This window comes from Podarcis erhardii, assembly GCF_964252035.2.
Source record: "Podarcis erhardii genome assembly, chromosome: 13".
Taxonomy (NCBI): Eukaryota; Metazoa; Chordata; class Lepidosauria; order Squamata; family Lacertidae; genus Podarcis; species Podarcis erhardii.
Genome location: NC_138502.1, coordinates 19160491 through 19222181, shown reverse-complemented (window position 1 = coordinate 19222181; position 61691 = coordinate 19160491). Strand labels below are relative to the sequence as shown.

Genomic DNA, 61691 nt, shown 5'->3' with positions numbered 1-61691 from the left:
CAACCGAGATCATGAAACAGGAGGCCGTTCAACACAGTAGAGGGCAGGCAGGAGGCAGAAGCTGAACCCTTCCGTCAGCTGTGCGCTTCTCCCTGAAGCCTCTCCTCTCCTTTTAGTTTTTCTCTCAGAGGGGATTGCAGTGCCTTGTCACACACCTGCCAGGGGCTCAGCTAAGTTGAGTGCCCCCCCCCACCGCCACAAGACAGCATCGCTTAGGTTGCCTTCCTGGAAGTGGACTGCCTGGCTCAACCACTTTTGGCAGGAAGACATGGTTATTTGTAAAGGCTCAGTGGGTGGTGTGGGTAGCCTCGTTAAGGCTACTAGATGCAGTCGTATTTTTAATGCCATGTTGCTGTTTCTTTTTTATATATGTTGCGTTCTCTTCTTATGCACTTTAATATCAGTTCTAAACCATTATTTACGTCATTTTAAATTCCTGTTCATATAGGGTTGCTACATGTCCAGAATTTCCTGTCTGGAACTATGGATGAAATATATCTGTACATGTAAATGTACATATATGTGTACATATGTACGAATCAACATTAGCCCAAAAGGGGCTGAGAATCCAATTTGCTCAGCTCTTCTTTCTGCTAAGTATTATTTGCCTGACTCAAAGGATGCAAACTCTTAGGAAGAGAAAATGGAACTTAAAACAACCCGTGATCTGCAAAAGCAATAAGTTTGGTAACTCCTTGCCCTTGTTCCAGACAGACTGAAACCTGTCACTTCCAGTTAGAACACGTGCGTTTTCTGTAAAGCACAACGGTTGAGGAAGTAATTCCCCCTGTTTGTTTCCAGGATGAAGAGTCATTGCTTTTGCCAAGGATCTGACAGGACGCTTTGCTTACTTATGGTGAAGTATTAGATACGATGCTTGCTTAGCAATGTTTGTACAAACGAAAATGCTTGATCAGTGACTTCCCACGTCTTTACCACTGAATCAGAGGGCAAACTATAGAAAACCCGAATTGCATTTGTTCCAATTCAGCATTAAAGAGTGGGTTTTTGCAGGGAAAACGCTGGGGGGGGGGGGAGTGCTCAGACACAGTGTTTTCAAGCACAGGCCTGTGCCTAGAAAACATGGGACAAAATGTAAGTGTGGATGAGGCCAGAGAGCTGCAACCAAGCTCCAAGGAACTAAGCGACTTTCTGTAAAAAACAGCTTCAGTGCCTCTCTCCCCCCCCCACACACCATTTGACCAAAGCAATGAAAGAAAAGCCAGAAGCATTCGAAACAGTTAAGAGTTTATTCTTTAATATCAATAAATAAGCAGCTAGAAGAATCTCTTCATTTCCTCCAAGTTGAGGAGTCTCACTTGTTTTGTTTGTTTTCCCTAACAAAATGTTTCCTTCTGTTTTATGTGTGCATTAAAAAATCCAACCCCTGGCTTGAGGTGGGTTCTAGTCGTGTGAAGAGGGGGGAACGAACGTAGTTCGTGTGGGCACTAATGCAGAAAGCAGGGGGGTAGAGAGTGTGTGTGTGTGTATGAGAGAGAGAGAGAGAGCAGGGCAAGGGGTGGGCAGGTGGCTCAAAATGTACAGAAGCCAAGTAGCTAGTGGTGTTTTTGGGGGGGGTGGGGAAGCTGGCAGGGAACACGGCATGGCAGGTGCCAGTTCTGTGGCCCACACTGGTAAGTCCCCAATGAAAAGGAGGTACGGAGGGTTTGTGGGGAAGAAATTGGCTATTAAATAAGGGGAGGGCAGAGAAGAAGCAGGAGTGGGAGCAGCAGATATGGCTGAGGAGTGAGGGGAGTGGGTATATCTTCACGATTTTGTTGAAGAGGTTATTTCCGCGGTGACTCAGCGGTTCACTTCTTCATCCTTTCGTCTAAATTCTCTGTAAAGGGGGTGGGGGGTGGGGAGGAGAGAAGAGAGAGTGAGGGGCAGAGAAGAAGAGACGAGTTCCAGATTCCCCACAGCAGTGAGATGGACAACCTCGAACATCAGGCCCTTGCCAAAATCAGGCTACGCAGCTGGAGCTTCACAACGTGGGGAATAATACCCAGCCACAGGGGCTTGCCTCGCTTATCATTCTAGTCAGACGCTCTAAGATAAGCGGCGGAAAGGTCTTGAGCAAGCAAGCAGATGAACATGGAGTAGACCTAATGCCTCTATCCCTCCTCTGCCTTGAACAGATAATAATAGGCAGAAATTCAACGGCTGCAGATTTCTGCATCATTCTTTGGGAAAGGCCCACCTGTTGAATTTCTGCCTAGCACACAGACTCAAGGGTCTTGTCAGATATAAAGTTGGATGGCAGGTGTCCTCCTCCTTACCAGAAGCCATTGCTCCACCCGATTTGAGAGGACTCAAAAACATTTTACGTGGACATGATAACACAGAGTGTTTGAGCCCCATGTTAATTTCTCTGAACTAAACAAATTAGATGCCACCTCCCAACAAAGGTGTGATCCTCCCAGCCCATAAATGCAGGGGCAAGGGGACACTAACAGGGTAGGACAGGGAGAAGGGTGCCATGTTTATCTTCTACTGAGCCACTCCCAACCCCGCAAGGCCAGTTTCCTCTCCAAACTAGGCCCACATACCCCTAGAGCCCAGCTGAGGGGTGAGAGAGGGAATTAAAACTTCTTGGGAGTGTGTGGCATTTGCAAGAGAAAATAAATAGGTCAGGAAGGCTTAACCACCCCACCCCTACAAATTCTCCTACTCAACCCCTCAAATTGTCCTGCAAATGTGTTAATGGCCAGCACCCTAAGCCCTGGCATTAGCAGTATGAGTGCAATAGGATGGGGAGCTTTGGTCATGTCTAGTTTGGCCTGAATACAGTCTGGTCCTAAACGTGTCCACTCAGGAGAAGTAAACCCTACAGATTCAGTGGGACTTGGTTTCTGGAAAGTACTCATAGGGCTTTAGCGCCTTAGAGAGAATGGCAGGGGGTTAACAGGACTGAGCAAGACATTGTGGGATTTTCACTCACCTGGATCCACGCATGCCAGCCACACTGTGAGGAACCCCCAGCAGAGGAAAGCTCACCCCACCAAAAGCACCTCCGCTTTACGTTCCTTGCCTAGCCAACCTAATCCCACCTTGGTGTAGAAACCAGCAACAGCAAGAGCAGCAGGTCCAGTGAAGGGGGCAGCCCTGAGCTCAGGCCACCCCACCCCTTCCAGGAAAGATGGGGACAAGCGATTGCCCATGAGAGACTGGCCAGGCACGACATGGGGCAACTAGCAGTGGGCAGTGAAGGCAGCTGAGGCACAGCCATGGAGAGCTGACAATGAGCAGATGGGGCTGAAAGACCTTCCCCGTTCTGTATGCACCCAAGTTAAAGCCCTGACTATCTCTCAAGTGTTGAGGCCAAATGGGCTTATTTGGGTGCGTGCAGAAGGTGGAAAAAGGCAGCTCCTGGGAACAGATGGGGCCCCAAGAGGATCCGGTGCTAACAATCATGCCTGCAATTGTATTGTTCAGTGTTCAAGTTTTCAGCAAATGCATTCCAATTTAGAATTTGGAATTTAGAATGCAGGGCTCAAAAAACCCAAAGGGATTAAACAGCTTTAACATGTTACTATTGGCATGAAAGGTTGCCACTTTTTAAAAAACAGCCCTACAAAATAGTTTAGTGGTTTTCAAACCATGTTCCAGGAAGGCTTCTCAGGGCACCTCTAGACTATTGCCATTTTCAGGGAGATTCGTGGATGATATGCGTAGAAAACTGGTGTAGTATCCACAACAAATTACAATTGATATATTGTGGAACCACTGGTGCAACTTATCTTATGTCAGGCTCTGACCTATGAGTCAAAAACTTATCATAGAATTATAGAACAGTAGAGTTGGAAGGGACCATGAGGATCATCTAGTCCAACTCCTTGCCATGCAGAGATATTTCACCCAACGTTGGCCTCAAAACCACAACCCTGAGATTAAGAGTCTCATGCTCCGTAGACGGAGCTATGGAGAAACACAGTCAGTTCTAGAACATGTTCTGCAATCCTCTGCAATGCACAGGGTTCCTTGGCAGATGAGTCAATGCAGATTTCCTCAAGGTATTTAGCTTGAAAACCACTTGGATAGTTTGTTAAAATAATAGAGCCCGAGTATTTAAAACACATACATCTCAGCCAAATTGCCAGCTATAAACTAGCTAAGTAGCAACCTTGACTTGCATTAGGGTTTAGGCCCACGCTGACCAAATTCATGTCCACAAATTACTGTTAATTATATTTCATAATTTTAAATACTGACTGAATGCTAATTATTGCCTCCTCTTAACTGAATAGTTAATATAATTAAAAATCATTTATTTCAGTGAAAAGGGAATGTTTCCTGGAGCAGTCAAAAGTTAACAAGCGGTCCTCTTTTTGGGGCAGGATTTTCTCCTGACCCACCAGCCAAGCAGCTGGGTCCCAGTTCCCTGGACAATTCCAGATGCAGCAAAGAGACTGTTCAAGCAAAGAAGAGACACTTTCCCGCCAGCTCCCCACAGATATTGCAAATCTTCCCACATGGATGAACAGACAGATAGGATGGAGCAGCCGAGAGGACAAGCAAGGCATGCTGTCAAGGGTGGTAAGATACCTGGGAGGCAGGATACAGGAGAATAGAGGGGGAAGGAGTCTATGCTACAAGAGGGAAAGGATAAAAGAAATCAGAGTTAATAGACGTTAGGGAGAAGGTGGGGAAGGAGAAGATAAGATGATTAGTCTGGATGGGTGAAATGGAATGGAATGGAATGGAATGATGGCAACCCATAAAGGACTACTTAAGGCAGCCTTCTCCAATCTTGTGCCCTTCAGATGCTGCTGGACTACAACTCCCATCATCCCTGACCACTGGCAGTGTTGTCTGAGGCTGGTGGGAATTATGGTCCAAAACATCTGAAGGGCACTAGGTCATGGAAAGCTGATTTAGGGGCACTGGATATGGAAGAGGAGTCCTAGTTCTCCTCTGTCATTCACATTAACTTACAAATTCTTGGGGGAAGACCCAGTAATCCTGGGCATTTCCCATCTCACCTTCCTCCACCGATTCCAACCCAGTGGAGTGCGCTCCATTCTCAGAAGTCACAAGACAACCTCAATATCCAGGCACTTCTAGGCACCTGTATCCCCTATAGAGCATGCATCTGCTGTTGCCTCTACCAGAAACGTCACATTTTCAAGCGCCTGGTTACAAACAGCACTGAGAGGCTATTTCAGTTCTTAGAAGGCAGCATTGAAAGTGATCATCTGGGAGGAGAACCCTGAATGAACAAGCACCTAAAATTTCCCCAGCCTTGGATCTAACATCTAACGTGAGTTGCCCTGGATGGGTGCACATGGAGATGGTGGAGGGTGAGAGGAAGAAGACAGGAAGGAATTGGGACAGAAAAGGTCAGCAGGGAAGGACATTCAGTTTCTTCTCTTCTCACCACAGTGATTCCCCCCCCCCCCGGAGCTTTTCATCTGGTGCTCCTGACTCCCTTAAATGGGCTGGAGGAAGAGAAGGCTTCGAAAGGGGTGGGGTGGGGGCAAGGATTGAGACCAACCCAGGAGAAGGGAGGGGAGGATGGCTTACGCTCCAGGTAGTTCCGGGCAATGAATTTGAGCAGCTCATCCAGTAAGATGACAGGCAAGGATATCTTCAGCACCACCATCCAATGGTGCATATCCAAGTGGGTGAGTTTGAAGATCATCTGGGAAGAGCAAGAGCAAAGGGAGAGCTCAGTGTTTGCTAGGGTTGCGGGGAGAAATGCAATTCGGTTCACACTTAAAGGCAAATCTACCTAACCTGCACTTCCTGAAACAACAGGTGAACTGAAACACAACCATTGTTTCTCTGAATTTTGCAATGCGCTTCTCCAGGCAAGTACGGTAACTTTTACTAAAACACATAGAATAATGTGGAGTGTCCATAGAAATGCATGTGTTAGTGAAAACAACACGCCGAAATGCATTCTATTAAGGAAAATGTAAATGTTAGGAAAATATGCTTTGTACAAACATGTATAAGGCAAAATTGAACACAAAAAATGTGTATATTCGGAGAAATTCACCTTAAAATGATGAATTTTCATGAGGATTTAAAAAAATCATAAATGGGTGTGAAAACCCCTAAAAATTAGTTATGCAATCCTAACCTTGTCTATTCAGAAGGAAGCCCTACTGAATACAGTGGGGCTTACTCTCAGGTAAGAAGAGTTAGAACTGCAGCGTTTGCCACCATCGAAATCCATGGGACAAGTTAGTCATGATGCCTTAACTCAAGTGCTGTTTTCTATGGAAACTAAGTGCAACTAATAAACAGTGGAATCCTATACCAGTCTGCTCAAAAGTAAGTGTCATAGATTTAAGCGGGGGTTGCTCTCCCAATTAAGGGCACAAAATTCCTATTTTAAGCATGAAGGGCAAACAGTTCTATATCACCAAACACAGCACAATGCCAGTGCTTTTCAACGTAACCTTTCACACAATTATCTGCCAGCGATCAAAGAATGAGCAATCGGGTGGTGATGAGAAGGCATAGAGGAAGTGAACTGATCCTGAAGTTGGCAAGGAAGTCAAGCTGTGCTTGAACAACACTTACTGGCAGAGGGTCAACGTAGAGGATGACAAAGTGCAGAGACATGGAGAGGCAGATGGATCCCAGAAGCCAGATATTCACCCAGGGGGGCATCCGAACCAAGGACTGGTTCTCTGACAGGCTGTGTAGGACAGAGAAGCAGGGTGAAGTTACCATGGGGCGGGAGACAGGGAAAACCCAACACTTAAGTCATCAGTCAAAACAAATCAATAGACACTGGTTCTTTAAAGATCAGCCAATTGCTGGCTCTTCTTTATGCAAGATGTCATTTTTTTCGAGATGAATGGAATCACAGTCCTGGAACCACAGCCCTGGCCAGGAAGCAGGGTATCTGGGGGATGAGACTGGGGAGGGTGCCTCTGAAGAATCTCCAAGGCAGCGCTATGTGAGTAATGCTGAAGATTGACTCTCACGGGCACCCTTACCTGTTGAGTGCATTGCACATCTCAATGGTGACCAGGACGGACAAAGCCATGGTCATTGGGACAGAAGACTCAAAGATCTCACATTCCAAACCTTCAAAGTCAGGGTTGTGTTCTGTGCACTGCATGAAATGAGACTGGGGGGCAGAAGGAGAAAGTGGGGAAGAGGATTAAAACAGGGCATGTTGTAGAATACCACCAATCTTGCCATCCCACAGTTCACTTCCAGTGGAGCAGCCAGAAGTTCAAGCTCACCAACTGGTAGTAGGACACGGCAGGTCCGTCTTCAGCGTACAGGAACCACCAAGCGGCGGCACCAACAGTGGCAGCTCCGACATACCCTGCAGGCAGGTGTCAAAAGGAAACGTTAGCATAAATGAAGAAGAGGGCAAACCTTCCCCCCCCCCAAAAAAAAACAACTGCCCTCCAAGAGCAGCCTGCAGGGGGAACTGAAATGGAGAGGGTTGTGGCTGAATGCGGATTGCAAAAGAAGCTGTGCTCCTTTGGATTAATAGGTGCCCTCAATATGGATTACAGGTTCAGGTTTCAGAAACTGACTCAGCCGCATGTAAAGGGGCAGCCTGGTTTGCACTGTTCCTGCTTGACCAAGCAGCAGAGCATTGGGAGATTTGTCAGGGCTCCCACCTCGGGCACCGAGAACGGTACAGATTTCTGAGTTAAGGTTATAGTTATTCCATGTAGGCAGGGCCGGATTTATGTCGGATGAGGCCCTAAGTTCTGAAGGTAATGGGGCCCTTTATAAGTAAGTAAAATATTTAATTTAATTGTAATATTTATATATAGTATTATAATAGTAAGTGGGGGTAATAGGGAACTGTACTAGTAAATAATATAGGCCTACTAAATAATAAAGATGACTGTTTTTCTAAAATAATTTTATAATGGGATCAAAATAAATAAATTATGTATTGCATGAAATCAGTCAGTAGGCATAAGACCTATTCCCTTAGTCCATGCTGCCTGATCACCAGTCTACAAGCACTCTTTAATATTATATAACGGGTACAACAGCTTGACCTACATTCAACTGTGCTGCACTGCAGTCTGCATGCTACATGTTGCCATGCAACCAGTCCATGCAGAATGTAGGCACCCTATATATAGAAATGAGCAAACCAGTGATATTGGAACCAGCGAGCAGGCGGGGCCCATTACTTACATCATAGGGGCCTACACAACACAAAACACTGTTGCTGTATGTAGGTTTTATTTTATTTGGTTTTTATCTTATATTTGGAAATGTACATCCAGGATTTTTTCCCTGTAATTTTTTGGGGGGCCCCCAAGAGAGTGGGGCCCTAAGCTATAGCTTGTTTAGCTTATACGTAAATCCGGCACTGCACGTAGGTAGGACTCGGGTGAGAGAGTACAGGATTTGTATACAGGAGTGAAAACTAGGGGTGCAGGATTAAGAGGGCAGGGCCCCAGGGAGAAAAAAATTTGTTACCTCCAATGGCCAAGTAGCGGAAGAAGAGCCAGCCACTGATCAGGGGCTCCTTGGGGCTGCGAGGGGGCCTGTTCATGATGTCCAGATCAGGGGGGTTAAAGCCCAAGGCGGTGGCTGGGAGCCCGTCAGTCACCAAGTTCACCCACAGCAGCTGCACGGGGATCAAGGCTTCAGGGAGACCCAGAGCAGCGGTGAGGAAGATACTGCAAGGGGAAGAGGAGAGAAACAAAAAGTGAGGAGAGAGGAAGCCCTTGTGAAGCAGTGGTGACATGTGCAGCTGCCAGGGGGCAGGCAGGCCGGCCTGGTCACAATTATCGTGCTATCGGACCCTCTCAGCCCTTCTGCTGAGCCTAGTCAGCATGGCGGCAGGGCTTGCCTAATGAAAGCTTCATGAAGGGGATTTCAAGGGCATGAGGGAGGGGGATCCCTTACCAGACGACCTCACCCACGTTGGAGGAGATGAGGTAGCGGATAAATTGTTTCATGTTGTTGTAGATGGCCCGGCCCTCCTCAACGGCGGACACAATGGTGGAGAAGTTGTCATCTGCCAGCACCATTTCTGAGGCGGTCTTGGCTACAGCGGTGCCAGAGCCCATGGCAATACCAATCTCAGCCTTCTTCAGAGCTGGGGCATCATTTACACCGTCACCGGTCTACCGGGAGGAAGCGGAAGGAGACAGGGAGTCAACCGAGGCAGAGGGAATCAAATGCAGCAGCCTAGCTGGGGAGATTTCATTTCCAAGGCCAGAAGAACCTTGCACTTTTGCACAAAGGATATCACGAAGGATATCATAGAGCTGGGGGAAGGGGCAAGCAAAAATGAACAGGAATCTTTTCTAATAGGAAAGCACAAAGCATTTGGGTATCTCTGGCTGGGGAGGAGGGCTTCATACTAGTTTATAAAATTGTGAATGGTTTAGAGACAATGAAGAGAGAGATTTTCTCTCTCCACTAGAACCCGGGGTCAAGCAATAAAAGGGGCAAGAGTTTCAGGACATGGAATGCATTTCTTGCAAGATGCAGTGATGGCCACTAGCTTGCGTGAAGAAAGGCCGTAGCTCAGCCTTGTTTACAAAATGTTCCGGGTTATATCCCTGGCATATCCAGGTAAGGCTGTGAAGGACTCCTGTCTGAAACCCTGGTGAGCATCTGCCTTTCAGTGCCTACAGCACTGGGCTAGATGGAGCAATGGACTGGCTTGGGATATGGCAGCTTTGGATAATGGTTTTCAAACCAGTCATGTGCATGGAAAACAGGTCAATAAGGGGCTGGATGGTGGATAATAAATGGAACCTCCTCATCACTGAGGAAGCTGGGAAGCAACAGTCAGGGGAAGATGGTGCATCCAGGCTCTGCTGGTGCAGCATCTGGCTGGCCACTGTATATGGGATGGGATCTTTGGTCTAATGCAGAAAGGCCGTGTGGAGTGAAACTGAGGGTCACAGAGGACTTTTATCCACATGTGTGTACACTGCAGTAGAGAAGGAAATAGACACCCATGTACACCATCATATGTAATGGTTGCCTACATGTCTGTTTCTTGGCAGCGAATTCCCATCATATGCATTCTGTATAACAGACACTTCCGTGGGCAATATTCACGCATGATGATATGCACAGGTATACATTATTTCCCTCTGTATCCTCAAGATAGGTGTTGCTGGCTACAAGCCCTCTGTTGCCCTTCCAACCATCCTCCCACCCTGCCATTGCCGTCCATCTATTCACCATGGCTGTGATTTCATCAAAACCCTGCAAGAACTCCACAATCTTGGACTTGTGCGTCGGCTCAACACGAGCGAAACAGCAGGCTCTCTTGCAGGCTTCCCGCTGCTCGCTTAAGGGCAAGTCGTCAAACTCACGGCCGGTGTAGGCCCTGCCAGACACATTCTCATCCTCTTTGAAGATACCAATGCGGCGGCAGATAGCAATGGCTGTGCCTTTGTTGTCGCCTGTGATCATGATGACGCGGATGCCGGCTTCACGGCACAGCTGGATGGAGCCCATCACCTCCTTGCGGGGTGGGTCCAACATGCCTACGCAGCCCACAAAGGTCAGGTCCATCTGTGGAAGGGAGATGTCTCAGAATAGGCTCCGAAAGCAGTGGACAAAAGCTCACAGCCCGTCTGATCGCTATAAGGACTAATCTGCGGCACTTCAAGAGCCGGTAAATGAAAAAGAAAAGTTTCAACTCTCCCAGTGTTGAGATCAACTGTTGCTGAATGGTTGCCGGGTTGGACTTTGGGGAGAAGCCACAACTACAAAGCTTACTGGGTGACCATGGGCCGGTCGCACTCCCTCAGCCTGACCCACTTCACAAGGGGTGAAGTCATGTGTGGGGTCATGTGCACCACCATGAGCAAATTGAAGAAAGGGTGGGGCAATTTTTAAAAAATACAAAAATTATCTGCCTGAGTGCCTAGAGGTGCTCTTTATTCACCTTAAGAAAATGGTTGTTCTCTTAAAACTTGTGTTAGAAGTGGTACTGAGGTCTAAGTCCTGCCAAGGCATTTTAAGGCACTGTAAATATTAACGTACCAAATTCAGTACTGCACACATTTCCCCTAAAATCCAACAGAATCCATAATTGGGAATGTTGTGCAAACAACCACAACAATGCAGCCTGAAACAGGAGGATATATGTTCACATTTTTTTTTGGAAAGAAGAAGAATTGGCTTGAGGGAATCCAGTCCCTAAATTCCTTTCAGCTCTTCACCTTAACTCTGCACTCCATCCTCCCTGTCACTCGCCACGTGATTTGCCCTCAGCGTTACCTCATAGTCAGCGAATTTGGTGGAGTCCTCAAGGACCATGTCTTCCCTCTTTGGGGGGGTGTCACGGGTGGCCAGGGCCAAGCAGCGGAGGGTGTCCCTTCCTGTGCCCCACTCCTTGATGACTCCCATGATGTGCTCCTTGACGATGGGGGTGAGGGGAACGCGGGTGGTGCCCACACGGACATAGTTGCAACGGTCTATCACACCCTCAGGGGCACCCTGTACGTGAGAAAGAAGTAAAAACAGATATTGTGACTTGAGGGGAAAGCGAGCCGGGTGGCAAACAGTATTTCTGAATCGCCATTGGGACCAGGTACTAGAGCTTTTATATGAAAGTTCTGGAAAAGAAGTTCCCAAACTGTGGTCCTTGGACCATCATCTACTCTGTGCATAGAAAACTAGAAGTTAGGGAGTTGAAACACTAGTTTTCTATATAGAGGATTTTATTTATGCATTATTTTTGTGTTTGGAGGAACCTGAAGTCCAATGTAGTTCAGCCCAGTGACTAAATTTTTAGATTCAGAATAGGGAGAGATTCAGGTACAAATCCCAACGCAGCCATGAAGCTTGTTGAACGGTCATGGGCCAATTGTTACAACTCTGGCAAAGCAACTTCACAGAGTTGCTGTGAGGAATAAATGGGAGGTGAGGTTGGGGTGAACCTTGCCACCCTGAGCTCCTCAAAGAAAAGGCAGGATTAAATGTACTAGACAAACATCTGAGCCGGGGCCAAAGGTGGGAATGCCTTAGTTCCTTGGTTGCTATGGAGATGGGACACAGTCAAACGGGGTGCTGCTGACCTTGACAAACATCTTGTTTCCGACAGCCGCTCGGGAAGCTTTTGCTGGGGAGCAGTAAACAGACATGGACTTTCTGTCGCGGGAAAACTCCAGGGTGAATTCTTTCTTCATGAGTTGTTTGATCACCTGGGGAAATGGAGGAGAAAGGGAAGCAGGAGGGAATGGGTTAAAACCTGCTCGACATTGCCAGGACACACAGCACAAAGTGAAGTTATGGAATTTGCTCTCACAAAAGTAGCTCCAAAAGAAGAATAGACAAATTCGTGGAAGAGAAGGCAATCGACAACTACAAACTACAGGAGCTGGGAGTAAATTCACTTCTTACTAAGGTATTAGAAAGAATCTTGTAAAGGAAGGAAGGAAGGAAGGAAAAGATAAAGAGATAAAGAGAGAGAGAGAGAGAGAGAGAGAGAGAGAGAGAGAGAGATTTACATTAAAAGGATAACCTACCTAATTTGCACTTTCAAAAACAATACACAATCTGAAACACAGCCATCCTTTAAAATTTACACTTCTTCAATGCTGTTCTTCAACCAAGTAATGTGTATGAATCATACTAGTGTAAAGTGTGCATTGAAACAAACATATATGTGAAACAAAAATGAAAATTGCATCATAAAAATGTGCATATTGGGCAAAAATGCCTCCAAAGATGTGTATATTAGGAGAAATTCAAACTAAAATGCTGAGGAATTTTCATGAGGACTTTAAGAAAAACCACAAACTGTGGAGGCATGGAATTTAAGACTGGAAGAATGAGAGAGAAACCAAAAGAGAAGCAACGCCGGGCCCTGAGGAGAGGCCACCCTCAGCAGACAATACTTACAGCGTTGCAAGCGTTGGCACGCTCCACTTTGGAGAGGCTGCGCACATCTGTGTTGAAGACGTTCATCTTCTCAACCAAGCAGGTAAGGGCAGTTTCGGTGGCTTCACCCACCTTCTCATATACACCTTTGGACTGGGGTGGGAGGGAGAAAATGGACAGAAGAAGATGAGAGTTAGACACTTGGGCACAGCCAAGAGCTGCAGAGATTCTGACAAAATATGAACCTGAATGAATATATCCCAGGACGGTTTACAATATTAAAACACATTGCAGAACATCAATGATAAAAACATAATAAAAACGTAGTTGTATACCACCATGATTTTTTCCCTTCAGGTGGTGGTATATAAATACATGGATTAATTTTTAAAAAATCAGTATGTGGGTTGCGAGGTGTGGGTGGGGAAGGGAGAGGGCAGTAAAATTTGTGCCCACCAGCCTAAAAAGTAGCCCACATTTCCCCAAGTACAAAAAAGTAGCAGCCTCATCACTCTGGGCACTCTTACACTTAAACTGGTTTAAGAGTCCTTTGCTCCTGTCAGAGGAATGCTTGGTGTTGAATTTGGCATCTTTTCGATGTCAAATGAAAATCACTTTATTTACCCACTTTAATTAATCATCTTTTAAATCTATGCAGTCTGTCTGCTGTAATCAACCTGAATTTAGTTGGTAATTTTGTTTTTACGCTTACTCTGTTGCTGCTGGTTTTATTATTGTAATGTTGATTAATAGTAGTTCTTTATTTTTTAAAAAAATAATCATTATTTTATTACTGTTTTACATTGTGTAAGTTCTTCTCGAAGCTTTCAGGTCGAAGAGTGCCTATTTAATTTTATTAATCAATATCTATCAGAAACTTCTCATTGCCCTCACCGAACTACAATTACCATAATTCTTTGGGGGAAGCCATCACTGTTAATAAACAATGAAGCATCCAAAACTGAAGGGAATTGTTGGAAGGCTGGATTCGGGAACCAAGAGAGAAGCATTCACCTCATTGAAATCCAGAGAGGAGTCATTGCAAAGAGCACAGATAGTAGCCAGTTCAACGAGCCCATCATACTGCCCAGCCTTGACTGGCTTATCATTCTTCATACTGCATGTGCGAGAGAGAAAGGATTTGAAGGACAGAAAAAAGTAAGCGACAGCACAAAAACAAACAGCAGAGAGGTGAACTGAGGGTTACTGGTGTCACAGCTTCCCCAGTCCTGGGCTATAGGGTGATCGTAATGCTAGGAGGCCAATGAGCAAAAATTGAGGTACTGTATTTCTTTCGGTGTGAGGTTAAGAGTTAGAAATAAGATTCAGACAGTTTTAAGATTAGATCGTATGTGTCTGCTTGGTTTGTAATTTGCCATTCCTTCAAACAACTCATAGCACTATCTGCTTCCAAGGTGGTTTCGTGGGCTGCCCCACAGATCTGCCTTAGCTTCAGAAATGAAGCAGAAATGGGATGGAGGCATCTTTAGACTGTGCCACATATAGGAGAAGCAAGAGAAAGGATCGGGAGTCAAGCTCTCGGGAGAGTTACCCAATTATCCAAAGTGACACACTAGGGCATGGATAGGCAAACTAAGGACCGAGGGCCAGATCCGGCCCAATCGCCTTCTAAATCCGCCCTGCGAACGGTCCGGGAATCAGCGTGTTTTTTACATGAGTAGAATGTGTCCTTTTATTTAAAATGCATCTCTGGGTTATTTGTGGGGCATAGGAATTTGTTCATTTTTCTTCTTCAAAATATAGTCTGCCCCCCTGCTGAAAAAGTTTGCTGACCTCTGCACTAGGGTTTTAAATGTGTCTCACCCCCTCACCCCATTTCAGGGTGTTGGATTAAGAAAACTGTTTAGGGTTGGGGTTTCTTTAGGAGTCACTCACACTTCTCCTTCGGGGGCATAGGTGGAACCAGTAATAGAGAATTCGTTCAGAGAGCACATATCTCCATCAACTTTGTCAATGACAAACATCTGCAAAGAGAAGGAGAAAGAAGAGGCAAGGTCAAGGCGACTGACGTGGGCAGGAGGTGCTTCGTGACAAAAGTGCCTCAAGCTGCCCCCTCACCTTGCAAACGGACATTTGGTTGGTGGTGAGGGTGCCAGTCTTATCAGAGCAGATGACTGATGTGCAGCCCAAGGTCTCCACGGAGGGCAGGCTTCTGACAATGGCATTCTTCTTGGCCATACGGCGAGTGCCCAGGGCTAAGCAGGTGGTGATGACGGCAGGAAGGCCTGAGGAGGAGGAGGAGGAGGAAGAGGAGGAGGCGAAAGGGAAAGGTTAGCCGTAGGAATGGGCGAAGCATTCAAGCAGCTGCCATCCATTTGCTGGCTTTGGTTTCAGATACTCTCGGCTGCCTCCACTCCCTTCAGCTCCGACTGCCCACCACACTACCTCTTGTGCAGATTTATTCATTTAATAATATTTTGGGTAAACCACCTTTCTTTTTAAAAAAAAGCAGCGTACAACAGTACAAATCAGCATTAAAGCATGGGCAGAGCAATCCAAACCCCCTATACATCAGATGGTGTGGGAAGAGAATTTGTGGTGGAAGCCCTTTACCCAGCTCTGCCGGTTCAGCTGGTCTCCTGTCAGCTGCTGAAGCATATGTATGCCCTGAAATGGGTCATTCTCAAGGTGGAGCAGGAGTGGGACTGAGCTGACTCTGGACCCACTAAATCTGGGTGAGTCTCAAATCTGTCAGGCGGTAACACTGAATCTGGATAGGGCCCGATCATCCTGCCCCTCCACTTCCACTGTGGCTGCTGATATATAATGCATTTTCCTGTTATTTTTAATAATGCATGCATGGTAATGCACACTTCACCCTAGTATATTCATTTTGTGATATACTGCTTGACTGGAGAACTGCACTGCAAATTGCAGAGAAGTGGGAATTTGGAAGAATGTCTGTGTTTGTGTTTGCTTTGGGAAGTGCGAACTAGGTAGGTTCACCATTAAACACAAACTGAATTGAATTTTTCTCCAGCTCCTAGCCACGGACTAGCAATTCATAAACTAGCAGCACAAGGCAGCTCCTATATCCTTTTGCAAATGAGGACATGCATGTTAAATGTCTGACTGCAAATTATATCAAGATATAATGCAGAAGTTCATTCAACTTCTGTTTTGTTGAAGAAATGCCACACAATCCTTTGGCGCAGGTAAGCTGAAAACTGTTTAGCCCACGCAAGGAAGGAATGATGGGTGGCTGTAGCCATTTTTTGTTGTCCATCCTGCTAGTACATCAGCAGTGTCTTCAAATAACTTTAGAATGGCTTTTTCACACCATATTGTTCAGCGTGCAGGTGGTTAATTAAAAAACGATGCTTGTAATATTACACCTTTGCTTTTATCTCTAACTTTGGCTCTTTTTTGTAAAACTTCTGGATAACAAGTCCACAGTTCAGCATACAAGACAGTTAGCAAAGCAAAATGCACCCAACCAACAGCAACTGCAGATAGAAAAATAAAAACCCCAAAATATGATGACGGCAAGAGCTATTTTTAAAGGAAGGAACCGACTGGCTCTCTTTAGCCCCACAACAGGTGGATGTGGGAAACTGGAATGGCCTCAGCTGACCTTCTGGGATGGCAGCCACAGCGAGGGCCACAGCGATCTTGAAGTAGTAGATGGCGCCGCGGATCCAGGAGCCGCCATGGACGGGGTCGTTGAAGTGCCCAATGTTGATGAGCCAGACAGCCACGCAGATGAGGGAGATGACCTTGGACAGCTGCTCGCCAAACTCGTCCAGCTTCTGCTGCAGGGGAGTCTTCTCTTGTTCGGTGGCCGCCATCTCATCACGGATCTTGCCAATCTCGGTGCTCACACCTGTGGCGATGACGATGCCAACAGCCTTGCCTGCACCGATGTTGGTACCCTGCAGGGAGGTGGAGGATGAAGCGGGAGTGGGGGGTGGGGAGGGAGCAAAGATCAGTGGGAAAGAAGGAGAGGGACACTCTACAAACATGCTGGAAGAAAAGATATAGTGGAGGGAAATGGTGCTAAAGGAGGCTGTGGGACCTGTGCAGTTTTGCAATTCTGCCTGTGCAGAATCCACGTCCTGAGAGCCTAGGCCAGGGGTCAGCAAACTTTTTCAGCAGGGGGCCAGTCCACTGTCCCTCAGACCTTGTGGAGGGCCAGACTAAATTTTTTGGGGGGGAATGAACAAATTCCTATGCCCCACAAATAACCCAGAGATGCATTTTAAATAAAAGCACACATTCTACTCATGTAAAAACACGCTGATTCCTGGACCATTTGTGGGCCAGATTTAGAAGGCGATTGGGCCTGATCCGGCCCCCGGGCCTTAGTTTGCCTACCCATGGCCTAGGCTAAATAAGATGTCTAGTCCTTTAAGACTGTGAAGTGCATGTCTATTCTGGAAACCTACTCCATTTCAATCCCACATTTGGTGTCATGGCTTTTTCCCAAGAACTGCACTTTGGTGAAATGCAGGGATATCTGTTAGACATCTTGAGAGCCACCTCTCTGCCTGTCACGTAACAGTAACTCCCAAGACAGAAGTATCTCCCGTGCACTGTGTAACTCCTTTTTTCTGCTCCCAGTGAGTAACAGAAGCAAAATAAATTTATTTAAAATAGGCAAGTATATGCAAAGGTACTTAATATGCATAATTACTCAGCTTGCAAGATTGCAGGTCACTTTGGTTGTGCCTTGTCTCCTCTGTAATGTGGAACTGGAGGTGGGGTGAGCATGGCATGCAATCATATTAACATTTCCACTTTTTCTTACTGGCTGCTGCTTGAGGCAGTGGGGGATATGATATTATGACCCTGCCATTACTAGGGAGACACATGAAAGCCACAGGCATCTACTCTTGCCTTCTCTCTGATTTTCTCCAGTGACCTATAGATGAAAAGGGTGTGATGTAATCTCACTGCATTAGCCTTACCAGCTCTGTTTCATTTGGCTGCTGCTTGAGAGGGTGGGAAATGCAAATACAGTGATGTCACATCACACCCACACCCCACTCCCCACGACACATTATTGGGGAGATGCATTTCAGTGGTGCCCATGAGTCCCCCCAAAACATTGACATGGGACCTGTGTGTGGGCACGGTTAGGTCATCAGCCCTGTTAGTCACACTCACGGAGAACAGCATGTTCTTCTTGTCCTGGTTCACAGCACGGGGATCTGGGACGGGGTCAGTGTGTTTGATCACGGAAACAGACTCGCCTGGTTGGGGTCAAGAAACAGTTAAATTGTCAAGGAGGGACCATGGTGGACTAAGTGGGTACAGGCAAGACGTATTGCATAAACACATGTCCCATGGGGAAGACACACACATGCACTTTTCAGTGGGTAAACGCCAGACAGGAAGGAGAGCTTAACCCTTCCTCAACTCCTTTTCCACTGAATTTTATCTTACCCACTGCTTTCTTTCCATGGAGCTCACTACCCCCTGCAAATATTTCTCTGTAGTCCAACCGACCCACTCACTGAGAGGAGCTTCAAGACATGTCTATTTTCCCAGGTTTTCTCTTGCTTGTTGAGATTTTAAACTACATTCTCGCTACTTCTTAAGTGCCTAACAAGGCATTTTACAATATGTCATTATATTATATTTATATTATATTAAAAACAAAACAAATTCCTTCCAGTAGCACCTTAAAGACCAACTAAGTCAGTTCTTGGTATGAGCTTTCGTGTGCATGCACACATCTTCAGAAGTGTGCATGCACACGAAAGCTCATACCAAGAACTGACTTAGTTGGTCTTTAAGGTGCTACTGGAAGGAATTTGTTTTGTTTTGACTATGGCAGACCAACACGGCTACCTATCTGTAACTTATATTATATTAGTTGCTTTTCACACAAGTGAGACGTAAAATTAGCCATGAGAAAATTCTGCCCAGAAGGTAAACAATTAAAATAAACAGGGCCATGAGGAAAAGGAAAGCAGGGAGGGAGAAAGCTAAAGAAATGGTAATATCAGTAATAATAATACGATTATGAACATTGACAGCAGCATCTACCATACCTGTCAGAATGGACTGGTCCACACGCAGAGTGGTGGATTTGATGGAAATGATGCGAATATCAGCCGGGACTTTGTCACCGACTGGAGAGGGAAAGAGAGAGAGAGAGAGAGAGAGAGAGAGAGAGAGAGAGAGAGGGAGAAAGAAAGAAAGAAAGAAAGAAAGAAAGAAAGAAAGAAAGAAAGAAAGAAAGAAAGAAAAGATTTATGAGTTCTAGTCACCGATAGATAATTGTTCATTTATTTCTTTTTAGCTGTTAGCTGCTCTGAACATCTTCACTGAAGGGAAAAAAGCAAGGGTAAAAAATTAACATAAAGAAATAAATAAATAAATCCTAGACTGTGAGGGTAGAACACACTACTATATTGTGCCATAAGGAAACTGCTAGAGTGTCTCAAGAAATAAAGTGAACAATGGGAGGCCAAATGATGCATCCCACAGAGGAGGCTGCTCATTCTGTCTCTGCATGAATCTCTGGCCAAATATGCCTGCAGGAAGAAGGGCCAGAGAAGGGTAAGAAGAGGTGGGCCTCAAGAGCCCTGTGAAGAGAGTGCAGAGAGGAAAATGAGGGTACGTCAGAAAACCAGGGGGGTGGCTAGCCACTGGAGGGCAGTAGAGGATAGTAGACACTGAAGGCACGGCCAGTCAGGGTCACCAAAATGGGCAAAAAGAAAACAGACTTGGATTAGACAGAGACGGTCCCCCCCGCCCACAAAAAAAGAAAATGGTTTCAATGAAGGATCACTGCTCAGGAGGTACTGTACTCCTGCGACAAGCTCTAAATGAATCTAACGGCCAATGTCTTAATATGTTTTAAATTAGCAGTTTTAACTTAAATATTTTAGCTGTTTTATATCTGAATTATTTATCGTGTATCAGCTTAATTTTAGTCTATTTATATCTGTATGCTCTCTGTTGTTGTATATGTTTGCACTCTGGTCAAGGACCGAAATAAATTGATTCCTGTTCACTGTACTCCTCCCAGTTTTAACTCCAGTAAATGGGTTTTCTATTGTTTCAAAAACCTGTAACAGCTGTTTTCAATAGATTTAACACAGATAGGCAAATATCTGTGTATTATCATTATTTATTTATTTATTTATTTATTTATTTATTTGTATAACACCATTTATATGTAGATCTCAGGGCAGTTCACAGCATAAAATCACAATATAAAAAAACAGAAAACATATAATATAAACAAAAACAATCCAATATTTCCCCTTGTGTAAACCCTTGGAAAGTGAATCCTCTGCTAGTTCCGGCTCTCTTAAAAACCATAGTCCGTCTGCAGTTAAAGTCAGGCCTAGTTCACACAAAAACCAGAGGAGATGGCAGGACATAAGGAACTTTCGAAGTGCTACAAACCCTTCCAAGCTACAATTTTTTAATCTACAAAATATTTTTGGAAATGTTTGCGCAAATTCGAGTGTAAACTTCCACTTTTCAAAGTCCACAGTTTACATAAACAAAATCTGGTGCAGTTTGCATTTATTTAGGTTAAGGCAACAGGGTTCATTTTTGCATGACATTTTATTTTACACACACACACCCTGGCATGTCTTCATATTGATTTTGGATTGTTCCACGCATTACCTGTAACTCAGAGGGTAGCCAACATGGTGGCCTCCAGTTATTGTTGGACTACAATTCCCATCATCCCTGACCATTGGTTATGCTGGCTGGGGAACCACCCACGCTTTCCCTGCATTAACTAATTTAGTATTACATGCAGTTTATCATTACATATTTACCCTGCCATTCCCCCAAGAAGCGCAGAGAAGCATAATTGGTTCTCCCCTCAATCATTTTACCCCCATAGCAACCCTGTGAAGTTGCTTGGACAGAGAGATGTTGACCAGTGCAAGGACACCCAGGGAGCTCCATGGCTGAGTCCTTGCCTAGCACTCTAACTCAGCCTTCGCCAAACTGATGTCTTCTAGACATTTTGGGCTATAACTCCCATCAGTGCCAGGCATCACGGCTGGCTGGGGTTGAAAGGAGTTTGGGTTCAAGACATCTGGAAGGCACTAGGTCAGAGAAGGCTGCTCTGGCCAACCCTGACTTTTGAAGTTCTCTAGGAAACCTGTCTTTGAACAACAACGCAAGTGGCAAAAGCAAATGCAGTCGATTCCAGTGAACTGGTTAGAATCAGAGCCCATTTACGGTATCCATGAAGAAGAAGAAGAAGAAGAAGAAGAAGAGGAAGAGGAAGAGGAAAAAATAATATGTCTACTCAAAACCAGTACACTGAAATACATTATTTGGCTGTGCTGTATTCTGATCCTGTAATCTAGATGAGCCACAATGAAGAGTTCTTCCTATGTTCATCACACCCACTGAGCATTTGCCTCTTCTCTGTGCCTCAGATTAAAACAAATCACTTGCCACCTCTACCACATGGACAAGGCTGCGTCCCTATCCCAAACATCTCTCTCCCTCCCCTTCTCCCTGGCCCCCTCCAAGTTCTCCCATGACCAAGTTATTTATGAGGTAACATATAACCATATGCCATTCTAAAGTGGTTTATATGATCTCCTGTCAAGTTACCTGGCACTCGGTTATACTGCATAAGGGCTGCATACATACTGCACATTCAAAGCACACTTAAAGCACACCCTCCTTGCAAAGAATCTTGGGGACTATAGTTTACCCCTAGCAGAGCACCCTTAACAAACTACATTTCCCAGGATTATTTTTGGAGTGGGGGGGGGGCGAATGCACTTTAAATGCATGATGCATACACAGCCAAGGAGCCTAACAGAGCATTCCAAACCATGTTTGCTTGGCAGTATGGCCTAGTAAAATGGGTTTATCGCAGCCTAAACAGGGGAATATTGTAGGAAGGGGGTACCCTCATAAATGCCTGGTTTGGGGAGACTTGAGGGTGGCCACTGCCTCCCAAAAATAGGGCAAAAGAGCAGAAGAGAACACGGATTGAGTTAAAATGTGTGTGTGCTACTTTATATGTATAGATGCATTAATATCATTTAAATAGAAATGCATACAAAGTGGGGAAGACTGTCTCCCAATGACCAGGGTGCCTGCATGCTCAGCTTCCTTGCTGTCTAGATTGCCCAGGCCTCTCCTGTTCTGATGGTTCTTTATACTGAAATCAGACTTGACAGGCTTTCAAATGGAGGACTGACCTCTGAAAAACAAGACCCAAAGCCACCCTAGGGGAATTGTTCGATGGTGGCGATGAGGATATATTGTAGGTGCCCTCAAGACCAAAGAGTGCAGGCCGGAGCAGATGGGGACGAGCTTTTTGCCCTAGCAATACCCAGAGGCAGCACCCGCAGAGGCTTTCCCCTCCGCCTGCCCCCTTCCTCCACCTGACAAGGCACGGTAACCCTAGATGTCCCCATGCACCCCAGCTCGCTTTTCCACAAGCGCATTAAGTGTCTCTCTCGCACCCTCCTTGCCTGCCTCATCACATTCCCCAGGCATCACCAGCTGCCTGCCACTGTCCATACAAGGTGAAGCCGGTTGCTGGGCACCATCCACTGCCCCATTGCCTTCTCTCCTTCAAGGAGATGGAGAGGTCACGGGTGCCCTGACAGGGAGGAGGAGGAGGACTTCAGGCCAGGCCAGGCTGGGAGAGAGAGGTGGTGGCAGGAGACCACGGATTTCTGCATCCCCAAAGGTGATGCTAAAACTGCTCAGCCAGCAGTGTTTAAAATATACATATAAATAAATCAGGCGAGCTTGCGAAGGTTGGCACAAAGCAGTGCAGAGATCCCTTCTCGGAATTATCTCTTCCTTAAATCCCTCTGGAGCACAAGGCAGCCCCTGGCTTCTCTTTTGCAAAGTATAATATTAACTCTGTGGAATTCCTTCCTGCTGAAATATTGTGACGTGGCCAGGTGCAAAGGAAGGCAGGGCTTGAATGGGACTTAGGCCAGGTGGGAACGTATCGTGAAAGGAATGAGAGACGTTGCACTGGCTGGAATTCCCACTTCTATGGAACTCTTAAGAAGACGCAAGAGCCTCGTCCTCTTGCTTTGCATCTTGCCATGGCCCAAATCACATGGCTTTTAAAAGGGGGGGGGTAAAACCATGGAGGATAAAATAGTCATAGCTAAGAAGAGAGCCTCCATGTTCAGAAGCAGTTTACCTGAGAAATCCTATACTATAGATAAACGACAGGGAAGGTGGTCATATTAATGCTGTATTTCTCAATTTAGCATTGATGATAAATTGTAAGAAGGAAAGCATTTAATAAATAAATTTAATAAAATAAGTAATAAATTGAGGACAGGCGGCGACAAATTAAGAAGTATTAGAGACAGACTTCTGCCCCTATTTCCCAAACAGAAGGAAGCATTTGTCAGAACTTTTCAGAATTTATTTTGAATGACTTCTGGTTTCAATGGAAAATGCTTTGTTAGGTGTGTGTTTATATAAATAATATTTGTTGTTTTATTTTATATCTATGTAACCCTTATAATTTCATCTATATCTAAGAGGGGCTTTATCCTCCTTCGCATTGCCTCAAAGAGGACCCAAATTTACAAAGCCGTCCCTTTAAAAAGACACAAAAATGCCCAGTAAGGAAGAATGAGGCCTCATATTTAGGGTGGCCATTTGCATACTGCCAAAAAAAGCATCACACACAAACACACAAGAAAGGACAAAAGTGGCCACTGCTGCACAATATTTGCATATGCTAATTTGTGTCTAGACGAAACACTTCACACTGCTAGACGAAACACTTCACACTGCTATAATTTAAACAGATATACAACACAACTCTCCATAGCAGGGGAGTCTATGACCAAATGACCTGTGTTCCGGCTCAGCCTGCTATCCAGGTGTACTAACTGTGGATGGGCAACTTCCAAGGTTCTCTAAACAGAAGACTTCTTCAAACAGAAGATCATCCTCTGTAAAGAAAGACTAATGGCCACCCTCCCCTACTGTGGGTAGATAGAGAAAGAGGCAGCACAAACCTGGGGGGACAGGGCTTCAAGAAGCATATCACACATACAACGCAAGGCAAGGCGGGGGGCAAATTCTGGGGGAGCCTGTCCCAACCACCCAGTGAAGGATTACAGCAAGTGTACAGCAAGTGTGTTTGTGTGTGGGTGCCCTTTATATTTTGGAGACAGTTGTGCAACTGGCCCTGTGTGAGTAAATGATCTTTGAATTAAATTAATGCGGACCAAAGGGAGGGGACAGCTTGGCGGCTGGCCCAGCTTTGGGGACAGCTGTTGCCCAGTAAGTGCAGCTGAAGGGGATTCCTCAGGTCTCTGTTTTCACTGCTCCACCTCCAGGCTGCACCCACTGTGGGGACTGTCTGTTCCCAAAACATCCCCTCTGCCTCCACTCCAGGGTCAAGACAGGCCAAGCCCAAGGAGTAAACAAGCTACATGATGGAGGGATAGGCATGATGGGGCGAGTGGCAGGTGGGGTGAGGGGTGAGGGTGAGCCACAAAGACTTTGCTGAAGCAGCATCTCCAGTGCTCCCTGAGGGCTCGGGGTTGGAGGAGGGCATTATCCGACCCCACAGGGAACGGGCAACACTCCCCTTTGGATTCTGGGTAATGGCCACTCCAAACCAGCACCACACAACTGGGGTGAGGAGACACTGGGTTGGGGATTTTCTTCCTGGTACAAGAGATCACTGAAGTGGGAGATTGATAGAAGTAGCCCCCACCCAAAATATGGAAATAGGAAGGGAACAGAAGGAGAAACCAGTGCTTGCAAGTGGTCATTATGAAAGACCGCCTGATGTTTGCTGCAACAGACTATGACAGGAAGAACTCAAAATGGCACAGGAGAATTTTCCAACTATAAGAATCCAAATATGGACACTGAAAAAAGAAACTTCACATCTTGAAACTCAGAACTTGTGTCTATGATTTGCCCTAATCCAGGCCTTGTTGACATTTACCCAATTGATTTTATAAACCCAAAACTAGGGAGAGGGTGTCTGACCCTTGATACCTTCCCTAGGCACATGCCCAATCCTGACATCTCGCTTTAATTTTCTCTCCTGGGGCTGAAGCCTCTTCACCTTCACTTATTTCAGCTGCAGGAAGTCATTTCTTGCCACGCTACCTAAAGTGATCCTGCACCTATTAGAAGAAAGTTACCCTCTGCCCAAGGCTAAACATCACACCCAAAAGTTTAATCTAATTGTCACTTTCTAAATCCATCACTATTCTGGCTGATACAGAGAGTCCAAACTGTATGACGTGTACATACAACATTCACACCAACCGTCGCTTCAGTTTAATAAACCATTTGTAACTTTTAAGTCTAGCAGTGGAGATGTGGGGGCACTGAGACTTCTCTTTACAAAGGATTGCCTTCCCTAATCCAGAACTGTTTGATCATGTGGGTGCTTACAGAGAAGAGCTCATGCCATCTCCTTCCCCAGGTGCCTTTGGCCACCATAGAGAAGACTACATCCACTCTAGGAAGCTGGGATGTCCCCCTCTGACTTCATTACCCATGAGCCTACTTGTGGGGAAAATACTCCAGTCCATAAAGAGGGTATGAAGCATAGAGAAGCAAGGTGTGCTCTCCTAGATGTCCTTTACAGGAACAGCTAAGGCTGTTTTGACCTCTTTTTGTGAATGCGGCCATTTTTAATCCCACCCCAACGAAGTTTGTCTTTTAAGTTGGAGAGCTTGTGCTGTACGGACCACTGTGACTGAGAGATTTAAGTGACACTCGCAGCATACATTTAAAGCATATGTCTTCCCGACAAAGAATCCTGGGAACTACAGTTTGTTAAGAGCACTGGGGATTATAGCTCTGTGGTGGCGGTTAATTACATTTCCCAGAATTCTTTGGAAATGTGCTTCAAATATATGGTATGGGTGTGACCTTAAAGGCTGTGAAAGATACCCATGCTGTCCCAAAATCTCTTTACTCTATGTCTAGTCTGCTTCACCCTGAAGCAATCACTTTCATTCCTTGCCTCGGTCCGGGACTTACCTGCCACCTCTGCGATGTCACCAGGAACCATCTCCCTGGCCTTTATTCTCTGTACAGACTTCCTGTCAGACCGATACACCTTGCCCATCTCAGGCTCATACTCTTTTAGAGCCTCAATGGCATTCTCAGCATTCCTCTCCTGAAAGTAGAAGAGACACAACAGCCATAGTTAATATCCTCTCTGGAGGCAATGCTTTGACACTCACAACCACACACCAAATGACTGGGCTACCCAAAAAGCAATAAAAGAAGCAGAAACACAGCAGTTTGGGCTGCTTTGGTGGGTAATAATAATTTTAAAAAATTGTGTTGCTTTATCCTGCTTCCTAAGTCCTTGTGGGTCCTTTGCCCCACTTCCGGCTTGTAGCTTTCCCATTCTCTCCTTAGGCTTTGCAGTACAGCAGGGGAAGCTGTGGCTCTCCATAGATGTTGTTGGGTCTCCCATCAGCCCTAGTCGGCACGGTGAAAGGCCAGGGAAGCTGGGAGCTGTGGCCTCAGCCCACTCTTTCAGTACAGTACAGTGAAAACAATACTGACCGAGCCACTGGTAATTATGTGTGTGAAGCCCTTTGAGGCACTATGCAAATGCTGATTTTGCATGGTTGTTGGTTTGTTTACCTGCCATACTCCAACAATGGCGTTGGCGATCAGGATCAGCAAGATGACAAATGGTTCCACGAAAGCTGTGACAGTCTCCTCGCCTTCCTCAAACCAGGCCAGCACCTGCCAAAAAAAGAGAGGCACATGCTTAGAACTGGGGGAGCGGGACCTTCAGCCTCCATCTTGCGCAGGCATAGCTCTCACTCATCCACGGTTAGGAATCCTGGCTCATCCTTCGCCCTCCCCTCCCTTATCCTTCTGGGATCGCATTTGCCTTTTGATTCCTCTTGACATTTGGAATCTTGAGACAGCTGAACCCTGCCTGCACTTTGCATGTGTACAAGATGAAGCGTGTAAGTTGATCCCATGAAACCCGAGAACTCCGGTGCAAAGGGCTCCTGCTTGTCTGTGTGTGTGTGTGTGTGTGTGTGTGTGTGCAAGCCTATGGATGTTGTGTAATTGTGTGGGCAGCTGCAAGTGTGCAACTGTATGCACAGCTTCAAGATGTGAAGAAAACACGTTTCCCAAGTGCAAATGAAATGTTCCAGTCTGACCCAGGTCTATGCCGCCCCCTGCTGGAAGGAGCTGCTCTCTTTCTCTCTCCGTGTGTGTTTGTTACGTAAACACAACATGGGTATTAGGGTTTGCACACTTGCAAGGGTAGTGTGGGATGCAACCCATCTGCTCCTCTTGTGTCCTGGATACACCATGGAGACAACAGTTGCCAGAGGGGCAATATTCAATCAGCATGCTATTGTAAATTGAGTTAAAATCTCCCAGCCAGTTTTGGAATCTCCATATTTAAGATTACCAAAGAATAAATGAAATCGCAGAAATGTAGTGCTGGAAGGGATTCCCAGGGTCATCTAATCCAACCCCTTGGTTTAGCCAGAATCTCGTTTCTTGTCATCTGAATGCATTGGTTCGGGTCCTGCCCTCTGGAGTAGCAGAAAACAAACTTGCTCCGTAAACAACAGGTTACTTTTTTCTGTTTGTTTCCAGTTCCAAATATTTGCAATACAAAAGGAGCCCACCTTTTACTATGTTTATTCTTGAAATAACCACAGTATTGGAAACCACGTTGTCTGAAATGCAAATTGCCAAGAATCCAAATGTTCCTAGGTTGGCTTGCGTGCTTAATGCTTAATTAAGTTTCCAGAGGGTAAAAACTTAAAGTCAAGCTGCAGAAAAGGAAATAAAGACTAGACCTGGGATCCTTCATCTGAAAGAGGGGTGAGTATGTAAGGGCTCATACACACTTCTGCTTGTCCCGTGTCTAGAAAGCACAGGTCCAGGCAGTTTTCTGCTTGACCCAGGCGGTCCAAGTGTTTTCGTCCCTTGTTCCGCTCCTTTCCCAGGAAAAACCTGCTATCTAGTGCTAAATCAGAGAATCAAATGTCAAGTTCATTTTGCCGTTTGCTATGATTTCCCCGGGGGTGGGGGGAAGCAGAGGGATGAGGAAGTGTGGATAAGCCTAAGAGATAGGAAAATATCACAACTTGTTCTCTCTCCAGCTTGCCATGTACAAGCATAGCAAAGATTCTTTGGCCATGTTGGCTGGCCAGGTCTGATGGCAGCTGGAGTCCAGCAACACTTGGGAGACTGTAGCTTCTATAGGTTCACCAGAGTCTATACAAGATACTGTTGTCTCTCTCCAGAATCCCTGTAATACAGCACACTAATTGGTGATTTGCATGAGAGAGGGAATGAGAGAATTATCAGTTGCTGGATCATAGCAAGCCTGGTCACAAATGCCTTCTTCTCCTTGGTCAAGAAGATGCCAGGTATCCTAGCTTTTCTGAGGAGCAGTGAGGTGAAGGGGCTCAGGCTACCTGAGAACTAGGCCGTTAACGGTGACCTTTACAGCGACCTCTTGGTGCTGAGCCAGGCCATGTGCTCTTCCAGAAATTAGTATCACGGCCCAAGGTGGCTGCATCTCAAGTGTCAAGGAACCGGGCAGCGAGGCAAGTTGTGGAGAGGCAAGATGAGGGGAGGGAAGCGTCCATTTCTTTCGCTTCCATTTTGTAGTTATGGTGGGAGTGGAAGCAGGGCAGTTGGCAAAGAGGTTTTGGAGCTGGTTGGCGAGCTCCCCCATTAATGTGAGGGAACTCATTTTCTACATACAGGAGCCTAAAAGCCAAGTTATCCCCATGCCCTATTGCCAGGTTCAGTTTATTTACTAATTTGGGTGGATACAGAAGTACGGTATATAATTTGATATAATTTACCCTGCTGTAAAAGCACAATCACTACATTTTCGCCTAGACAACCTTCTCTACAATCTACTCTCTTGGGATGAGTTCAGGGAAAATTGGTTCTACGGATTCATAGCAGAAGCTACCCATGCACAGCCCTGATTGAATGGAAACTAGTATATCTCTAACCCCTAAGCATGAAGGGAAGACAGTCTTTTGAACCAGTGCACAATGCAACCTGTCTAAAGCATTGTGCAGTCAGAGAGGGCAGTTTGGCTTAAGCTGGGGGGGGGGGAACGGGACCCTACAATGCCCTGACTTGGATGTGTACATCTGGAAACACTTTACATTTAAATAGTGGTGAGGAAAGCTAAACTCTCCAGATGTTCAGATGTTTCTTTAACATTACTTCATGCATACCGTGTGCCATACCATAGAATATGTTCCAAAACTGAGCCTTGAGTCATATTAGGTCCCAGTGAATGCTTCCAGTGATTGATGATGCAGCGTATCAATATGGCAGCAAAGCTTCTCAGCACACCAACTACAGGCATTGGTACACATCAGCCATTGACTCTAAAGGAAACTGGTTCATCTCTTGCTAGGATGTGTCTCCTTTCGACTGTTTCCCTCCATGTGCCCCCAAACCACTCGCCTCTCCTTCCCAATGCTGGCTGTATTTCAAAGGCCCTTCTATGAGTAAGCCAAATTTCTTCACCCACAAGGCCACAGTCACTTACAAAGGAGATGCAAGCTGCGAGTAGTAGGATTCTGACAAGCAAGTCTTCAAATTGTTCCACCACCAGCTCCCAAATGGTTTTGCCTGGCAAGCAAGAAAGGGAGGTGTTAAAGGATCAGAGGGCACAAAAATTCCAGTTTCTGAGGGCAGTTAGCTAGAAAGGGATTGGGGAGGGCACCTGAAATGACGTACATTTGCCATGAAAGATGGATTCTCTATGATAGGTTTCGAGCAAAACCTAGTAAGGGAGGTCTAGGTGAGTTATAAGCCCCCCCCCCCCAGGTGCTCTTTTCCTGAGAGCTCATCCACATTTCCACTTGTGCCATGCCTAGAAAGCACAGGTCCAATCAGTTTTCCCCTTGCCCCACTCCATTCCAAGGGAAAAGCCACTCTTTAGCGCTAAATCAGAGTAAATATCAATCCAGAAAATACTGAATTGCCATTTGTTCTAATTGAGCAGATAAGAGGAAATATGGATACTCCCTGAGGGTCTAACTATGCATTAACAAAAGCCTGACAGAGAACAAGCCACTTCAGGAAGGGAACTTGGGGCTAAGAAGTGATGGTTGGTGCTTAACATCTCTGCTGTTTCTCTCCAGATTGCCTCCTCCAAGTTGATTTTTCTCCCTCCAGAGCAATGTTCACCCCCTTTCCCATAAGTGAAAGGAAGAAATCATCTCTTTTCTTGTACGTAGCCCCACAACACCCATTGCTGGCTCAGCAACACCTCAAAGGCTGGTGTATACCCAACCCTCTTTTCTTAAGGCAAGTGTATGGTCTGTCTGGTAGGATAGCCAGGTGCCATAGGCTTGGGCAAGAAGAAGCCTGTGAATGGAGCCTGGGAGATTGTCAGTGGAGCCTGGTGGGCTACGGGTGAGGCCTAGTAGCTGTTTAGGGGATGAACTTTTTTGTGCTTGGTGCCTCAGGCTGAAATTTGATGGGAAGGGTAAGCTGAAGAGAATGGGAAAACCTTTCAGGGCAAGCAAAAAAAAAAAAAAAAGCCCCATTGATTATAGTTCCCCATCTTGACATTTTAGTCCTTGCTTTGGAAAACCGGAAAGATAGCTAAAGGTTTAAAACTTAAAGCCAAAAATAGAGACCTGGCAGCCGTAATTGCTGCTTTACAAAGTCAGCAGAGAGAATTTGAGCCAGGTAAGATCAGGGTACAGTGGGGCTTCCTATGTCCTAACACTTCCCAACACCTTTCCACACCAGTATTAGGGACTCACCTTCTTCAGCTGGGAGTTCTGTGGTGTAGAGAGAGAGAGAAAGAAAGAAAGAGAGAGAGAGAGAGAGAGAGAGAGAGAGAGAGAGAGAGAGAAGCAGGTTAGGGTTGTGTTTTATTATGACTTTGTGGACTGGATTGTCAGGCAAAGGTGGAGACAGAGAAGAAAGGCTCTGTGGTTAAGTTAATGAGGCTGGCTTCTCACATGGAGTTGAAGGTTAATATCGCAGATCAGAACTGAACAGTTAGAAACAAGCCATGGGGTCATGCTTAGGATTATAGAACTGATTGTGAGGCAGACACAGGTTAATTGTGAGGTGGACATGGGTCTCAGCTACAGACAGCAAAGGGGCCTTCTACCAAAATTAAGGTTATGGGCTATAGTTTTGAAAGAAGCCATTGGGCCAGAGCTGCTGCCGCAGAATTAAGTTGGGTGTGAGGTGCCCCTTGTTAGAGGACTCCACAAGGAGTTGCAGCCAGTTGCATACTCATGTGCATAACACAACATAGTGGAATAGGTACACACTCACAGCAACCCCACCTTATCATATCTGTGCCATGTACTTGTGTCCTGTAAACCCCCCCCCTCAATTCCCTTCCCTAAAAGTTAAGACTTGGATGCTAGTGGATATCATGCATGGGGAAACAGGGAGGAATATATTGTCCTTGTTGCTTAACTGTCTGCATCTTCAGCAGGATACTACTACCCTCTGCAAAAACAAACAAAAAAGCCTCCCCTCTTCATATTGACACCCTTCCCAATAAACCACTACCATTTCACTTAACTGCTAAACTCATGTTCCCCAAGGACATCACCCCCTCCCCAGTTACCCTGCATCCAGCCAGCCTGTCCCTTAGCGGCTGTGGAATATCAACCCCCCGCCCCCCAAGGCAACCTCCCGGCTGCTCCTACAAGTTGCCCATCAGCAATTTTAATATCTGTTTCATACCAAAGGGAATTACTGGGTTATTCTTAGCAAAGCAGCAGCTGCCCTGTCCCCAGCCTGGCTACCTCCCCCCATCCTAATAATCTTCACTGCTCTTCTCCTTTGCTTTTACCTCCATCCCTGTTCACCTTCCATTGCCTACTTAATCGGGCTCTTCCTTCCCTTCCTATGCCTATGTAACAATTCTTCTTTGGCATGTACTGAAACTCCACCATTCCACCTCCTCTGTGTGTGTGCATCCGCCCTTTTTGTCTAGAAGCCATGGCTCTGCATCCATCCACCTCTCCATCTCTTGCCTGATCATCCTTGGCTTTCCTTTGGTTCTCATATCCGTATTTAGGTGGCCATCCTTTCAGCTGCATCCTTCCATCCTTCCTTCCTTCCATGCATTTCCCTCCCTCCCTCCCTCTGCCCTTCTCTGCATCCTGGCACCTTGACGTGTGGGTACCAACATGGTCCTATAACTCAGGCAGCCACTCACCATTGTATCCGTATTTCTCCAGGTGCTTCTTCACCTGCTCGGGAGAGAGGCCTGAATGCTCATTCACTCCAAAGTAAGCCAAGCACTCCTCCCCTGTTTTGGCGTGGGCGTTTTCCATCGTTGCCCAACCACAGCTGCCCCGTTGCTGTGTGAAAAGGTGCTCCTCTCTTCCTGTCGGCTCGGCCTGCTTCTTCGACCCCCCTGACTTATGCGGTCACTCGTGCCCCCTTGTGAGTTCCTTCTCCTTCTCAACAGACCATGGTCCTTGGCACACGGTATCCAACGATGGAGGGAAAGCCCACACGACCCGTCCTCGCACAGAAGCCTTCACCGAGCTCGGAGGCTGGCACACGTCCTTATGAGGCAGACCGGGGCCCAGATCCCCGGACATTGTCAGTGGGCCCCCATTGGGTGACTGGTGCTGACATCACCTCAGCCACCAACTCACATATGGCCTTCTGCGGAGAGAAGGTATTTTTTGCTGACTTGAGAGGGAGAAGCCAGGAGGGTGGTTGGCTTGGCTTGGCGGGGTGGGGGGGAGAGTAGGGGAGAGGAGGCCGGGTGTCCACAGACCCATGTGTCACTCAAATGTTCGCCTGTTCCTTGCAAGAGATCTCACCCTAGCCTCCCCCTCCTGCCTCTAGCAGATTTAGGGTTTATTTCTGTCACTTGTCGTCTATAATGAAGACACACAGAGTACTGGGTTGCCCTCGCTCCCATATATGCTATTAGATCAATCTGCTTGCCGCGTCTTCTTCATTTGCGCAGAATTAAATGTTACATAATTACTCAAACATGCTTATGCCTGTACGCGTATAAAAACGTGTATACGTGTTTTGAAACATTCTTTTTATTTTCTGTATCAGAGCAATAGCCCGTCTACCTCGGGATGCAGTTTCTGACCATGACCAATCAGATATTCTACGTCCTGTCATTTATCTACAGTATCTGTTACTTGAGGTGTGTGGCCTCTAAGCATGGTTGCTGTGTCTCTGGCCATTGTAGCTAGTAACCACAGGTCTTCCACCAATATATAATACTGTTTAAAACAACACAAACAGCCCTTTATTGTGGAGGTTGTCATAATCCCTGTGGCAAGTGACTTCTTATGTTTTTAATGTAACGGAGAGAGACTATGGCCTCATCTGCACAAAATATTTAAATATTTCTACTACTTTAAACAGTCATGGCTTTCCCCAACGAATCATGGGCGCTGTAGTTTGTTATAAGTGCTGACTGCTGACAGGTGTGAGGAGACCCCTATTCCCCTCACAGTGGTCATTCCAGCATTCTTAAATTGTAAATTCCTCTTCCCAGGGAACTCTGGGAATTGTAGCTCTGTGAGGGCAATGGGGGGGGGGGGAATCTCCTAACAGCTCACAGCACCCTTAGCGAACTACACTTCCCAAGATTCATTGCGGAAAGCCACAGCCATTGAAAGCAGTATGACACAATGTGGACCTGTGTCTAGAAACAGAGACCTTCCAAGTGTCCTGATTTCCCAGGGGCAGTCCGAGATTTAGAGAAGCTGTCCTGGTTTCTGATTTGATCCTGGAATGTCCTGCTTTTCTTTAGGACATCCCTATTTTCATCAAATAAATGTTGGAGGATAAGGAGTTAGCTGACCGCCAAGCCATCTGAAGGCAGTTCAGTGTTTGATGTTTGATGTTTTATTATGTTTTTATATATGTTGGAAGCCTCCCAGAGTGGCTGGGGCAACTCAGTCAGATGGGTGAGGTGGTATTATTATTATTATTATTATTATTATTATTATTATTATTATATAGGATGTCCCTATTTTCATTGGAGAAATGTTGGAGGGTATGGAAAAACAGCACAAAAGGAAGTCTGGATGAAGCCTCAGCATTGTCTACAGTGACTGGCAATAGCTGTCCAGATTTCAAGTTGAGGTTATTTTATTCTGGAACTTTCTCCACTGTCTCCTTCCTTGTGAGGCTATATTGACCTATCTGCCTCCCTGCCCAGCCAGCGCATCCATTCGAGCAACCATATTAATCAGTGATCATGGGTTGCCTGAAGCTGTCTTGCTGTGGTGTTTCAACAGACGTTATGTACAAATTGTTTTTATTGGTTCATGTCCTAAGGGCATAAGCCTCCAACCCAAGAAAGCTGGCTCCATGCGGTAAGATTATCACCTCTTGTTGGATTGATAGCAAGCTGTCTGAAGCTGGATAAAAATAGTAGCTAAGGTGTTGGTGGTTACTGAAAACTCAAATGAGATATTAAAAGCTGGAAACAAACAGAAAACTAAAAATAAATGATTAACATTTGAATAATAATTTTGAGGCCCCTCCTCGGGCCAAAGATCTTTGTATATGTGTGCATCCATCACATGCCATTTTGCCTAATCAAGATGCCAGTCCTCAAGAAATGGAACAAGGCACAGTTTTGTTGGCCATGGGCACCCAGCTTCTTAGGATCACACAGTGTGTTGTGAGGTGAGATGTAATGCCAAGGCTTTGTGCCATGGATGGGATAATAATAATAATAATAATAATAATAATAATAATAATAATAGTTTTTTTTTAGGGCCGGGGGGTTGCAGGGAGGGCAGGTGCTTGAGCAATCTGAGTAAGAAGTTGGGAGCCAGTTCCTCTGCTATGGCTTAATCTCTGGGAGGGCAACTGGGGAAGGGGTGGGGGTCAGGGACATGAACCAGATTCCTTGAGCATTGCAAACATCCCCCCCCCACCATCCCTGGTATTTGACATTTGTGTGGAAGTGACAGCTTCTTTCCAAGAAGTACCTGAACACAAGAAGAGTGCTAGATAGAAGGAGCTCCATCAACTCATCAAGTAAAGAGGTGATGAATATGTCTGGATTTCTAAGGACTTGGTGGAGAGCGGGCAGGAGGAGGAGGAAGAGAGGGGCTCTTGCTCCCAAAAACTTTTTTATCCGGGAAGGAGGAAGCAGGAGAAGAAGGGAGGTGAAACCTCATATCACAGACAGGGCCACGGTGGGGTTTTAACCTTTGTTGTTTGGGGAAAGGATTCCCCACCGAAACTGGCGGCTTATTTTTTCACGGCAGCTGTTCATGTTCTGGGTGAACGTTGAAGCACGGAGCTTTTCCTCAGGGACACCCCTGGAGCCAAGAGAGGGAAGCTGAGTATGCTGACCGAACAGCACCATCTGATCTCACACTCAGCCAGAGACAAGAACTGCACCATGCCAGTGCCAAAAGCGAGAGGAAGTATACCCAAAGGGGCCTCTAAAATTAATCTGTTGTCCCCCCCCTCCTCCTCCTTCCTCATCCCTTCTTCCTTTTGTGTCATGTATTTTATAGTGCAAGCCTGAGGGTAGGGACTGTATGAGCTTTTCACGTATCCATAAGCCCCCTTCTGGGAATCAACATTTTGACAAAATGAACAAATGATACTTTGCATTGAGGGTGTGTTCACAGGACCAGATGAAGTTGTCCTCCCCTTGCCCTCATCCCAACCCCCGCTGCATTTCACAGCTCTTTCCCCATTTAGTTTCTGTTTCTGTACACACCAGGAGACAATGGGACATTTTTTTACTTTAGGCAAAGAAGTTCACACCTTGGTTAGAGACAAATTAGGAATGACTTGAGTACATAAAAAAATGTTTTTTAGACCAATCTAAAGGATATATATAAGGGACGTGGGTGGCGCTGTGGGTTAAACCACAGAGCCTAGGACTTGCCGATCAGAAGGTCGGCAGTTCGAATCCCCGTGATGGGGTGAGCTCCCATTGTTCAGTCCCTGCTCCTGCCAACCTAGCAGTTCGAAAGCACGTCAAAGTGCAAGTAGATAAATAGGTACCACTCCGGCGGGAAGGTAAACGGTGTTTCTGTGTGCTTGGATTTGGAGATTCATCTTAACGCAAGGGTCCTATGCTTCATTAATCACCCCACTTTCAGTGAGCCCCCACATGGCCCCTCCACATAGGATATTGAGAGTCAGGGAATATGAAGTGTGCTGTCTCTTATTATGAACAAGAGTTTCTGAAAAGGCTAGACCTGTTTCAAACTAGAAAACTCTTCTTCAGGGTGATTTTCTTTCTCCTTTCAGCTATTTCAAAGCAGAGTCTTCTTTCTCTCCATTTATTCCCTGTAACTATGGAAGCCTGATAACTTGTCTGGCTTTTCAGCCTTCTTGGGACTATTTTAAAAACAGTGTGAGAGAAAGAGAGATGCTAGTAGACCACAGGTGATGAGGTATGTGGTTCACAAATTCTGGAGGCCTGCCGTATGGCAGCTTTGCTCCTTGAGGAATGACGCCTCTTTCTCATCCAGATGCCAATCCAGATGTATAAGAGTTTATGGAAAGTTTAGTAGTTGCCGCGATGGGACGTGTCAACAAATAATGGGACTTGTCCTATCACCTCCATCATCTGAGGCCTGGTCTGTATGTATGAGGTGAGGTTAGGCGGTGGTAATTAGGTGTCAAAGTCCGTTGAGGTGGTAGAATGGACTATATTTTCATACACTAGGTAGAGGGGAAATCATATGGTTAAATGCTCCCTTGTTCAAAACCTTCCTGTGCTCAGAAAGTGGACTGGAGCGGAACCTTTCTCCCTGACAGCACATTTTTTATTTAGAGGGAATATTTGCACAGGAAAGCATTTGAATCCACCACCAGGTCCTGCATCAGAATTGCAGTGCTTTGGGGCACCTCCTGGGGCCCCAACATCACATCAGGGTTCACAATTACGGTCTGCCCTGGAGCCTCATTTTCTGTGAACTGCCCTGAGACCTCCAGGTATATAAACTCAAGAAATAATAAATAACTACTGTTCCCATCAATGCTGGGCAGCTGCCATTTTAATACCCTACAGTGCTTCCGACATAATGTCACTCGGCAGCGTTGTGTAGCATTGAAGCTGCATCTACCTGGTGCTGATCAGCGTGTTGCCACCACCAGTGCCCACCAGGCATCCACCAGCAGAGGAGGGTACCCCGTTAGAGAGCATTTGCCCCCTCTAGCCTAAAAACTGCCCTGCCCCAAGGCACAGTCTGAAGCAGTAACATCCATGGGAGATGGGCAACTGCAAAACTAATGTGAAGAAGCCACTTTTGGTTCTCCTTGCTGCATCCTTTTGTTGGGAATATATTCATAACTCGGCTGTTTTGAAGGTGGTTTAGCCCATCCTCCACTCTCTGACCATCTCGCTGCTGCTGCCTCTGCACCCAAAAGACATGTGATTCCGCAGGTCTCTCCCCGATGGGAACATTAAATCCTCTGGCCCACGGACACCAAATCCTTGCGTGTGCAATGGTTTGCGGGCAGTAAAGAGGAAGATAGGGTTACGTGACGGCTGCTGCAGTGACATTCTTTGCTTTAACCTGATGCTGACCCCCTCGCCACATCCTTGCCCTGCCTGCAGAGAGCTCAGCTCCCAGATCCCCTGTGCCCCTGAGCACCCCAGATACTGGCTGTGCACACCACACATTTAAAGCACATGGCTTCCCTCAGAGAATGCTGGGAAAAGTCATTTGTTCAGGGTGCTGAGACTTGCAGCTCTGTGGTGGGTAAACTACAGCTCCCATGATTCTTTGGAGTAAGTCATGTGCTTCGCATATGCTTTAAATGTATGGTGTGTGCAGAGCAAGGCAAACTTCCCTAGAGACTGAGTACCACAGCTTCCGTTCTATGGTTCTGCCCTCCATTGCTATCCATTGTCCTTCCAGTGATGGAAGCACGTGGAGCAGAGCCTCTCTACATTTCTCAGTATTCCAGGTGTTGCAGAATGACAGTGGGAGAGGTCTCTTGTGCTCTCTGTGTGCATCGGGTTAGCCCCTGTGGGGGAAAGGATGCTGGACAAGGCAGGCCTAAGTGTCACAGTCCAAATCCCAGGTTTCAGCCCATTCCATCCTGCCAACTCTTAAAATCATCTGCAGTGCATAACAAGAAGCAGGAGACTGGGACATTCAAGCCCTTGACAGCTGATACAGCCATTTCATCAGGCTATAGGAGACGGGACCACAGGACCTCTGCTATGGCTTTGCTGAAAGACCAGCTTCAACAGGCCCCTGCCTCAACTGTCTTCTGTCTTCAGCCAAAGGCTATAGAGGGAGAGCTGGACTGGGACTGCAAAGCCTCTCCATCTGTTCTGCTGAAAGGCCAGAAACATTTGGCTCCTCCTCTCCAAATCTGTCCATTCCAGCTGGTGGTTACAAGAACTCTGTAACAAAGGACTACAGCCTGAGCTTGCTTTTTTCCCTCTTCCCTCCCTACCTCTTTTCCTTGTGTGTTGTGCATGTCAGGTTGTATGTAAGCTGTCTGCAGGGACTGTTTTACATAGATCTTTGTTAGCCTTTCCTGGAGCCTTTGTTGATGGTACAGACATAAACATTTCAATAAATAAATAAATTCTGAAGATTCAGCTAGCCCTTAGCGCTTTTCAGGGGAACAATATTGTTATGCCCCCTCTAATCCTCCAAGCAGTGACAATTTCAGGAGTGCACAATGTACACAGGTCCTGTTCCCTTTGGACGAGGTAAATAGAGACTGACTCGTGTGTTTTTATGGTAGATGATTGTATTTACACATTTCTAGGGGATTTCTAAGGGAACCATCAGCATCATAGGATTCTTGCAGAGAGCAATACAGTGGTACCTCCGGTTGTGGACAGGATCTGCTCCGGAGGTCCAGTCGGATCCTGAGGTTTCCGCAACCTGAGGACCGCTTCTGCGCATGTGCGAGCAGCAAAACCCGGTAAAATACTTCTGAGTTTGCTGCTTTCACACCCCAAAGTTTACGTAACCAGAGGGTTACATAAAGTCCTCTTTGTGTGTCATTTCCTGCCACTCTGAAGTAAAACTGCATCATCTTCGTAGACTGCCTGGTGTCATCATCCACCACAAATTGGGGAAAACTGTGGAAAGACAGACATGCTCACTACCAGTCCAGAAGGAATCAGTGGCCATTTCTTTAGTTATGCAAAGGCACATTAGTGCCAATATGCTCAATGAAAGGGAATCTGCTGGGCTAAACTTGGACAAGTTTCACCCAGGCATTTCAGACTGGTAGAGCATGAGACTTTCTTAATCTCAGGGTTGTGGGTTCAATCCCCACATTAGGTGAAAGATTCCTGCATTGCAGGGGGTTGGACTAGATGACCCTCGCGGCCCTTCCAGCTCTACAATTCTATGATTCTGTTACCATTCAGAGGTGTGATTCAGTCACATACTGGCAAATTCAGGTTGTTGTTGATCTGAAGCTCTTGTGACACAAATCTTCTCTTCACTCCCCCCCCTCCAAAAAAAACCCCACAGACTTTTTTGCAATAGGGAAAGTGACATGAAAAGGCCCTGGGAAGCAATTGCTTGAAGCACTGTTGTATAACATCCTTGCAAACAAATCAGCATAAATGTTTGCTCCACGGCTATTGTTGCTTAACTCCCCACAAACTTTCTGCAAACAAATCAGCTTGAATAGTCAATAAACAGGTGGTCTGGAAACGAGGAGATCTAGTACTCTAGCAGTTTCTTTTTACAACCAGAGTCACAGTGCCTGTGGGCGGAATCCTTAGGATGTCAGCCAGACCAACTGACCCACCCATTACAATATTGTCAGTTCTGCCTCTGGCCAGGAACTTGGCCACCACTTTCCCATCTTGCAAAAAGAGATACCACGTTCCTAAATGGCAGGAAATTTCCAAGAAGTCCCTTGCCAGGAGCAAGCTGGGCACTTTCCACATTGGGAAGCACCAGATATTTGAACTACTGCCAAGAAGCCTCATTTGCCTAGGGGCCTTCTCTCTAAAATACTTAGCGTCATTGTTAATCGCATTCCTGATTTGTAACCCATTCCAGGTTTTTCCCATCCTGTCTTCTTGCCATTACGTGGGTGAGACCAGAAGGCACACATGAACAATTACATATGATTATCATGAGTATTGTGCCAGCCGGAATCCCCATGTATTTATTATGTGCATTTGTCCATCGCCTTGTAATAGCAGAGTTTCCCGAGGAGACGTGTAACCAGATCTGTGTGTAGTTCCATTTCACACACGACTTCCTCCTTATAAGGGCAAGCACAGGCTTCAGGACTTTCATGGGAAGGAGATTTGATGGCAGACCTTTCTGCATATGCCCCAATGTGCAATTTACGACCAGAGGGGGAGAGGCCCTTCTTGAAGGTTCACAGTTGTGTTTGGCAAGGAAGGTACAGCCCCCTGAGAAAGGGCTTCCCCCTTGGTGGCTCCCTGTCCTTGGAATCTCTCCCTCCTGGGAGAGATCAAAAAGTCCCCTTCACAGGCCATGCTCAGGCAGGATTTGAATATTTTTATTTGTCCATGACTTTGGCAGATGATAGGTACATATTTTTTGTTGTTGTTTAGTCGTCTTAGTCGTGTTTGACTCTCCGTGATCCCATGAACCAGAGCATGCCTTGGAAACTCTCACTTTCTTCTCAAAGCTTCTCCTTTTTTATGTCCATGGAGTTTTCTTGGCAATATACTAGAGTGGTTTGCCAGTTCCTTCCCCAGGTGGATCACATTTAGTCTAAACTCTAAGCTATGACCTGTCCGTCTTGGGTGGCCCTGCACGGCACAGCTCATAGTTTCTTGGAGTTTTTCAAGCTCCTTTGCCACGACAAGAAGAGTTTGGATTTGATATCCCGCCTTTCACTCCCCTTCAGGAGTCTCAAAGCAGCTAACATTCTCCTTTCCCTTCCTCCCCACAACAAACACTCTGTGAGGTGAGTGGGGCTGAGAGACTTCAAAGAAGTGTGACTGGCCCAAGGTCACCCAGCAGCTGCATGTGGAGGAGCGGAGACACGAACCCGGTTCCCCAGATTATGAGACTACCGCTCTTAACCACTACACCACACTGACAAGGCAGTGATCTATGAAGGGGTATAGGCAATTTAAATTTTTAAAAAACCTCTAATTTTAATTAATGTATTTTTGATATGTTTCCACCAGGTTTTATGCTGTCAGAGCATCCTGGGTAGGGCTGGAAGGTTCTGTTCATTTTGTTTCTCTCAGTTTCTTATTCTTCCAGACTGAAATTCAGTGCTGCAGCAATTTGAGATTTAATCCACATGAAATTTCTACTAATAAACCCATTTTTGCATGCTGCTTTGACTATGGCGCACAGTTTTTTCAGGCCATTTCTCCCGTTATAATGCATCTTTATATGTTCTTTTCACAAACATATCCATTTTAAGGCACACTTCCCCCTCATACATGACTTTTACAAACAAGTGGCTGGAGAACTGCATCACAAAATTCAGATAACTGCAAGTGTAGCTTTGACAGATGTAGCTTTAAATATGAGCTGGATTGAATTTCATCTCTAGTGAGACAAGAAGGAACGAGTATAAATGTAATAAATAAAGTACTAAAACAGCCCTCTCTTATAGCTGCACAAGTAGTTCAGGGTAAAAGTGGGATATTGTTCATGTATGTGAAGCATCGTGCCTGCTGTCTTTGCCTCTATCCCCTCCCTCTATCCACCCACACAAACATTTCAATGTCTGAAGCATACAGTTTACCTCAAATCCCTACATCACCTCAGGTGTTGAAGTGAAGGCATGTGACTGGGAGTCCGCCACAGCGATGCTACTCTCTGTTACATGCATTAATGATACACACGAGCTGAGAGCAAGAAGGCCTTGTAACAATTACTGTAATATTTGGGGACAAACTACATGTGACATTTCTCATGCTTTTGATAAAGCAGCTCCATTGGGCCCCAGTCCAGTTTCCCACAAAATATCACTCACCAGGGTTGCTATTTGTTCCCCAAAGTGTTATATGTGGTAAACATGTAGCAAACAGTTGCAATTTTTGGCAGGAAACTAGGCCATACCTGCACCATACATTTAAAGCAGTATCATGGCTTCTCCCCAATAATCCTGGGAGCTGTAGCTTGTCAAGGCTGCTGTTAGGAGACCCCTAGTCCCCTCAAGAGCTACAATTCCCAGAGTTCCCTGGGGTGAAGGACTGGTTGTTATACCATTCTAGAAATTGTAGCTCTGTGCTGGGGAATAGAGGTCTACTAACAACTCTCAGTATCCTTAACAAACTACAGTTCCCAGAGCTTTTGGGGGGGGGGGAGGAGCCCTGGCTATTAAAGTGGTGTAAGAGTGCTTTAAATGTACGGTGCTGATGTGACCTAGCACGGGGTCCTGATCCTCACTGGGAGCATGTACCAGAACAGGGCCCAACTAGCTCCTTTCCTTTCATAATGAAAGCTGCCAGCTTAAGCCATGCTCTGAATGGTGACACATATAGTTTGGCCCTAAGCTGCCCCTCTTCAAAAGGACAGTTTTATGTTACCTCGCAGAACTGATTCCAGACGGTCCTCGTCAGCAGAACTATGAGAAGGCCATGGTGGTTCAGAGCAGACTGTTATGCTACCAATTTAATCTGAAGGCTGCCTCTCTATCTTAATCAATCTTAGTGAAGAAGAACATAGCTTGGCTCTCCTGATTGCCCCCATTTTGATGATTCAAATAAACACAAGCTGTTTTTGCTTGAAGTGTTGCCTAACAGGAGTCAGGCTTTTTTTTTTTTTTTAAAGGGCATTACTGGCTCTTAAGGGCCCTTGAGACTACCAGTTGCTTGAATATTCATCCTGACTTGCTTGCACAATGCTGCACAGTACTATTTTCCGAACCTTAATTCTGATTTGTTTGCAGGGCAGTTATACAACTGTAAGCATTAATCCTTCATTCATCCTGATTTGCTTGTAGGGTGTTCGCATTAGTCATTGATCCATCCTACACTTTTCATTACATTTCCCTGTTACTTTCCAAAACAGTCCATAAAAGGAAAATTGCTGTACTAGGCAACAGAGCACTTTAATCCACTTTAAATGTGCTAAATGTTCTGTTATGCACATAGATTACCTCCTGCAAAATAGTGACAGACTGGAGGTACTCTGAACACCTGCAAGGAATGTAGGTGGGGTGGGGAGAATGAGAAACAGCAGTTTTGAATTTCTTTCATTCCAGAGGGGAGGCACAGAAAGAGAGAGAGACCTGAGACATCTTTGGTGTCTAGCAGAACTGTTGCAGAATTGTTTCAGAAATGTTTATCTTTACCTCACCTTTCCACATTGAAAAATAATTCAATGTAGCTTACATTTTAAAATACAGTGGTACCTTGGGTTAAGTACTTAATTCGTTCCGGAGGTCCGTACTTAACCTGAAACTGTTCTTAACCTGAAGCACTATTTCTGGCTTAGTGGAGTGTGTAACCTGAAGCGTATGTAACTTGAAGCGTATGTAACCCAAGGTACCACTGTAAAAACAATGGGTTATTTTCAGCTAAAGGCAGATCCACATTTAAAGCATGTTCAACAGACATTTAAAGACCAGATGGTCTTTTCATTTAGATGCAACAGAATGCACCTTAAATTTATTCCAGAAGCTGATGGAGAAACAAAGGCTTGAGCTTATACACCAAAACAAAGTCAGGAGCCCATAGAACATCAACTAGCTGAAGAGACTACAACAACAATGCTATAATATCAATTCAATATCAAAAAGCAAATTGTCCTATTAATAAAGCTTGTGTTATCACACTGAACTAGGCAGCCAGCCAGTCCCAGCCGGCAGAGCTGGGAAGTCCAGATCGAATTAGAGAAGACTGTTGAACTTCAGAGGAAAATCTGGGCTTAAGGTTGTTTAGGCTAGAGGCACTTTGATGAGATGGTGGGAGATCTGTGATGGGATCACATACATTTTATTTCAAATGGCACATACAGGCACAGAAGGGCATAATTCAGATCTGGACCACAGTCCTGGGAGCAGTGGCCAGTAACCCTATCCCTACATCCTCTTCCTGGTTGAAATTATCACTCCCAAGCTGGTATTGGCCTCATGGCAGTGGCGTAGCGTGGGGGGTGCAGGGGGGGCCGGCCGCACCGGGCGCAACATCTGGGGTTAGGGCAAATCCACGGGTTAGGGGGCGCAAATCCACGGGTTAGGGGGCGCAAATCCACGGGTTAGGGGGCGCAAATTACTTGCCTTGCCCCGGGTGCTCACAACCCACGCTACGCCACTGCCTCATGGGACAATTAATAGCAAGAAAGAGGGGGAATTTAAATGAAGGAAAATTGATGGGAAGTTTTGCTTCTGCACATGACTCTGGCAAACCGCTCTAAGCTGAAGCGTTCCTTCCTCACCCACCCTAGAATGTTTAGTTCACATTGAGTTCATGAAACATCGTACCCTGACCTGTTCTCAATGCATGGTTAACCACATCTATGGAATGCGATAGTTATGTTTTTTTAAGTCTTGCTATATCAGTCACTAGTAATAGTTTAATAAGGAGGTTTTCATACCTGTCCAATTTTGTGTTCCCTTTCCCAACCTTTAATCTATTGATGATTAATGCCTATATGCAACCTTTGCATTGTATTTGTGTTAACCAATCAGCAACAAGCACATATGTGGCAATGCTGTAATATTCAATAAAAGGGACTCCCCGAGACATGCTCGAAAGATGCCTCCCATATGACACTTGTCATTCGTCTGTCATTTATTTCAACCCAACAGAAAATGCTACAGGAGGTAAATAGGTTAAAAACGAAACCCTCTCCAGCATTGCAGCCTTAATCTGAAATGGCTGGCTCCCATAGTGGCTGCATTTTTCCTATTAAAAAGGAAGGAGGGGGAGACTTGATTGTGGGATTTCTATCATCACATCTACTTTGTCCTCGAATTAAGACGAATGTAATGTATTTCAACCCCATTTGTAGCAGCACTAGCAGGTGTAAAGTCCCTGACAAGACAGCAGTAGCATCCTCCGGGGCTTTCCCAGGAGCTCGAGGCTAGAAATAAATATCCACAGGAAACCATCCTTCAGAGTTCATGTAGGGGCAGGCGGCTCAGGAGGGGTGGGGTTGAGTAGTGGGCGACGGGTGGCCAGGAGAGACAAAGGCAAAACTAGTTTAGTCCTCCATTCCACCCTTCTCTCCTCCATCCCCTCCAGCCTTTGCACATAATCCAGGATCACTACATTGTCCAGAGCCCATCTATCATCTTCCCACACCTGTTCCATGGCCTTGCTGTGTTTTCACCCACAGACCATCCCAGCCGCTGATTTGTTCGCCTGTTTCTGACACATGTCACTCACGGATGCCATGAACAGAGAAGCAAGACTTCCAGACAACCTGTAATGGATGGTGTTGAAATCAGGGTTTAGGCTGCAGATTAGTCTAAAAAGCATTAGGAGCATGGACTGTTTAGTAATCAAGGCAATGTCCATTTTGTCTTAACTAAAACTATACTTGCTTTTTCAGTCAAGGGTTTGATTTAAACAAATCCATCTTGACCTCTACATCAAAATCTCATTTTCCTTTCAGAGTGCCTACAAATTAAATGTTTTGTGATCTACCATAAAGACAACCAGCAAGAATCTGGTGGTAGCAGTTTCAAGGTTAACAAATGTATTGTGGCATAAGATAAAACAAAAATATAGTAATGTGAGATGGGTTCTCTCTCACACAACAGCTTATGCTTTGATTCAAGTGGAACCGAATCACATGGATTCACAAGTACGATGCAAAAATTACTTTTGTGATAAATTTGTTAGTCTTTAAGGTGCCACCAATCTCTTAGTTGATTTTTCTGCAGTGGACTAACACAACCATTCCTTTGGTATGATTTATAATAACTTTTCTTGTTCCATCCTTCTATAGTTATTCTTCCTTCTTCCATCTATTATATATAGGAAGATACACACAGACACATATTAGGGATGAAGGAAAAATGAGAGTCAGTACACATTTAAAGTCAGATTTATCTAATTTGCACTTTCTGGAACAAGATGCGAACTGAAGCACAGTCATCTGTTGAAATCTGCACCTCCTCTGATGTATTAAAATGCATATACCAGTATAAAGTGTTGATATAAATGTTATAGCCAGTGTGGTGTAGTGGTTAAGAGTGGTAGTCTCGTAACCTGGTGAACTGGGTTCGCGTCTCCGCTCCTCCACATGCAGCTGCTGGGTGACCTTGGGCCAGTCACACTTCTTTGAAGTCTCTTAGCCCCACTCACCTCACAGAGTGTTTGTTGTGGGGGAGGAAGGGAAAGGAGAATGTTAGCCGCTTTGAGACTCCTTAAAGGGAGTGAAAGGCGGGATATCAAATCCAAACTCTTCTTCTTCTTATTATTCATTAGTGAAAATAACATACAAAAATGTATTCTATTACAGAAAATTGCTTTTCAAATATGTGTATATTAGGAGAAATTGGCACTAAAATGCTGTCAAATCTTCATGAGGACTTTAAAAAAAAAATAATAATCTCAAATTCATACAGAAATGTGGAAAGCTGACTATTGGAAAAATTAGAAACTGAAATGACTTGATAGCTCAGTCGGTAGAGCATTGGCCTCTTAATTTCAGGGGTGTGGGTTTGAGCTCCACGTTGGGCCAAAAGATTCCTACATTGCAGGGGGTTGGACTAGATGACTCTTTTGGTCCATTCCAACTTACCATTCCATGATTCTATGAGAGAAACCAAAAACTGACATATTCTCCCAACCCTAATACTCACTTATTTTTTGCTGCTGGTACCTTGCCAGTCCTCCATGAGATCTCAAATATAACAGTTAAGTATATTTGCCCAGCTGAGATTTGCCCAGCTGTCTCCTCTGGGGATCCCTTGGGTGAATGCCATCATACCCAGATGAGGAATTCATTCAAATATCTATCCCATGTATTTGTTCATGTGTTCCTTTCTTGACCTGTGTTCCAACCTATCATATATATCAGGTGTGGGGAAACTTTGGACCTCCATATGTTGCCGAACTGCAATTCCCATCATCCCTGGCTGTTGGCCATGTTTGCTGGGTCTGATGGGAGTTTCTAGTTCAACAACATCTGGAAGGCCACACTGGCTATATATCCTGCAAATATGGCTAGTACCAATCTCATCATTGCTCCACTTCTTTGTAAAATGGCAACAACCAAAATAAGGGGGAAGTCTCTACTGTACGTTACCGAAAGCTAACAATGAACGATTGGAGCTAATCAATATTAGAAAGCAATTTATTGAAAAACAGGTGTTTATCCCAGAATTCATGGTGCATTTTGAACAACTGTGCCCTTCCTCAGGGAATAAAATATACTAGTTATACCAACTGAGGCCATACAGCAGAATTAGGCGGTAAAGTCATGGAAGATTCCTGAGGTACCAAAAGGGACCGTGGTCACATCCACACCACACATTTAAAGCACACGACTCCCCAACCCCCCCAATACTCTGCAAACTGTAGTTTACTAAGGGTGCTGGGAACTATAGCTCCATGAGGGTGAAACTACAGTTCACAGGATTTTTTGGATGTGACACATTCCAGATTGCAGCTTTTCAATGTAAAAACAGTCTGGAATTGGAAAAGTATCACAGCGGGGTGTGGACTGAGGGACAATAAAACCTAATGTGCTAGGTTGTTGTTGTTGTTTTAATTTGCAGGAAACTTGATACTGGGAGAGGAATTTTAAAAATGGCACACTCTGTCACATGCACACTGGTGGTCCAAGGTGTTACAAATTACCCAATGACCTCAGCATTGTATAACCTTATTCTGCTGTGGGTATGGATCAGGCTTAAGTAATAGAAAAGTTGGGCATCCAAACTTGAAGAAAGCAACTTTTGTGTAACTGGTGAACAATTTCTGCTGAGGAGAGAAATTCAAGCATTGGGAACTCTGGAACAATCCTATTGTTCAAAACATCATTAATCTATCATGTGGATCAGCTTTACTCTGTTCCCGTCTTTCTGCTGAGCACTCTGAGCTTGTATAGATTTCTCTCAGTATCTCCTTCATGGTAGAGCAGTTACCTCAGAGTTTCCTCTCTCTTTTTATGTCACAAGGGCTCTTCTAAAGAGCTGAAACTGAGGTAACATTTTTGTTCTCACATGCTTATGGAAATCTTGCATTGGATTGGGTGGCTTTTGATAAACTAAATTTCCTTTCCAGAACTGGATTTGTAAGCATGACCTAAAAGAAATCTAGTATCTTATTTGTAGATCTACAGTATCCCAAAACTACTACAGGCCTTGCTTCAAACAGTAGATGGACCAACAGTCTGACTCATTATAAAGCACCTTCCTATGTTCACTTCTACAAAATGCTGAGACTCAGACTATGGAGTTCCACCATTGAAGAGTGGCCATAAAAATGCCTTTCATGATCTCGTGGTGTAAACTGGGTGCACAGATAATATAGGTACAAGAACACTCTCTGCTAATCTTGAAAGTCACAATGAAACCTAAGTTACATTGAGCAAAATGCTCATTACATAGTGGAAAGGCACATGGAATAGCTGCACTGGGGTTCTACACTACCCAAATTAATCTTTCTTTACTATGAAGTGTGTTGGTCACTGGGCATGCAAATAGGTATGAGATGACAATTGGGATTGGAGCAATGACCCCTAATGACACAAAGGCACTGGTAGTTCCTAAGGGAAGGAACAGGTGTTTTTGGCCGACAACTCTCATGATCCCTAGCTAGCAGGACCAGTGGTCAGGGATGATGGGAATTGTAGTCTCAAAACATCTGGGGGGCTGAGATTGAGGAAGCCTGGATTAAAACATGCTTTTGAATTGTGTTCTGAAGGTGGAAAGGAAACCTGAGGAAATTGCTGGAGAGCTGGTAATATGCACACTTGGGAGGCTCATCCATTACAGGTGTTGGCAGGAAGATAAATTGATGGATTCTGTTCCTGCTGCAAGAGAGGGACTTTAGTGGCTGAAGCAGTTCCAAGGCCTCAGGTGCAACACACTTAATCTTGTGGTCCAGACTTTCTTCCTCCAGTTCCCAAGGGCTGAACCCCACCCCGCCACCCTCCCAGAAGTGAGGCAGGCCATTGTGTTGCCTAATCTCCATGGCAGGGCCTCTGAGGCCGGGTCACTCAGAGCAAGAACGAGCAGGGAGACCATGTGCAGAGGCCTCAGGGTCAAGTTATGCAATGAGCCAGCCTGGGAAACCCGTGAATTTTATGTGCTGCAAGGAGAGGGTGTTGAGTTCCCTGGGCCCAATAACGAGCCCAGCAGCTGCATCCCGCCTGGGTCCGATTACTGCTGCAACCTTTCAGGATTGGCAAAGTCAGCGGCCATGAGAGAGAAAGGAAAGGGGTGAGGGAGGAGAGGAGGGAGGGAGGGAGGGTTGAAGAAAGGAGGGCCCTAACATGGGGGTGGTCTTCAGGCTGACATTCCCAAGGACTGAGAGGGGGATATAGAGTGTTAAATAATGACAGTCTACAATGGCAGCAATAGGTGGCTGGCGCGATCTGGAAAGTAAGAAAATGAGGGAAAGAGATTAGATGAAGAGGCAAGATTTCCACCGCCCTGGCTTCCAGAATCTATGCCCCTTCTCCTTGAGAACCCTGAAATTCTAGCACCCAGGGAACAAATCTAAACCCTCTTAGATGTTTCCACACAAGACACTAAAAGGACATTTATACTTCTGTCACTCAAGTTCCTGTATGAATGTTGCAAGCACAAGGCTAGGAAGCAGAAGAGAGTGCTTTCTAGCCATTTGAACAAAACGCCCAGGAAACATAACAAATCCGGCCACATATACTGTACATTATACCCTGAAAGCACATTCCCCCACCCTCAAAGAATTCTGGGCACTGCAGTTTGTTAAGGGTTGCTGGGAATTGTACCTTTGTGAGGGGCAAACTACGGGGGCCTAGAATTATTTGGGGATGGGGGCACATGTGTGCCAAATGTACTTTAAAGTTACAACGGCCTTAGTTCTGTCACAGTGGGTTGTGCAATGACTTTTATATGTCTTCAGAATGGGCCATTCCTCAGGTGCACAGCTACACACCTACAAGCATATGGGGCTCTGAGTGTGTGGGGCATGGCCTGGGGTTCCCCACCATGTCCTCGCTTCACCTTGCTGTGCCAGGAGCTGCAGCGGGTGAGGTCAGTTACCCCACCCCATCCTCGACTTATCACCTTCCCCAGGGCCTCACTAGAGAGGGATGGGGTTAACTCAGGCGAAGTTGCCAATCCCTTAGGCGACGGTGGAACCAACTGAGAAAGGCCTGCAAGAGATGGGACTGAGATCTCACTGTCCCTGGAGGCCTGGCATGCCCCTCTAGGACATTTTTTTTAAAGTATTATTATATACTTCATTAAATGTACTTATCTCACCCTTCACTGTGAAATCCTAGGTGAGGTCCCAACACTGTTAAAAACATGCGCTCTGTTAAATCTTGGTGTGGCTTCCTCACTTCCATATCTTGCAGATCAGGATGGACAGAAGGTAGATTGGGATCAGAATTTATTGCAGGGTATACCCTCCCGTCAAGGGATGCGGGTGGCGCTGTGGGTTAAACCACAGAGCCTGGGACTTGCCGATCAGAAGGTCGGCGGTTCGAATCCCCGCGATGGGGTGAGCTCCCGTTGCTCGGTCCCTGCTCCTGCCAACCTAGCAGTTCAAAATCACGTCAAAGTGCAAGTAGATAAATAGGTACCGCTCCGGCGGGAATCATAGAATCATAGAATCATAGAGTTGGAAGAGACCACAAGGGCCATCGAGTCCAACCCCCTGCCAAGCAGGAAACACCATCAGAGCACTCTGACATATGGTTGTCAAGCCTCTGCTTAAAGACCTCCAAAGAAGGAGACTCCACCACACTCCTTGGCAGCAAATTCCACTGTCGAACAGCTCTTACTGTCAGGAAGTTCTTCCTAATGTTTAGGTGGAATCTTCTTTCTTGTAGTTTGGATCCATTGCTCCGTGTCCGCTTCTCTGGAGCAGCAGAAAACAACCTTTCTCCCTCCTCTATGTGACATCCTTTTATATATTTGAACATGGCTATCATATCACCCCTTAACCTCCTCTTCTCCAGGCTAAACATGCCCAGCTCCCTTAGCCGTTCCTCATAAGGCATCGTTTCCAGGCCTTTGACCATTTTGGTTGCCCTCCTCTGGACACGTTCCACTTTGTCAGTGTCCTTCTTGAACTGTGGTGCCCAGAACTGGACACAGTACTCCAGATGAGATCTGACCAGAGCAGAATACAGTGGCACTATTACTTCCCTTGATCTAGATGCTATACTCCTATTGATGCAGCCCAGAATTGCATTGGCTTTTTTAGCTGCCGCGTCACACTGTTGGCTCATGTCAAGTTTGTGGTCAACCAAGACTCCTAGATCCTTTTCACATGTACTGCTCTCAAGCCAGCTGTCACCCATCTTGTATTTGTGCCTCTCACTTTTTTTGCCCAAGTGCAATACTTTACATTTCTCCCTGTTAAAATTCATCTTGTTTGTTTTGGCCCAGTTCTCTAATCTGTCAAGGTCGTTTTGAAGTGTGATCCTGTCCTCTGGGGTGTTAGCCACCCCTCCCAGTTTGGTGTCATCTGCAAATTTGATCAGGATGCCCTTGAGTCCATCATCCAAGTCGTTGATAAAGATGTTGAATAAGACCGGGCCCAAGACAGAACCCTGTGGCACCCCACTAATCACTCTTCTCCAGGATGAAGAGGAACCATTGATGAGCACCCTTTGGGTTCGGTCAGTCAGCCAGTTACAAATCCACTGAGTGGTAGCATAGTCAATACCACATTTTACCAGCTTCTTTACAAGAATATCATGGGGCACCTTGTCAGATGCCTTGCTGAAATCAAGGTAGGCTACATCCACTGCGTTCCCTTCATTTACCAGGCTTGTAATTCTGTCAAAAAACGAGATCAGGTTAGTCTGACATGACTTATTTTTCAGAAATCCATGCTGACTATTGGTGATCACAGCATTCCTTTCTAGGTGCTCACAGACTGTTTGCTTAATGATCTGCTCCAGAATCTTCCCTGGTATTGATGTCAGACTGACTGGGCAGTAATTATTTGGATCCTCTCTTTTCCCCTTTTTGAAAATAGGGACAACATTTGCCCTCCTCCAGTCTGCCAGGACTTCGCCTTTTTCTCCAGGAATTCTCAAAGATGACTGCCAGTGGTTCTGAGATCACATCTGCCAGTTCTTTTAATACTCTTGGATGCAGTTCATCTGGCCCTGGAGACTTGAATACATCTAAACTAGCCAAGTATTCTTGTACTATCTCCTTAGTTATTCTGGGCTGTGTTTCCTCTGCTGAATCATTTGCTCCAAATTCTTCAGGTCGGGCATTGTTTTCTTTATCGGAGAAGACTGAGGCAAAGAAGGCATTGAGGAGTTCAGCCCTTTCTGTGTCTCCTGTTTGCATTTTACCATCTTCTCCTCTGAGTGACCCCACTGTTTCTTTGTTCTTCCTTTTGCTACGAACATACCCATAAAAGCCTTTTTTGTTGCTTTTAACCTCTCTAGCAAGCCTGAGTTCATTCTGTGCTTTAGCTTTTCTGACTTTGTGTCTACACATGCTGGCTATTTGTTTGAATTCCTCTTTAGTGGTTTCCCCCCTTTTCCATTTTTTGTACACATCCTTTTTTAATCTTAACTCAGTTAAAAGTTCTTTAGATAGCCACCCTGGCTTCTTTAGGCACCTTCCATGTTTCCGTCTCATTGGTATTGCCTGAAGTTGTGCTTTTACTATCTCCCTCTTAACAAACTCCCAGCCATCATGAACTCCCTTTCCTTTTAGTATTACTGTCCATGGGATCTCACCCAGCACTTCCCTATGTTTTATGAAATCGGCTTTCTTAAAGTCAAGAAATTGAGTCCTAGTATGCTTGGCTGCTCTTTCCGCTGTATAGTAAACTTCAGAAGAGCACGATCACTCGCGCCTAATGATCCTTCCACTTCTACCCCACTAACCAGGTCGTCAACATTGGTTAGGACCAGATCTAAAATGGCTGTTCCTCTTGTTGCTTCTCCCACTTTCTGGACAATGAAGTTGTCTGCAAGGCCAGTGAGGAATCTGTTTGACCTTATGCTCTTGGCTGAGTTTGACATCCAACAAATATCCGGGTAACTGAAGTCCCCCATTACTACTATCTCCCTTCCTTTTGCATGCTTGGACATCTGTTCCAGGAAGGCATCATCTATGTCCTCTGTTTGGCTTGGGGATCTATAGTAAACTCCCACAATGAGGTCACTGTTATTCTTCTCTCCCTTAATTTTGACCCAAATGCTCTCACTTTGGCTTTGAGGTTCTAAATCTTGGACCTCTTCACAGGTATACACATCCCTGACATATAACGCCACTCCTCCTCCTTTCTTGTCTGGTCTGTTTCTCTGAAATAGATTGTATCCCTCCATTATTACATTCCAATCGTGGGACTTATCCCACCAGGTTTCAGTGATGCCTATTATGTCATATTTAGTTTGCTGTACCAAGAGCTCAAGCTCATCTTGCTTTGCGCATTAGTGTACAGACATTGAAGTCCATTAATCATTCCCCCGTGTCTCTTATTTAAGGATTTTTTCCTCCCACCACTAGGTCTGCTTGCTGTTTGCTCCATTTGGTCTATGACATTTGGATGATCATCTTCATCAATTGATAGACTCCTACCTTCAGGAGCACTGTCTCCCTCCCCCACATTAATCAGTTTAAAGCCCTCCTGATGAGGTTTCTGAGATTTTTGGCAAAAACATTCCGCCCAACCGTTGTGAGGTGCAGCCCATCGCTTGCCAGAAGTCCATCTTCAAGAAACTGCAGTCCGTGATCTAAGAATCCAAACCGTTCCTGTTTACACCATTTGCGAAGCCAGCTGTTTACTTCCACTATTTTTCCCTCTCTCCCTGGGCCACGTCGTTTAACTGGGAGGACAGATGAGATGACAATTTGTGACTTTAATTGCTTCAATTTCCTGCCCAGAGCCTCATAGTCTCTTTTGATCTTCTGGAGGCTATTGCTTGCAGTGTCATTGGTTCCCACATAAACCAAGAGGAAGGGGTATTTGTCAGTGGGTTTTATGATTCCTTGCAGTCGTTCAGTTACATCTTGGATCTTAGCCCCGGGGAGACAGCACACTTCCCGAGACATCTTGTCAGGCCCACAGATCACTGCTTCTGTTCCCCTCAGTAGGGAATCCCCTATCACCACTACACGCCTCCTCTTAGGTTTGGTCGGGGTTCTTCCGTGAGCTGTCCGTTCCAAGGTCGCCTGCACATTCCCTGAGGACTGACTTTGCTGCTCGTCTTCATATACCTGATCGACTGTAATGAGGGAGAGATCCTCAAATGGAGTCTGCTCTTCATCTTCCATGCTAGGGGAGAGGACCTCAAAGCGACTGTGTATTTCTAAACAATCAGAGCGAACCCTGGGCCTCCTACTTCTTTGAGTCACGTTTCTCCATATATCTGGCTCCTGTGTTGGTGAACTAGCCTCCTTCTCAGGGGAGTCCCCTGTCTCCTCCTTGGTGGAGACGGTGTGCTCTGTTGCTTCCAAGAAGAGCTCCAGCTCTCTAATTCTTTGGAGCATAGCTACACGTTCCTCCAGTTGCTGGACTTTGTCTTTTAAGAGGGCAACATGCAATTGCTGCAGGTAAAGCTGCCTGCAACCTTTGGCAAGATGGCAAACATTGCGCAGGAACCACAGGCGACTGCAGCTGTTCCCTCACCCTCCATCTTGAGAATGTGTCATTCTCAAGGGAAGGTAAACGGCGTTTCCGTGCGCTGCTCTGGTTCGCCAGAAGCGGCTTAGTCATGCCGGCCACATGACCCGGAAGCTGTATGCCGGCTCCCTCGGCCAATAAAGCAAGATGAGTGCTGCAACCCCCGAGTCGGCCACGACTGGACCTAATGGTCAGGGATCCCTTTACCTTTACCTTATACCCTCCCGTCAGTCAAGGGGACAAGTGACTTTGGCCTCTGAGGCACAAAAATCTCGGAGATGCCTCTCCCACAACTGCCAGTAAAAATGCAATTATAATTACAATTAACTATTTGTTGTCTTTTATTGACATGGCAAATCAATTGTGACTGCCTTGCTTTCCCTAATGATAGGGCTGGCCTCGTCAGTTTGTCTCTCTGTGTGTTTTCTTCCAAATTAGGCTGCTGGAATCTTTTCTCTGAAGTAACTCAGATGCAGATACGTACTTAAGAACACATGAGGAATTTTCTGGATCAAGCCAATGGCCCCATCTAGTCCAGCATCTGTTTCTCACAGTGGCCAACCGTAGGCACACAGGATTCCGATGGTGCTTCTTGCCTGCCTGGATGGATGGATGGAGGAAAGAGAGGTTTGTGTGAATGTGAAGAAGCCCACCTACCATACAAAGGTAAAACTCCCATTGTGTTGTTCTGTCCACTTTAGCCTCTGGCCTTACCCACCTCTGCCATCAGGCTCCTGGAAATTTTCCCAGAACAGAACATTTTGGCCCTGGTTTCCCCCCAAAAAAGTTCCCCACTCTTGCTTTAGAGCAAGCTGTGCAAATAATTTGTAACTCCATCACTGAACCACCTCTCTGTTTGTCAGACATGGGACCTTTCATGCCCTCTGCCCTGCCCTGTAGCCAGTCTTTCTGGGCCCAGCTAGGAATATGATCGATGCCATCAGCTATGAGCTGCCTCCTTTTCCTGGATTAAGAAGCTCCTTTGCACCCAAATATCCACCAGCTGTCTAGCACTTCACAAAGCCATCCCATCACCTAAACAGCTTTGAGGTCCTTGAGACGGGAGGAGAATCTCATGAGAGCCCATTCAGTGTGCGTAATGGATAGAGACTTGGACTGGGCCCAGGGAGCCCTGGAGTCACAGCCCTGCTCAGCTTTGAAGTGCACTGTGTGATCTTGGGCCAGTCGTGACCTCTCAGCCTAAACAACCTCACAGTTTACTTGGAGGGGGATAAAAATGGGATAACCTTCCCTGAGTTCCTTAGAAGAGTGGGTTACAAATATCTATTTCGCTCACATAGAGAGAAATAGAAATTTCTCTCTCTCTCTCTCTCTCTCTCTCTCTCTCTCATCGAAACCTGTATATACACCATTCAGAAACATGTGCTTTTTCCAACACTGAAAATTTTGCTCATAGGAAGTGGCTCGTGAACCTGTGGTTCAGAGACCCAGCAATGAAAACCTTCAATGATCACACACTCACATAGATACAAGAATAACTGCAACACATCTTCTTTTCAAAGAGGCCATCGAGCCAACTGGCTCATTTCCATTCACATGATAAGAAAGTCCCCAGGTTCTCTTGCTACAGGATCCCAAAGCCCTTGAAATAATTCAACCCAGTACTTTTTTTCCAAGATGACATGAGCTCCAGGGCTCAGGCCAGGCTGCCAGGCCTACTTCCTACCTTGTAGGATTCATCCCAGATAGGTTGTGTGAGTACTTATTGGGACCAAAGAATAGATTCTGCCCATGCTCAGAGATATTTTCATCTGTAAAACTGAGGCCACAGGTTCCAGGGCTCTGGGTTTGATGAGCTAGGCCTCAAGCCCCAGATTTGCTGTAGTCTTCTGTATCTCTATCAACCTCATCAAAAGACAAAAGGATTTATAATGCTTTTTCTCAATAGTCAGCTCATAGGTCATACCAGGCCCTTCAAATCTATCCATTAGTCTGTGCATCAAGAGCGCATGATGCAACAGCTTAAGGGCATAGACTAGGCAGTAGGTGGTGGCAGCTGAAAGCAACAGGTTAAACCATCACCTATTTACCTGGTAGAAATTAAATGGTTGCAGTTTTTCAGTGTTACAGTTCATGTGAACTTGTGTGAGAGTGCTTTCCCTCTCTTTTCTTCTTGTGGGGAGCCAGTGTACAAAATCCTTCTCTCTCTCTCTTTCACGCCAGCTGTTCATCCACCAAAACTCAAAACCAAACATTTTTGAACTGGGGCATGGCTGGAGTGAAGCCTTCTGGGTCAAGGGATTGAGTAAAGAGCAAGCAGGGTGGTGAAGCCAAGCGGGCAGAGAAAAACTTTTTGGTGGGTACAAAGGCAGAGCTTGGCAGTACAAGGGCTTGTTCAAAAGCTGCTTATTTGCCTATAGAATGGGTTGGGGGAGGGAGGTGGCTGATTTTGTGTGTCATGAAAGGGCAGAAAATGCTTAGTTATTTTTGATTTTGATGGTATTGTATTGCTACATATTGCTCCAAGTGGTGAGAGATTCCAGGGGTACCCGGTGCTAGCCAGGGTCCAGTTTCCTTGGAATGAGGGGCACATATATACAACCTGAGCCTAAGATGGAGGAGCTCACAGCATTAAAACCCCAAAAGGTGTTGCTTCTCCCATAGTCACAGCCTTGGATTCCAACATACCGTATTTTCCCGTGTATTAGATGAGGTTTTTAAACTCAAATATCATGTAAAAAAACTGGGGTCATCCTATACACGGATAGTGGCATGGGGGGGGGGAGCTGTGTGCTGTGTGCTGGTTGGCAGCCTGTGCTCTAGGGCAGTGTTTTCCAAACTTGGTTCTCCAGCTGTTTTAAGACTACAACTCCCATCATCCCTAGCTGGCACGATGGTGGTCAGGGATGATGGGTATTGTAGTCCAAAACAGCTGGAGACTCAAGTTTGGGAAACCCTGCTCTCCAGCTGTTTTGGACTACAATTCCCATCATCCCTTGCCACTGGTCTTGCTAGTCAGGGATGATGGGAGTTGTAGTTCAAAAACAGCTGGAGGCACAAGGTTGGGAAACACTGCTCTAGGGAACGTTTCCCACCCACAGTGGCGTGGAGGGAGGAGCGGCTGCCCACTTTGCCAACCCCCAGCAACAGCCCTGCTGGGGTGATGGCGCGCGTGCAACAATTCCCCCTTAAAAAAGCTCAACAACTTTGGGTCATCTCCCCTCATTTTATTTAAATTTAGTCCTCCAAAATAGGGGGCGTCTTATACATAGGGGCATCTTATACACAGGAAAATACGGTAAATAAATTTTCCTTACTAGTTCAACAATGGAATCCTCCATTAGATTTTAACTCTTGCTGGATCCAGGACCTAAGGAATTAAGACAAGACTCTGGCATCATACAGACTGACCCCCTCAAACTCACAACAGTATTTTTTATTGCCAGGGTAGGAGGGAAGCACTTGGGGGATGGTCCATTACAGATGGCAGAATAACTTGAGTACTGTGAGAAAGAAGGGGGAAGATTTTCTGACACCTGGTCTGAAAGCCTGCTTTAAGAAACAAAAACCCAATTTGGTTGTTTATTTTTGTGAACAGCTCACAAGTCAATTCTGCCTTATATTCCCGTTATGAGAGCCCGTTAGGAAGAACTGGCTAATGTACTGAAGATGTACTGAGGAGAGTCACATCTCTTTTAAGCCACAAATTTTAGGCTGTGTAGACTCTCTAGTTTTCTCTGCATCCTGTGTGCACCCATCCTGCATCCTGTGTGTACCCACAGCATTGGCTCCAATAGGTATCTGTCCTGTTGTTTCCTGTGAAATACTGTGTTTCTATCTGTTCACCCCACAAGCCAGCTTTGATCCAAATTGAGGGGGGAATGACCTAGCTGCATTTACATACAGCCTTACTGTGGCTAGCTTCCTCCTGGACATGAATCATTGTCTTTCTCAGCTTAGCCTACCGCATGGGGTTATTGTGAGGAGAAAATGAGGCGAAAGCCTAGGCATGCCACTTGGAGCTATTTACCGTATTTTTTGCACCATAACACTCACTTTTTTCCTCCTAGAAAGTAAGGGGAAATGTCTGTGCGTGTTATGGAGCGAATGCCTGCGGGTGGCAGGGGGGATCTGCTGCAGTCGTGAGCAGAGGATCCATGGTTCCCCTTCCTTCCCTCTTCCGTGGTTACAAAGCATGGATCCACATGGATCCTCAGGATTTTTGCATTGGGCTACTCCAAACTCACTGTCAGATCACATGTCTGTGGCCACAGCATGAACCACAAAAATCATATATCCACTATTTCGTTTAGAATATTTTTTTTCTTGTTTTCCTCCTCTAAAAACTATGTGCGTGTTATGGTCTGGTGCGTGTTATAGAGCGAAAAATACGGTAAATATCCCACTAATGTATACATTGCCAGTGCAATCCTGTGAAGTCAGGGCCGCTGAGTTCAGTGGAACTTGTAGGCCCCCACTGAACATAATTGGACTTGTTTCTGAGAAGGCAATGCATAGGACGGTGCCCTGAGTGTAATAACAACCCACCTGTGGAACCCGTGGACCTCCAGCTGGACTCCAGCTCCCATCATCCTTGACCATTGGCCATACTGGCTAGGGCTTGATGGGAGTCCATCTGGAAGGCTGCAGGTTCTCCATCCCTGTGTAAGCTAAAGAGATGTATTCCCAGGAGAGGGCAGTGGCCCTTTCTGCTGTTGATATGCTTGTGGGCTTAGCTGGCTGGCTGGCTGGCTGGCCACTATGGGAAATGGGATGCCGCTGGACAAAATGGGCCTTTGGTGTGATCCACCAGACTCTTTGCCTTCCTGCTAGTGCAACATGCCTCTTTTTCTTTCACCTTGGGTGCTTGGTTCAAAGACCCAACTTTGGGGTTGGGGCATTGGCTCCATGTCACCTCCCCACCCATGCTGGCTTGGCCATTAAAAGCAACTCTATATTTCCCTGCGCTGCTTTTTCAGAAATGTGCACACCCACCAGGGTTGTGGTGCCACCATCACACATGCATACGCCGGGAGGGACAAGGGTTCGCTGAGGTCCCTCACCCCAGCATCACTCTCCTCTCTACCCCACCCCCCTTCACTCTCCCAGCCGGCCTGAATGACAGGTCCTCTTTCCTCCCCCTACACCTTCCCTGGCCACAAGATCCGTCTTGAAGGAGGTGGTGTCCGTGTCTGTCCCCTGCTGGGGCACCGGCTTTTACCCTATAAGGGGAGCAGCTGCAAGCTCCTTGGGCTGAAAATAGATGCAGCTGCCGCCTCTGGATTAGAGAGCTCAAGAGAAGACTTTCAGAGGGAAAGGGAAACTAAGATGGGAAGGGGGGCGGGGGGGTGAGGGGGATTATAGAACAGATAGGCTGATATCGGTGGGCTGATTGGATTGGGTCCAGATCGAGACATACAATGTGAATGGACCAAAGGCAGGGACATCTCTCCTGTTCAGCCATTTTTACTACATGAAACACTAACAACCTAAACTTGTGTCTGGAATGGCCATCTCTGCTGCAGGAGGGCCCTTTGCCTGCTGACCTAAAACCGTGGGTGTCCAGCAGCTCCTAAGCCAAAAGAAAAGCAAGCCAGCAGAGCTTAGTAAGAATTGTGTGCATTCCACAATCACACTGTGCAAATTTGGTTGCAAGCGCAGAAGGTAACGCCATCATTTTGTTTTCTACTTCTTTTAATAAACAAGTTTCTAGCCCCTGTGGCTGCAAAGTTAGGCTTCAACATGTGCAGGAAATGACTGACAAAGTCTCAGAAGCTGGTAAGAGGCTGAGCAAAGAGGCTGATAAGACTTCCATTGTCCTGCCACCAGTTTGGCTTCAGTAAGCTGCCTAGTTATTTGCCCTCTGCCTTCAAACAGAAGAAGTGGAATAAATGGTGCAAAGTAAGGAAATACATGTAAATAGGCTTCATTATAGAAGGCACTGGATTTTGCTTACTTTGGCATATGGTTGTGTGTTGAGCACAGAGTACACACGTAGGATTACTTTAGGCCATTAGACAATATGTAATTTTCAGCCTCTGAACCACAGGGGGATGTATCATTTACAGCACAATCTTATACCTGTTTACTCCGATCAGAAGCAAGTCCCTCTGAATTATTCCCAGGTCAGTGTGTAAAGGACTACAGTCTTAGTACAGGAGTGGGCAGGCTTTAGGCTTATGGGGTCTACTTTGTGTTTTACAAGAAGCTCAAGGTCCACCAGCCAGGCCAGGTATTCAATAGGGGAGGGAGGGAGGGAAACACTTGAAATGAAAATATAGGTTGACTCTGAGTCCATTTTCATGTTTAGATTTCATTTTCAGAACAGTACCAGAAATTAGTTCCTTGGTTAAACAACTGGGAGTCAGAAATGCTTGCTCATCTATTGCAAATCACCCAGATCCCAATGTACATAGCTTCTGCCTGCTACTGGTTTAGTACACAATCTGACAGCCGCCACAGATCTAAACTAAACATGGAATAAGTTTCTAGTCCTCTTTGTTTTAGAGAATATATGCACTATAAAAAAAAATGTATTTTATTTTATTTTATTTCCACAGGGAGGGGATCTCTTATCATTTGAAGTATGTTGCTATGGGTTTGAAGTATCTGGTGAGTTGAAGTGCCTAAGTCTGGCAGATCTTGGAGAAGACAAGGGGGAAAGAACAGAAGCAGACATGTGGATAAAGGGTAGTGAAATGTCCAATGGCATACGTTGCTGAGTCACCCTACACCCACCCAGCTTCAGCCAGTGGTGGACAATACCTATGCCTGTAACTCTGGACAGCTGCTGCCAGTCAGAGTAGTCTGTCTTTAGCTAGATGGAAAAATTGTCTGGTCTGAAATAAGGCAATATCCTATGTTCCTAAAGACATTCCCTCTTCCTTGAGAATTGTAGTACTTGATGAGGGAAGGGTTGGGAATGTGGTGAAAAATTGACGCTGTTGCAATGTGCAGGATTCTTTGTGAAGGCCATGATCAGGAATAATGGAAGTTATAGGACAACAGCATCTTGGGTCCCGAAGCAGAAGAACACTGGCGTAGATAGAAAAGCCAAATATCAGCAGTTCAAGGAGTTCAATTTGATGAGAATTGTAATTTGCAAGCACATCATGTTTTATTGGGCATAAAAATAATTGCCCTGAGAATCTCGGGTCCCCTTTCTTCTCTTTTAAAAAAGTTTGGTAAAATCTCAGAAGCTCAGGGTATGTTAACATGGCCGTTTATTCTGCAGTGAATTCTCAATGCTAGTTTTGAGACCCCTTTCACACTACATTAGCCACAATCCACATTGATCCTGTAGTTTGACAAATACTTGTGTGTTTGT

At 45.8% G+C, this 61691-nt stretch overlaps 1 protein-coding gene across 2 annotated transcripts; it reads right to left on the bottom strand.

Moving 5' to 3' along the window:
- Positions 1–1236: 1236 nt before the first annotated feature.
- ATP2A1 (ATPase sarcoplasmic/endoplasmic reticulum Ca2+ transporting 1) lies at positions 1237–32280 on the bottom strand. 2 transcript variants are annotated; one of them, XM_081837168.1, is made up of 23 exons: positions 31949–32280; positions 30525–30542; positions 29297–29379; positions 26380–26484; positions 25762–25900; positions 18816–18896; positions 17926–18011; positions 16394–16691; positions 14878–15044; positions 14695–14783; positions 13813–13915; positions 12820–12951; positions 11994–12119; positions 11194–11412; positions 10147–10482; positions 8851–9071; positions 8419–8621; positions 7206–7291; positions 6954–7087; positions 6532–6649; positions 5524–5641; positions 4546–4589; positions 1237–1840 (listed from the first exon to the last, which is right to left on the bottom strand). In XM_081837168.1, exons 1-22 carry the CDS (start codon positions 32064–32066, stop codon positions 4585–4587), a joined length of 2985 nt encoding a protein of 994 aa, XP_081693294.1. In that variant the 5' UTR covers positions 32067–32280; the 3' UTR covers positions 1237–1840; positions 4546–4584. The 2 variants fall into 2 exon arrangements, with proteins under 2 accessions (XP_081693294.1, XP_081693293.1); XM_081837167.1 differs by lacking the exon at positions 4546–4589.
- Positions 32281–61691: the final 29411 nt, after the last annotated feature.

Bases quoted from the DNA above. Each gene is read 5' to 3' on its own strand.
- ATP2A1 (XM_081837167.1), bottom strand. From the start codon at position 32,066: ATGGAAAACGCCCACGCCAAAACAGGGGAGGAGTGCTTGGCTTACTTT. The intron at 18,897-25,761 runs GTAAGTCCCGGA...TTCCCTCTCCAG, and splicing joins TGACATCGCAGAGGTGGCAG to TCGGTGACAAAGTCCCGGCT. The intron at 8,622-8,850 runs GTAAGGGATCCC...TTCCCCTTGCAG, and splicing joins AACGTGGGTGAGGTCGTCTG to TATCTTCCTCACCGCTGCTC.